Raw genomic sequence first — 72089 nt, forward strand, 5'->3', positions numbered from 1 at the left:
GTTCCGCATACAATTACATAACCAATTAACCAAGCATATCGACATCAAGAACTAAGTAACTAAACGTGTAAATCACTAACCGAAACCACGAGTGATCGAGCAAAGGGGAGTCGGGCTTCGAAGGAGAGAGGATAGCCGTCAGGTTTAAAGCAAACGAGAGAGAGGAGATGTGATTAGGGTTTGCCACTTATCGATCTCGTGCACGAAGTTAACACAAATTCTTTTTATTCAATCATTACTGGGCCAGAAGCCCACTTCTGTTTTCGTTGGCCCCTTGCTAGACGAAAACACATGAGGTGTTTTCGTGGGTGGGGTGTTTTCGTGAGGGGGGGGGGTTTCGAGTGGGAGTTTTGTTTGGCAAAAGTTACACATTCACTCCAGATTACACTCAAACATATACTAATACACGGAACACATATCAACATAAGTCCATTTTGTTTTATATTGAATATACCAAACATGTTATCAACATACACACTTATAAGGCACACCATACATATATAATATAACAAGCGCAATACGATTTAACAATTTACGAACGTGTACAGTTGTGAAACAAACAAGTAGTGTTAACAAACAGCTTAAACAATTAGCGCGCAATTAATGCGAAGATGGAAATCTTGGGAACTCGAGTTGTCACACTTGAGTTTCATTTGGTCTTCTCGTTCCCAGGTACATTCCAGGCCACGACGTGAATTCCAACGAACTCGGACGAGAGGTATTCTAGTACGCTTGAGAATCTTAACATCTCGACCAGTAATCTCTACTGGTTCCATGACGAATCGCAATTGGTCGTCGACAGTGAGCTCCTTTAAGGGAACCTTGAGGGTCTCATCTAACAGACACTTTTTTAGATTCGACACGTGGAAAACATTGTGAACTCCGCTGAGTTCTGCCGGTATATTTAGCTTGTAGGCCACCTTGCCAATTTTCTCAATGATTTCGAACGGTCCGACATAGCGCGGGTTGAGTTTGCCTCGTTTGCCAAAACGAACTACACCTTTCCAAGGTGAGACTTTAAGTAGCACTCGATCCCCAACCTGGAACTCGAGTGGCTTTCTTCACTTATCAGCATAGCTTTTCTGACGGTCACGAGCTACCGCCATTCGTTGTCGTATCTGAGCAATTCTCTCGGTTGTATCTACTACAAGTTCTGGGCCAGTGATTTGACTGTCACCAACTTCTACCCAACAGAGAGGTGATTGGCACTTCCGTCCATACAATGCCTCGAACGGAGCGGCCTGGATACTGGTGTGGTAACTGTTGTTATACGAAAATTCCACTAACGGGAGGTGTTTTTCCCAGCCATTACCAAAATCGATTACACATGCCCTAAGCATGTCTTCAAGGGTTTGGATGGTGCGTTCAGATTGCCCATCCGTTTGTGGATGATATGCTGTTGGATCGTCGTGTGACCCTAACGAGTCAATCCGATGAGTTCAGCATCAAAAACAAAGGCGGAGTCAATGTAATTGACGTAAAACAGCTTGTTCCTTTCTAATTATCTTCTTATTGATTGATTCTGAGCTTTTACAGATTCAAATGACACACGGACAGCACCTCGGCTCTCAATCAACTGTTCTAATTCCGTTCCAGATGACACGGAATGATCAGGTATATATAGAGGGTTAATTCCGCTTGAAGCTAACTCAAACGGAATCACTGGTTCATGCGGAATTACTAAATTCCGTGCAGAATTAGTAATTGCGCTTGAAATTGCTAATTCCGTTTGAAATCTCATCTATACCATTTCAAGCGAAATCACCTATATACTTGTTTTCTCGTTTTGCGTGCCTGATCTATCTAATACAATACAAGACTCTATAAAGACGAAGTTAACAGACATCAGTGCATCAACATATGTCGTGCTCATGTCTAATCGAGAACCAAAGGACTTGTGCATAGCTTGCCACAATTCAGATGTAAAATGTGAGTCACGATCAGAAATGATGGAGGTTGGCACTCCGTGCCTTGATACTACTTCCTTTAGGTAGATGTCTGCTAGGGTAGAAAACTTATCCGTTTCCTTGATAGCCAGAAAATGTGCAAACTTGGTCAGTCGATCCACGATCACCCAAATGGTATCATTTCCGCGTTGAGATCTGGGCAGGCCAGTAACGAAATCCATGGAAATTTGCTCTCATTTCCATTTCGGGATCTCTGGCTGTTGAAGTAGGCCTGATGGTTTCTGATATTCAGTCTTGACTCTCGCACAAGTCAAACATTTTCTAACATAGGTTGCTTTGTGGGCTTTCATGCTGGGCCACCAGTATGTAGTCTTGAGATCATGGTACATCTTATCCGAACCAGGATGTACTGAGTAACGAGACTTGTGCGCTTCATCCATCACAAGTTTACGTAAGCCTCCATAAAGTGGAACCCAGATGCGCCCGTTAACATAGTGGGCACCGTCTTACTTTTGTTCTAGCCGTTGCCTTGACCCTCGCAGGGACTCAGCCCTGATGTTTTATGCTTTTAATGCTTCAACCTGAGCATCACGAATTTGAGCGGGAAGGTTAGAGTGTATTAGTGCATGCATCTGTCGACTTCGTCTTATATCGAGTCTTGTACTAGATAGGTACATCAGGGGACGTTGTACAAGAAAATAGGATGTTTAAGTTTGTATTGTATGTGATTTCGCTTGAAGAAGAGATTCCGCTTGAAAGTGTCTTGTGACATTTCAAGCGAAATCAGCTTGTTTCTTATTCCGCTTGAAGTCATTCCTAGCGGAATCAGAACACTATATATAGGGGATTTGTCATTCAAGCGAAATTAGTCGTAACAGTTCTTGAAAATCATACCGAGGTGCTGCTGGTTTGATTCTTGATTGTAATCATTGTTAGATCAATCTACAAGGTGTTTAAAGTGAATTGCAAGCTGTATCTAAGTCTGTTTCTTGTTTTCCGCACCTGAAACAGATCAAAACTCCTCTGAACGACTCGTTCGGGTCTCTACACGATCCTACAAGTGGTATCAGAGCTCAGGAGGAGGAGTTCTGCAGAATTCAGCTGGATTTCATTGTGTTTTCTGACTTCTACACCTTCTTTTACCATTCGAACAAACTTTAACGGTTAAAATCGGCACAAATTTTCACAGATTGTGTAAAAATGTGTATTAACAAAGCCTTGAAGGAATCAGTTTAAAATTCAGCTTAAAAATGGTAAGAATGGAACTTCGAAGTGATTTCGCTTGAACGAGCAAATTGTGTTTCCGCTCGAGTTGACCTATCCCGCTTGAAAATTTCAAGCGAAACCTGTTATTTCGCTTCAAATTTGGTGATTCCGCTCCAAATTTGATGTTCCGCTTGAAAGTTTTTCAAGCGAAATCAGTGATTTCGCTCGAAATTTCTGATTCCACTTCAAAATCTTATTCCGCTTGAACTACTTATCTCGCTTGAAGTTATCTTTTCAGGTTATTTTGCTTGAAAAACAGTTGGGAGATTTCGCTTGAAAAGTGTTGTTCTTGAAATACGTGATACCGAATCATGAGTGAAGAGTTCTACAACGCATTTGCAACATCCCTGACTACTCTGGCTGTCATTGCTCAAAACATGAATTTGGAAAACGAAACGGGAACTACGCAAAAACCCCCGAAGCTAATAAGCATTGAGGAGTATTACGGATGGAAAGATCCGTTCGAGAACTGGGTTCAAGCTAACCATCTAAGATTGTAGAGATATGTTCTACCACGTACTGAATTGCAAACTGAAAAACAAATTTCTGAGTTTAATGACAAAGAACGGGAAATGTACAGAGCTGAAAAAATGATGATCAGTTTACTTCAGCAAGCCATCAAAGAAGACATCTTTGTGTTACTTCAACATGACAAGACCTCAAAATCAATCTGGGATGCTCTTAAAGTCAAGTTTGAGGGTAGTGAGAATATGATTAAAAGCAAAAAGGCATTACTTAAGTAAGAATTTGATCTTTTCACTAGTTTGCCCGGGGAAGATACAAAGAAGCTAATTAAATGATATTGCCATTTAGTGCGATCCATGTCGATGCTGAGCATAACCAAAGATCGTGAAGAATGGGTCGACAAGTTAGCTGATGCTTTACCTCAAAAAGAGTGGGGTACTTACTTGATGATCTTGAAGAACACTGGAGTTTATGATGGGTTGACAATTTCTCGGTTTATCGAGAAGATTGAGAGTCAAGATCTGGAACAACAAAAGATTGCAAGGATGAACAATCCGAGTGGTCAACAAGATGTGAAAATGTACTACAAAGGTAGTGTTCCAGAAGCTGAAAGAAGTCCAAAAATACAAACTGCATTTAGTGCTGGAGACTCTTCTGAAAATGTTGATCAAAATCCTAAAAGCAGCAGTGGATTCTCTTCATATCCAAGTGTTAATCCAAAAGATACATCATCAAGTTTTCACTCTCAAAGCTCAAGAACTGGAAATGGTTGTGTGATACAACGCAACATTGCTTTAGATCTTCCTGATGGTCAAAGTTTCTCTGAAGAAGTTGCGAAAGATCACATGGCATTACTTGGTTCTGTGTTATCCTATGAAGGCTTGGTTATAGGGAGGATCGGGAATCCTATGCTAACAAAGGAGGATTACGATCAGATAGACGTTGAAGAGATGGAACTTATGGACATCAAATGGTGTCTAGCGAGTGTCCTGAAAAGAGCTGAAAAATTCAAGCTGATTACTGGAAGAAATGACTTTCTTGATGCACATGTTTCAACTTTGGGTTTTGATAAATCTAAAGTTACTTGTTTTAAATGCAGGGAGAAAGGTCATTTCAAGAGGGAATGCAAGAATAGAGAAGCGAATGATGCAAAGAATCCGTTCGGAAAAGATGACTACTACCGGAAAGCCATATACCAACAAGTTGGGCAGCAACAACAACAAGAACCACAAGTGGCTCATGGTAGAAAAGTGATTGAGGATTCAAACAGAGCATGTTTGGGGAATCAAGAAAGTTTTAACTGGAATAAATACATTCCATCCGATAGCAAAGCATGCCTAATCAATCAAGATGATGAAAGGCTACCTGAAGGCTTTAGCTGGGATATGTTTGTTGATGAAAAAGGAGAGTTTAAAGCTTTCATTGCTAAGATTGTGAAAGAACCAGACATGTTCACCGAATGGATGAAATCTATTGGAGTTAGTGTGAAGAATGAAGATGAAAAGTCTGTTTCATCTGATGAAAGTTCACAGAGTTCTGATAAAACACCATCTGCTTCTGGTTTTTCGGATGATAGTTCTGACAAATCAGTAGAGTTTGATCAATCACCAACTGATGACAGTAGTGATGATGAGGAAGAAAAACATATTAATATTGCAAAATTTCATCTCTCTCCTGAAAGTTTTCATTTTTATTTTGCAGACCGCTTGGAGAAGCTGAAGGAGAAACGAGCAGCAAAAGAGCAAAAACATATGAAGCCTGAAAATGTTGCTCAAGAAGATGAGATTGTTCAAGTTGAAGAAGTTAAAATTGTTGCTGAGGAGGTTAATGAAGCAGAGAAGGTGACTGAAGCTGAAAAAGTTGTTGAATCTAAAAAGATTATTGAAGTAGAAAAGATTGTGGAAGTTATCAAACCGTGTTCAAAGTGTCTAGAGTCTTGCAAAGAATGTGCAGCTACAGACGAAAAGCTGGCTGAGCTAGAAAAGATGAAGGAACAATTACTGTTCAATCTCAACTATGTGAAGGAATCTTATGATGTTTTGAATAGAACAGTAACCGGTCTTCAAAAGACAAATTCTGAGAGAGAAGACGCTTTGACTATGATGAACGCTACGATGATGACAAAACAAAAGGCAATCAATCATTACATTGAAGAATGTGCAAGATTGAAACAAGAGTTGGAGTTTGAGAAAATTGAGAATGAGAGGATCAGATGTTTATTACAAAGTTATTCTAGTTCTGATTATCTTATTGATCGAATTTATCCGACTGTTGCAGGTTTCGAAGCATTCAAAGACGACAAGCCAAAGAAGAAAGATACTGGTAAGAAACCGACTGTTAGCTATAACAAATGTCCGCCTCCGATCTGGGAAGGTTATTCTCCCAGAAAACCAAATGAGGAGCAAGTTCAAAAAGCAGTGAATATAAAGTTAAAAATCGATACAACTGATGAATTACCAGAAAACATTGACGTCACGTTCACATCGTCTGACACTGATCATGAGTCTGAGTTAATCAAAAAGGTGGTCGATTAGGTGTTGGATACTGATGAGGAGTCTGATTCAAAATCTGAATCTGGAGGGTCAAGTTCGTCAGTCAACAGTTCAAAACCGACGGTTAAAAAGGCTTATAGTAAAGAATTTTTGCTATCAAAATCAAATTTGAATGATGAAGCATTTGAAGTAGCATATACTTTGAATGATTCTGACAAATTATATGCTGACAAAGAGTTTCCAATAAGAAGTGTTCGTTTTGAAATGATTAAAAAGGTTTTCAAAATGACAGAAATTAATATTTCTGAAATAAAATATTTAAATCTTACTGGAAAACCTAAAAAATATACTTCAAGAGCTCAACAGCGATTAAACAAGAAAAAGGGTTACAATTCTGGTTCTGGTTTTCAAAAGAAACCAAACCATAAGGGTAACTACAAAAAGAAAGGATTGGGTTTTGTTCCACCAGAAAACTATAAAAATGACATAATTTCTAAAACGAATACAAAATTTGTTTCAGGTGGAAGTGCAGAAGAAGAACAAAAGAAACCGTTCTGGAGGCAATCAAACCAGGAGTTTCTTGCTGAAATGAAAAGAAAAGGAACTGGAGTTTTTCACAGAAAAGATACTCGAACCTGTTTCAAATGCAATGAAGCTGGTCACATTGCATCAACTTGTTCTCAAATGACAAAACCAAAACAGGGAGTATCGGAAAAACTTAAAGGAAAAGTTGTCGATGATGAACCATCAACTGAAAATTCTAAAACTTTTGAGAATTCGACTTATGAAGTTGGTGAGAGTTCAAAGAAAAAAGTTTTTAAAAAGAAACCCAAAGACAACCAAGTGTGGGTTGCTAAGAAAGTCGGCGATGAACCTGATTCCACAAAATCAGAGGAGCCACAGGTTAAGACAAAAGAAGAAAAATCAGTGTCTTCAGTGGATGATGTTAAAATTCCATCATTGAAGAAAGTTGGTAAGGTTGAAATCTCAGATCAATTTTACTCCAAGGAGAAAGAGTTTGATGTCAAGAAAACGTTCAATGGGAATGTTAAGAAAATTTTTGGGAAAATGGTCGAGGGAAAGGCCAAAGGGGTTAAAGATTTTTACGCTACAAAGAAAGCAACTTATAACCCAACTGAACAAGAGTTGAAAACACCCAAGGTTGGTCAGACTTGGGTGGAAATTCTTTTCCCTTGAAAAATCTGACTTGCTGGAGATCCCAAGTGTGTAATCGTGGATCAGGAATCGGCATCTTTCTTGATGATTATTTGTATGAAAGAGTTTAAAAAAATGTTCAAATTTTACAGGTGATGGACTATGCCGGAGCTTCCAGGTTAGTAAGTGTGAAGCAAGAATCGGCATTTTGATTGGTAAAATGGTTTGTGTAGATGTTTTATTTCTACATGTGGTTAAATGATTTGGATATACTTACAAGTGGTAAGAGGTTGGATCTTACAAGTGATTCGTCAAGGTCATTAGTTTGAACTTGATGTAATCCTCATATATGCGATTAAATGAACAAGATGATGAACTAGTCCCTACAAGTGGTAAAAACAAACTCATTTTCCGGAAAAAAAACATTTGGATTAAAACAAACCTAAGTGTTTTGAAATCTTAATGAGAAAATGGTTTGTTGAAAGGGGGAGTTCTGATTGTTTATGCCTAGTGGATGGCGAATTGAAGCAATTTGAGATCGGTTGTCATTTTATTTGTATAGTTTGTTTTTAACATTAGTTTTTACAAAGTGGGTCAAGAGCTCAGTTTGTTTTTCAAACTTTCTTTAAATGTGTTTGCATTTTAGTGGGAGTAAAAATTTCAGAAAATCCAAAAACATTAGAAAATTTGAAAAAGCCAAAAACATGATAAAATTTGTTGTCAAATAGAGGAAATGATAGTACATCAGTGAACTGTCACAACATGCTAAAGAAATGGAAAGTAAAATGTGATAAACAATCTCACTGCGGATATGTCAGTAGGTTTTTGCACATTTAGTAGATTGTGATGAGATATAAACCTAAAATTCAAACTTGCTTATATCGTGGGGAACAATTTCTTGGATATATGGGTAACCCCCGAAATCTTGTTTGAAAGGTCCCTCTTTTTGAGATACTAGGTCTTTATACTCAGTGATATCTGGGGTATTATTTCGGGACTTCTGCTTAATGGAAATTTTGACCTAGTCCCCGTATAATACTTTCTGCAAATGCTTGAAACATAGCACAACCCTTAGCAAATATGATGAAACAATAAAATTGATAATCATTGCTGTTGAAGAAAAGATCCTCTATAGGGGACACACCAAAAGTCGAACCGTCATCTCTCTGTTGAACGGAAGTTCTGACCTAAGCTCTCACGGTTTCGCATCTAACCCCTTTACAGATATCATATGTGGTATACTTACCTGTAAGACTGAATATTGGGATCTGGATACGGGAGTATATTCAAGTAGTGGGACACGCGAATAAGTTTAAGTTCTTAAGACATTAATATCGTATCTCGAAACAGTTGAACTTTGTCTGAAAATTTAAGTGGACCAATATACTGACAATCTAGGTGAATTGTTTAGAACTGAAAATGAAATGAAGCTTAACGGTGTTGATGATATGTCTCAAAAACTGATATGACCCTCTTACACAAACTCACAAAAATATGGTCTGTAAATATTTCTTTTCTACATTTCTTTAAAATCAAAAATCCAAAAAGATTTTTAGTGTGTTTTAATATAAACTTTTGAAAAATCCAAAAAGATTTTCGACAGGTGTTGGAGAGCTGATTTTCAAAATTCTAAGTGCTAGACATGATGATCATTTTGTGAGGGGGAGTCTGTTCTTAAACAAGTAAATTTTAATCAAATCTACAAGTTGTTCATCAGGATTATAATTGATAAATCTTTCTGGTTGATTTGAGGGAAAGTTTGAGTTAGTGCATATATTTTGATATTAAATTGTCATGAAATTTACTTTGAGGTAGAGTTTGTGCAGATAACCTGAGCAGGACGAGAGCCAGGTTACGATCTTGGAATAGCATCAAAGAGTGTTTGAATATAGAAAAGCCAGGTTGATTGATCCTGAGAAGCTTGTGTTTAAAGAGCCAGGTTCTGATACCTGAAGACTCGGTGAACAAAGGTTGTGTCAGGAAACGATTTTGAACCTGTGAAAGCCAGATTACAATCCTGAAGCTGATGATGCTGATGAACTTAAGGAATGCCAGCACATAGTTAGGGGGAGTCTGTTGATGCATATCGAAAGAGTGAAGCCCAGAGACTGATAAAGACTGAAGTTGCAAAGACTCGACACATAAGACTTGTCAACATCTGAGGGGGAGTTTGTTAGTGCATGCATCGATCTGTTGAGTTCGTCTTGTATCGAGTCTTGTACTAGATAGGTTAGATCAAGGCACGTTGTACGAGAAAATAGGATGTTTAAGTTTGTATTGTATGTGATTTCGCTTGAAGAAGAGATTCCGCTTGAAAGTGTCTTGTGACATTTCAAGCGAAATCAGCTTGTTTCTTATTCCGCTTGAAGTCATTCCAAGCGGAATCAGAACACTATATATAGGGGATTTGTCATTCAAGAGAAATTAGTCGTAACAGTTCTTGAAAATCATACCGAGGTGCTGCCGGTTTGATTCTTGATTGTAATCATTGTTAGATCAATCTACAAGGTGTTTAAAGTGAATTGCAAGCTGTATCTAAGTCTGTTTCTTGTTTTCCACACCTGAAATAGATCAAAACTCCTCTGAACGACTCGTTCGGGTCTCTACACGATCCTACAGAGTGAATGGTAAGCTGTAACGCACGTACACGCTTAGGTATAGTATCCTTTCGACTGAGGGCGTCGGCCACAACATTGGCTTTGCCTGGATGGTACTTGATCGCATATTCGTAATCGTTCAAGAGCTCGACCCATCGGCGTTGCCACATGTTTAACTCCTTTTGGTTGAAGATATGCTCGAGACTCCTGTGATCGATGTAAATGGTGCACTTGGTACCGTACAGGTAATGTCTCCATATCTTAAGTGTGAAAACAACTGCTCCCAATTCCAAGTCATGTGTAGTGTAGTTACTTTCGTGAATTTTAAGTTGGTGCGATGCGTAGGCAATGACCTTGTCGCGTTGCATCAACACGCAACCAAGTCCTTGGATGGAAGCGTCGCAGTAAACCACAAAATCGACTGTGCCTTCAGGCAATGAGAGAATAAGCGCGCTACAAAGTCTATCTTTTAAGTGTTGAAACGCGGATTCTTGTGCATCACCCCAATGATAGGTGACCCCTTTCTGGGTTAGGGAGGTGAGAGGTTGCGCAATCTTTGAGAAATCCTTGATAAACCTTCTGTAGTATCCTGCCAAACCCAAGAATTGGCGGATTTCTGTGGGTGTACGAGGTGCAGGCCAGTTCTTGATCGAGTCAACCTTGGATGGATCAACATGAATCCCATCCTTGTTTACTACATGGCCTAGAAAGTGGACTTCGCGAAGCCAGAAGTCGCATTTCGAAAACTTGGCATACAAGTGCTCTGTTCGAAGAAGTTCCAAAATAAGCCTAAGGTGTTGCTCGTGTTCCTCCTGACTCTTAGAATAGATCAGGATGTCGTCGATGAAAACTATGACAAACTTATCCAGGTAAGGTTTGCACACTCGATTCATGAGATCCATGAAGACTGCAGGTGCATTTGTCAATCCGAAAGGCATAACAAGAAACTCGTAATGCCCATAACGAGTCCTAAATGCTGTCTTAGGGATGTCCTCATCTCGGACTCTCAGCTGATGGTATCCCGATCTCAAATCAATCTTAGAGTAATAACTCGACCCTTGCAACTGGTCGAACAACTCATCAATGCGTGGAAGAGGATAACGATTCTTCACGGTTACCTTGTTGAGTTCGTGGTAGTCAATACACATCCTGAAGGTACCGTCTTTCTTCTTCACGAATAACACTGGAGATCCCCAAGGCAAAGAGCTAGGACGTATGAAACCCTTTTCCAAGAGTTCCTGTAGTTGCGTGGACAGTTCTTCAACTTTTATGGAGCTAGATGATAAGGTGCTCGAGCTATGGGTGCTGCTCTAGGAGCGAGCTCGATTTGAAATTCAACTTGACGATGAGGCGGAAGACCAGGTAATTCCTCAGGAAATACCTCAGGAAAATCATGTACAATAGGTATGTCTTCTATATTCCTTTCTTCCGAGGATGTATCAGAAACGAGGGCTAGAATAGCAGTGGGGCCCTTTCGCAAACACTTCTGGGTCTTAAGGAAATAGATGATGCCCACAACAGCAGCACTCTTGTCGCCACGAATTACGAGGGGTTCTTTAGCAGAACGAGGAATGCGGACAATCTTCTCGTTGCAAAGAATTTCTGCTTGCTGATGAGATAACCAATCTATCCCAATAACAACGTCGAAACTACCTAGTACGATAGGAATAAGATCGATAGAGAAGGTCTGACCAGCTAGGACGAGGTTGCAGCCTATAACTATGTGTGTGGCTTCAAGATTTTTACCATTTGCTAATTCTACCGTGTGTTTGGTGTTCAGAAGTGTTGGAGTGCGCTTAAGCATTTGGCTAACTTTCAAGGACACATAACTAGTATCGGCACCTGAATCAAATAAAACAGTAACAAAGAAGTCGTCTAGAAGAAACTTACCCATCACAACGTTGGGATCGTTCCTTGCATCACCCTGCCCAATCACGAAGGCACGACCTCGGGCGCCATTGCCATTATTGTTACCTCCGTTGTTGCCTCCATTGTTGCCTCCATTGTTGTTCCCCTTTCCTTGGTTGTTGTTCTGATTCAGGTTCAGCTGAGGACAGTTCCTCTTAAAGTGGCCTTCAGCGCCACACTGAAAGCATCCTTTATTGCCCTGTTGTTGCTGCTGCTAGTGGTTCTGTGGAGCTTGTTGTTGTTGTTGTTGGCAATTCTGATTTGCTGGTCGCGTGCTCCTGCAATCCTTTTTCGTCATGACCAAACTTGTTACATCTCTGACAACAACCTTTGTTGCACGGCCCGCTATGGTGCAAATTACATCGATTGCATTTAGGGTGATTTCCCTTGTATCCACCCTGACCTTGATTCCCAGAAGACTGCTGACTGGGGCTCCTGTACTCATCTGTCTTTCGCTGCTGGGACTGAGTCTGAACTGATGTAGAACCCTTGCCCGAATTTCCATCCCACTTTCGCTTGTTATCATTGGGAGCATTAGTAGTAGTAGCGCTAATATGCTTGGGCAGCCTGTTCTGCTCAACTGCCTGATCAGTGAGACGATGAGCCAACCGGATGATTTGCTGAATGGTGCCAAGGTTAGCTGAAGTCACGTGACTCTGAATCTCTGGTACAAGACCCTTGAGGTACAACTCAATACGTTTGATGGGAGGGTCCACCATAATGGGAGACAAGATGGCTAATTCGTTCGATCTCTTTGTGTATGCCTCGATTCAGACCCCGTCATCTTCAAACTGAAAAATTCCACCTCCAGCTTGTGGATGTCGTCACGACTACAGTACTCCTCTTTGATCAATTCCTTGAAGTCATTCCATGGGGTGGCATTAGCAACCGCCAGCCCTAGCAGTTGAACCTGTGCTTTCCACCAGGTTAACGCAACACCTTCAAGTGTTCCAGTAGCAAATTTCACCCTACGATCTTCAGGGCATTCACACATCTCAAAAACAGACTCAAGCTTCTCAAACCAGTGAAGAAGACCTATAGCTCCTTCTGTGCCGCTGAAAGTACTAGGTCGGCAATCCATGAATGTTTTGAAAGTGCACACAGGAGGCTGTGCAGCTTGACCTGTGGCGCGAGAACGAAAAGACTAGATTAAACACAAGAGTTGGTTTGCGAGGGTAGGGTCTAAACGTCCTAGGATAGGTCGAAATAGCAGGTTATACCTCCTGCAGGGACAGCTGCGAGTGCCTCATCAACTCGTTCATTAATCAAAGCCGTCAACTGGGCTTGAGTTAGGTTGATACGTCCTTCGCATCCGTTCATGATCTTCACAACGAAGCAACGTAAGTGAGAAAAGTGTTGCGAAAGTGCGTAAGTGTGGGCCGACAGTAGAGGGTAAGCACACAAGGTTCAATTAGCAACTATCATGTTAATTAATGCACAGTGTGAACTATCAAACCGACAGTATAACATAAATCATACCACCTATTGTGTCGAGTCTTGCACATGGAGCGAAGCGTCGTTGTGGACCGTTGAGCACTGTACAGGTTATAGTCTGGTTTTGTCAAAAAGCTTTTCTCTTTTTAAAACCAAGTTCACTATAACCAATGGCTCTGATACCAATCTGTCACACCCCCAATATCCATCATGCGGAGTATCACCGCTTGGAGGCGTGACATGACCAGGACCGAGCCACCAATCATATAGAACAACGTAATTAAGTAAATAAAACCAACCACAATATAATTGGTGACCTAAAGAAGGTAACCGACTTTAAGTTAACAGCGGAAGCATAAAACGTAAGTCCAAAACATAAGTTCATAGTTCATAAGTTTAAGGACCAAAACATAAGTTCCACGAGTTCATAAAGTCTATTTATTAAGCACGGGACATAATAGTCCATATCCCACAACAACTTCCCTCTCGTGCAAGCTCCATAAGCTTCTAACGACCTGTAAGGCATGTAACAACGAGTCAACAACAAGGTTGGGTGAGTTCACGGTTGGTTGTTTTGTTTTAAGTTGTTTCCGAAAACATGGTTTGTCTTTCGTTGGCTTAATTGCCGTGGGGGTTACCCCATAGTTGAAAGTATGATTAACCAGTTCCTTTTTTATTACCCAAACCATATCCATAATCAGTGGGGGCTTCCCCATGTGAACCACTAGACCATACCATATCGACTACTAACGAAAATAAGTTGTGCCCTACATCAGTGTCTATCATCACTGACAGTTTGCCATAGTCCATTAGTACACGCCCGTCCGACTGGCACGGTGTGAGGTTTGTTAAACCTAATAGCGCTATTAACTAATGACCTGCTCGCCATTGGCCTCGGCGATTAAGTCGATATAAAATGAGGGACTTAATTATAGAGTTTTGTCTAGTAAGTTTTAAGGTTGTTGTCCTACCCAAGGAGGACGAACGTACGTATTCTACCCAAGGAGAATACGCAGGATTAATATTGGCATCCTACCTATGGAGGATGGCTGTACATATCCTACCCAAGGAGGATATGTAGGTTCCGTTTTAATTCTTTAACCCATTCCCAACCACCGGGAATCCCATGCCTTAGAAAGGTGAACTCACCTTGGTTTGCTCGGTTAGCTTAGTTACTCAAATAATCAGGAAATCAAGCACGTCCTAATGAGTTACATATAACAATCAGTTTCTCATGCATAACACGTATCCTACGTACGGTTTATCTACTCATTACTTCTATCACGTACGACACAATTCCAATGTCAAGGTACTTTGTTAAGTTGTATTATTTTACCCTAAAATAATATAACTATCTCACAAAATAAGCAAGTATCCACACAAATGTTCTAATATAAGATATATATTCTAAATATATATTTACCCATTTTTATTTACAAAAACCAACCTCCGACACTTTGTATTTTGTTACCAAAAATTATGGCGAAGTTTATATTCGAAACACAAGTTATAAAATATACTTGTAACGCTTGTTTAGAAATATATTTTCTAACAATTTTTACTTAACAATATTGTTAAAAACAAGCATTAATTTTTTTTTACATCATGAACTAGAAAGTTTATATAACGTTGTAGTAATTTTCCAGTGTTCTTAGTAGATCTTGTTACCCTTTAAAATGTGATTAGTTCTTTAAAAACTTCATTCTTAAAGAATTTAAGTGTTAACAACTTCCGATAATATTTTCTAAAAATATTTCTTTATGAAATTTTCTTGTTACACAAGTGTTTCTACACTTGTTTATCCACCAAAAATGAGATTAACTTAGGTAAGATCCAAGATTTAATAAAACTTATATTTTTAACTTGGTTCTTTTGAAAAACCACTCATGGATCTTTAGATCTACATGATATTCATCCTACCTTGATCTTTATTTTTCAAGAAAACATAGTGTTCTTTCAAGTTCATGACCTTTATGTGGATGACCCATCATCCTACAACAAATCTACTTCCTCATCTTGCTAGATCATGTTTTTAATCATGATCTAGCAAGACCATATGATGATCAACATCAAACACATGAGTAAACAATAATCAACAAGCATCACAATATATGAACATCATGATTTCTTATGGTTTTAAGCTTATGTTAAGGTTTCAAGTTCATGGTTCTTGGTGTTCTTCAAGTTTAACATTATGAATCATAGGATGTAAAATGAATGGATTTAAGAGACTTACCACTAGCTCAAAGCTAGGGGAGTTCAAGTGAAGAAATGTGGTGGATAAAAGAAGATAAGAGAGGTCCTTCCACTTCCGAAAGCACCGAGCTTCGTTGTATGCACTTTAACACCTATGTATGCCCTTAGATTGGTTGAAGATGATCAAGTGATGATGGTGGTGTGTGGTGTGGTGGTCGGCCGAGACCAAAGAGGGAGATGGAGAGATTTCTTAAGTGTGTTATGTGTTAAAGATAAGAATGATGATGATCTTATGGTTTTATAGAAAATCCTCCAACATGTTATTGTCCATTAGACCTAATGTGCCCTTAGTACAATGCAAAACCAATAAACAAATGAAGAAAATCAAAGTGGGGATCCCATTTCTAGAATCGGTTTTGGGGGGGGGGGGTTGGTTTAGTTGGGTGGTGATGGATGGTTAGGGAAATTAGTTAGATTCCAAGTGTTTAGTTAGTGATTTATGTGTGTTAAGTAATATATAGTGTGTTAGGGTGTTCGGGTGTTCGGGGACCATAGCTAGCTTAGTAAAATAAAAACAATGCCTCTAGCATTATTTTGGTGTTCCGGGTAATGTCCGGTTGTTCGGTTTGATACTGTTTCGTTAAAGTGCTAAGTTATGTCGTAAAGTGTCTTATATATATCTTTTTGTAACACTTTTAATTCCCAACACTTAGGGAAGCATACAGGACTATTTAGTAACTTTTTCTGCACAAGACTGGTATCTTAACAAGCACATGTAAGTATGACACATTAATCAGAAGGCAGTTAAGTAGTTCAACACAGTCATCAAGCACTTTAATTATCATTAATCAATCGTACGGATACATGTAATTTGGAGGGTTGTCACATTCTCCCCCTGTTAAGAGAATTTCGTCCGGAAATTTAGCACGTGGTTACTGAGGAAGCTAGTTGAGTTGCGTTGGTTTCCTGGTTTTCCTGGGGTGTCACAACTTTTCGCAGCAAAGGAGGTACGTCAAGGTTGCAACAGTAATTTTTCAAATCAAGCAAAGGGATGATGAAGGCCTTAGGGATTTCATTAAAAGGTACAAGAAAGAAGGGTTAAAATATGTATAAGCTGACGAAAAGATGAGGGTTGCAGGCTTTATGAATGCAATCACCTCCAAGTAGCTCACCAGAGACTTTAACATGTGCCTACCCAAGACCCTTGAAGAAGCCCTTGAAAGGGCTGAAGCCCACATTCGAGGGGAGGAAGCCATTAATATCAAGGAACAAAGAAAAAGGGGTCCAAGCTGGAGGAGTAACAGCCCCAATAGAAAAAGAAGAAACTATGGTTCTTAGGATAAACGTTCTAGAAACTCAGATCCTCGAAGGTCTGAAGGCAGGAACCCTTCAAGCAAGGAAAAGACTGTGAACTTCACAGCTTCCGGCCACCCCGACACTTGCCCAAAAGCAAACGGAACGAAAACTTTGTGAATTTCATGAGGAAAAAGGCCATCACACCAACGACTGTTTTCAGCTCAAGAATAGAATTGATGAAGTTGTTAAGTCTAGAGAAATTGCCCACTTGGTCAAAGGGATAAGATATAAAATGGCCGATAGAGAAGGTAAAGAGGTGAACATGGTAAACCTTGATGGAGAAACTTCACACAAACGGCAACACTTGGAGGCTTGGGAGCCTCAATGTGTATGTTTCCCATCACCAGAAAGGGGCCTTCTATCGAACCCTTTGGTGGAAGAAGCCACTGTGGGATCCATCAAAACAAGCAAAGCTTACATTGATTCAGGGGTAGAAACTGAGATAATGTTCGAGAAGTGTTTCAACCGTCTCAACAACGATGAACGTTCAAGGCTTCAACCAACCGAGTCCTCTATTAAAGGTATTGCTGACATCCCCATCAATCCTTTGGGCCAACTAACACTTGATGTTTGCTTCAGAGAAGGAAAATGGAAAGGACCAAACCACTCACCTTTGTGGTGATTAACATACCTTCCAACTATGATGTTATCGTAGGAAGGTCGGGGTAGAGTGAGTTTGGTTTGGCTGTATCAGTTGGTCAAGGTATACTCAAGTTCCCAACTGAAAGAGGAATTGCAACCCTTCAAATTACCCAGGAAGCCTTCCTGGTTGAAGGGGAGAGCTCAACAAAAAACGAAGAGGAAGAACAAGGTTGGATCATTAACCCTAAGTATCCCCAACAAAGGATAAGGGTAAATACCAACCTCACCGAAGACACTCTCTCGTATCTCAAGAAGCTGCTGATACACAATATGGACATCTTTGCATGGTGTCCCGAAGATAAGAGAATGTCCACAAAAACAATACAATTCAGAAGCGTCAGCTAAAAGTAACTCGTGTGTAATCAAAGAAGAAAGTAACCTAGAAAAGTCGTTCTACATATATAACACTACACTTCATTTGAAGGTCATTACTATGTTAATATTTATAATTTTATGAGTCCTATATAACACTTTACTTTTTACTATTGTCAAGGCCACCAGTTGTGGGGCTCTGCCACGTGCCACCTCAGCATGGGTAGGGCACGTTACACGAGCGTGAGGGCGGGCCACGGCTCGGATCTTTTAGTGATTAGCTATGAGGGCTTGAAGTTATGGTATGAAAGTCTGGATCGTAAATGTTTGTTGATTGCATATACTGTTAGTTATAAACAAGTCTTTTCCCTTCTGTGATAAACCCAGTCAACCTTTTAACCTCTCTTCTACGGTCTGCCTAGATTGGGTTACTTGACAAAAAATCATTAATATGTATAAACTGATTGGTTTTAGTTTTCACTAAGGGCATAATGTAACCTATCGAATCCTCATCACAGTAAAGCACACTTCGCCCACCACAACGAGGCGGGATACATTCTAGTTTACATCATATAATAACATTTTCCTAAATGATGGTTAAGTTAATATTTTTTTGATAATCTATACATATAACAAAAGAAACCAATTGATGGACACGTGTCGATACGAGAGACATATACTTTTTAGTTTTCCCGTCATATAACTATGTTTATTTTTATCTTAAAAATTACAAGTTTTAAAATAATTTATCAATTTATCCCATATCTTAAGTCGATGTTTATCTATAACTATATCTATATATTTATATTTATCTTCTAATATAATCTTTATACTTATCTTTATTTTATTATTTTGTGAGTAAATTGCACAAAACGTCCTTTATGTTTCCTCAAACTTACATGTTCCAGCCTTAATGTTTAAAACTTGCTAAAAACATCCTTTAAGTTTATTTTTGTTGCTGGTTTAATCCTTTATGACTTACCAAGTTAATTATCTCAGTTTATATCCCTCACATGCCTAACATGTGGGGGTCCCACTATCGTTTGATAACCGACATCAACTGATTCGCAAAATGGAACGAAGATGTAGTGCAAACGCAAAACTGCCTGAAACCCAAGCAAAATTGCCTCTGTTTTCAACGAAGATGTAGTCTAAACTCAACTGGATCTCTTAAATTTATGGGGTCATTCACATGGAGCAAGCCCCTTTTCATTCCGAGCTATCAACATCCACTCGGAGGAGAGATCCAGCCCGCGTTTCGTTGACTAAATGCCAAACAAGCTATATTTGCAGGTTGATAGCCTCACGTAAGTTATGTATGTGAACTCAAATTGAAAAATGCATATCATTTTCTGTAATTGAGATTACATGTATTAAATAGGGAACAATAAAAACTAATATTTAGGTACAAAGAAAAAATAAGTGGATTTAATGGACTGAATGTATATTTGGGTGCAAAATTTGTGTTTCTTTGAATTGTGACTAGATTCATTTTATACTTAAAAGTCTCTAATGGCGGTGGCTGAGGGCCTGAGGCTTTTTATTTTTTATTTTTTACACTTAATAATAATAACTATTTAATATTTTATTGATCAAGCCACATGTAACACACATATTTTTAACCTGTTAATAAATTAAAAAACAACAAAGTAAAATGTTATAATTTTTGTAATACACAAGTTTGTAACCTAATAATAGAAAAAAAAACAAAGTAAAATGTTCTAACATGTAAATCGTATATCGATTTTTTAAGCGAGTGAGGGGAACCGGTGTGAAACCTACAGGTTTAGTTGTTTTATTATTATTATTATTATTATTATTATTATTATTATTATTATTATTATTATTATTATTATTATTATTATTATTCTTATTATTATTTTTATATTGTTTTAATCGTTATTTTTATAATAAGGTAATACATACGTAAATCATGAGTTATGTAAACACAAAATCAAGTACGCGAAATCTGATCCATTGATATCAAGACTAGTAGGGAACCCGCGCGTTGCAGCGGAGTCGACACAGGGTAGGAACATAACTCACACCTTGAAACGATATAAAAGTGGTATATAAGTTGTGCGTGTATATATAAGCACCCGCGCTTTGTGTCGGGGTAAGTTTTTAACGGTCACACAGGACAACTAAATGATAACATGTTGCGTTTTATATACACTTTGGTATTTAGAGGGGTCTTTAGTTTATATTACGCTACAAGTAAACTACCACCAAATCCGTACACTATGATAACTATGAAAACAATACTACGTTAAAAGAAGAGACCACAAGATCCGTACAATACAGAAACAAATAAAATAATGACGCTAAAAATAAGAGATCACTATATTTATGAGATAGCTCTATTAGTTCCTTTGAACAATTACGATGGCTTAAATTTCAACAATGGTTTGGATTTAAATCAAGCATATGATTTCATTTCAATAATATATAAATAAAAACTCAATTTCCTATAATAGAAAACAAATTTATTTAATGATTTCTGATGACGGGGGTAGCCCAAGACTAAATAAAATGATTTAGACACATGAACGCTTAAAAGGTTAAATGGTTAAAACGTTCAAATCTCGCGAACTCAAGTGAGCAGCAAAAAGGACGTGAACAGTAAAACATCACTTCACTGATTGCTTGCTCAGCCTCTCACAGCTGTAAAAGAAGACATGTGCACAGAGTGTAGTCTTTTACCCGCAGGTCCAAACGCTTCAACCCCTAAAAGGGTAAGTCCCTCACTGCAAGCTTGTTTCACTAGTCAAAGGTTTCTCCTTTGAGAAACCTCTTTCCTTATAAAAAGCAGGCCATGGCAAACATGCCAGCCACTCCAGAATCAGCAGAAATCTATCTTAACTCTCTGATTCTCCTTCTCCCTCTCGAGAACAAGCTTCATGCTTGCTTCTTTTCTTCTTATCCCATGAGAACTAGCTTTATGCTTCTCTTCTTCACACTAAATAACTCATCTTCTCCAACAATTACGTTCTAGGCTGGTTTCATATCAGTCTAGAATTCAAGGAGAACAACAATAACACTAGTGAACCTTTCTCCACGTCTTGCAAACGTGGGGGGACCCCACGACCTGCGTTAGGCTAACTGAAACCCTGAACCCTTTTACCCGGAGATATCGCTACATGTGACACTCTAGGTTTTTCCGAACGAACACCTTGTAATATTTTTGTGTATATATATGTTATTAAATGAAAACGTGATCTTTTTGCATGATATGTGTTGTGTATGTATTATATATATAAGTATACGCGTATAAACTAGTGAGTCGAGACCATGACTCGCAACCACTCGGTTGCGAGTGGGCCACTCGGTCTCGAGTGGGCCTCTTGGGCCGTAACCGGTTTGGGCCGAAACCCCCCCCCCCCTTAGCCAACTTGACACTTGGTATATAATCCCAACCTTCTCCTCACTTCCCTCATTTGTTACACAAACATATCCACACATACACTTCTATTCTCTCTCAACTAGAAAACCCCAAACAACATTCCATTCTCCTCCAACTTTCGGTTCAAGCTCAAGAATCTCGGACAAGAAACTCGGTCAAGATCATCACTCGGACACTCCATCTTCTCGGTTCCTTTCCTTTGTTTCGGCTCCTTCTTCTTCTTCACAACCGGTTAGTGTTAATTATTATTATATGCATAGGATTTATGTTGTGTTGAATGAACTAAGAAATGCTTGGTTAGTAGTATTATGCATGATTCTTAGGTTGATTTGTAAAGTTTGAAAATATGTGATAACATGTTTAAAATGGCTAGAAAATGGTAGTTTAAGAGTGTTCATGGCCAACCAATCTATGCTTCATTGTTTCTTGCAATATGAGGTTGTTAAACACAAGATTTCGGCTACAAAGTGTATGTTTTACTTGTTCTTGCATAATAATCTTGTTAGAAATATGTGATTTTCGGTCCAAATGTATGATTATGTTAAGGTGAAAACCCTAGAAAACTATGAACTTGTGATGAACTTGTTGAATGTGGTTTGAAGATTTCAAAAAGGCAATGTTTGATCCAATTTTTACTAATAGACTGATTAGGAAAAGTTGTTAGTTGAACCTTATTGGCTATTACTCGATTTGGGCCTGATTACATTGTACTAATGGGACTGATGTATCTGAATCATCACGTGAACATGAAAGGGACAGCATTACGACTCGCAACCGCACCGTTGCGACTCGCAACCATGGCATGACAACTCGAGACCACACGGTTGCGACTCGCAACCATAGCATGACAACTCGAAACCGCGACGGTTGCGACTCGAGACTACGACGGTTGCGACTCGCAACCACAGCGTGACAAGCCGAGACCTCCTGGTTACGACTCGAGATCACCTGGTTGCGACTGGGCTGTCCATTTTGGTTATTGGGCCGATATGTGTAATATGGGCTACCCGTTAACTGGATTATGTGTTGCTGTTTGACTGTGTAAATGTTAAGGCCGGCCCAATAACCCACTGTTTGATTTCATGCATGCAACGTGTTAGTTATGTGTAGATTTTACGTGATTGCTTGTACACCAAACCTGACCTATACCGGTAACCATGTTAGGACGTGGTGACCAACGTGTTTGACAAGTAACCTAATCTGCCGAGCAACCCAAGGTGAGTTCACACACTAAAAGCATGCGTCCCGCGGAGGGATACGAACAAACTACCAACTTTGGGAAAAATACTTTTGACCCATTACTCCGGGGGAAAACAGAATGGGTAACTACTATCTCCAGGGGAGATACGTTTGGACATTATTTATAAATCACAACTAGCCATACTAAACGAAACTCTATCACTCTAAGTCCCTGCTTAAAATACCGATTAATCGCCGGGGGCGAACGGGTTATTAGTTGATAGCGCTATTAGGTTTGACAACCTCACACCGTGACCGGGGGAGATCGGGCGTGAACTAGTAGACCTTGCAACTTGGTCAATGACGATAGACATTGACTCGGGGCACGATAATATTTCCGTCAACAGTTTCGGTATCTACAGTTTAGTGAGCTTACAGATGGGGTAGCTCCCCACAACGTCATTATAAATGCTTTATCTAAACAACTTAAGTTTTGGTAAACTAAAACTGGACAACTAGTGAACTCACTCAGCATCATTGTTGACCCCTTACTGCATGCTTTGCAGGTAACCCGTGACTGAGGAGCTGCTGCTTGGGAATGTGTAGTGTTCGTCAGAACCCGTGTGTTGGGTTTATTTACTTTGAACTAAGAACTATCTTTAAAACTACTTTGGTTTATGCTTCCGCTGTTTTACTAATTATCGAACTTAAACTATGGTTTTGCTAATCACTTTGGATAGTAAGTATTTCTACTATTAATCGATGTTCGGTATAATTGGTGGCTGGATCCTGGTCAGTCACGCCTCCAAGCGGTGGTGTTCCGCATGTGGGTTTTTGGGGGTGTGACAGATTGGTATCAGAGCCATTGGTTATAGTGAACTTGGTTTTAAAAAGGGGAAAATCTTTTTGGGAAAAACCAGACTATAACCTGTGACCCGCGACGACACTACACTCCAAGTGCAAGGCTCGACACATTTGACCTCATAGCTCGGACTAGTGTTTACTTGTTTGCTTGCCTTATGTTTCCTATCTTGCTATACGTACCAGTGTGCCTAAACCAGATAGATACACCTCTCTCTTCTATCTCATTCTCGCTAACATTACAACATCACACTCATACTGTGTTTTCTGGTTATGAAGACAATGAGTGGACGTGGAAGAGGAAACATCAACATGACTCAGGCTCAATTCACTAACCTGCTTAACACGGTGGCTGCAGCTTTCGCAGCTCACCCTGGAGGTAAACTCGATATCCTAGGATGTTTAGATCCTACCGCCACATCGCCTTTTATCCCTAAATCTGTACGCTTCGCTTCTCACGAACAGGTCAGCATGCACCTGCGCAACCACCCGTGTGTACTTTCAAAACCTTCATGGATTGCAAGCCTCTCCCTTTCAACGGCACTGAGGGTGCCATAGGTCTTCTGCATTGGATTGAGAAAGTTGAAGCTGTCTTTGCTGTCTGTGAGTGTCCCCCTGCGAATTGGGTGAAATTTGTTACTGCTACGCTTGAAGGAAACGCGCTTTCCTGGTGGAAGGCGCAAATTCAGATGTTTGGATTAGAAACTGCTAATGCTACTGCGTGGGAGGATTTCAAGGACATGATTAAGGAGGAGTACTGTCACCGGGATGACATCCACAAACTTGAGAACGAGTACTATGCGCTTAAGATGGTTGGGTCAGAAATTGAAACCTACACCAAGCTGTCCAATGACTATGCTGCTCTTTGCCCAAACATGTCTCGACCTATGTATCGAAGAATCGAGTTGTACGTCAAGGGTTTGGCTCCAGAAATTCGAAGCCATGTAACCTCAGCCAACCTCACTGCCATTCAGCCTATCGTTCGACTTGCTCACAAACTCACTGATCAGGCCGTAGAGGAGGGCAGGTTGCCCAAAAGGATCAGTGCTACTGTCGGAACTTCTAGTGACAACAAGCGTAAGTGGGAAGGAAATCAAAGCAAGGATGCTAACCCCACTCAGGCCCCAGCCCAGCAAAGGAAAACTGAAAACAACAAGGGCACTCAACAACAGGGTGGCTATCGCGGTAACCACCCCAAGTGCAACAAGTGCAATCGACATCACAGTGGGCCTTGTGGGAAAAGTCAGTGTCAGCGATGTAACAAGATGGGGCACGAGGCCAAGGACTGTAGGAGTCCACGTCCCGTGGGGCAGAACCAGCAGCAACAACATCACGGGAATGCCAAGGGTTGTTTCCAGTGTGGAGCTGAGGGGCACTTTAAGAAGAATTGTCCTGAACTGAACCAAAACCGCAACAACAATCAGGGAGCTGGAAACAACGATCAGAACAACAATGCTGGGAATGGTGCTAGAGGAAGGGCTTTTGTGATTGGAGCTGGAGAAGCAAGGAATGACCCCAATGTCGTGGCGGGTAAGTTCCTACTCGATGATCGTTATGTTTCTGTATTATTTGATTCTGGAGCCGATGCTAGTTATGTGTCCCTACGTATTAGTAAGAAGCTTAAGCGTCCGCTTTCGTTACTAAGTTCTCATCACATCGTCGAGTTAGCTAATGGTAGAAACATCGAGGCCTCACATGTCATCAAGGGCTGCAAACTAGAATTGTCTGGTCAGACATTTAGTATCGATCTTTTCCCTGTTACACTTGGAAGCTTCGACGTCGTCATAGGTATGGATTGGTTATCCAAGCATCGCGCTGAGATCCTCTGTCAAGAGAAAGCAGTTCGTATTCCCCGCCGTTCTGGCAAACCCCTCATTGTACAAGGTGGCAAAGGCGGAGAAATCTCCGGCGTTATCTCATTCTTGAAGGCCCAGAAGTGTTTACGAAAAGGGCACACCGCTATCTTAGCACTTGTCACCAACACGCAGGAAAAGGAAAAGAGGATTGAAGATTTTCTGGTAGTGCGTGACTACCCCGAGGTATTTCCTGAGGAACTACCTGGACTCCCTCCCCACCGTCAGGTCGAATTCCAAATCGAGCTAGCTCCCGGAGCAGCGCCTATAGCTCGTGCGCCTTATCGACTAGCCCCCGCAGAATTGAAGGAACTCTCTACTCAACTACAGGAACTATTGGATAAAGGGTTTATCCGCCCTAGTTCATCACCCTGGGGAGCACCGGTACTCTTTGTTAAAAAGAAGGATGGCACGTTCCGAATGTGCATTGACTATCGTGAGCTGAACAAGGTTACCATCAAGAATCGTTACCCTCTCCCGCGAATCGACGACCTATTCGATCAGTTGCAAGGATCGAGCTACTATTCTAAGATTGACCTGCGATCAGGCTATCATCAGCTAAGGGTCCGTAATGAGGACATCTCCAAAACTGCATTCAGAACTCGTTATGGTCATTATGAATTCCTCGTTATGCCCTTTGGAATGACCAACGCGCCCGCGGTATTCATGGATCTTATGAACCGAGTGTGCAAACCTTACCTCGACAAATTCGTGATTGTGTTTATAGACGACATCTTGATCTACTCGAAAAGTCAAGAAGAGCATGAACAGCACCTACGCCTTATCCTCGAACTCCTTCGCAATGAGCAACTGTATGCCAAGTTCCCGAAATGCGACTTCTGGCTTCGAGAAGTCCATTTCCTTGGGCATGTGGTTAACAAGGATGGAATCCACGTCGACCCTGCAAAGATCGACTCTATAAAGAATTGGCCTACCCCTAAGACTCCGACCGAAGTCCGCCAATTCTTGGGACTAGCAGGGTACTATCGAAGATTTATCATGGGATTCTCAAAGATCGCTCAGCCTCTCACGGCTCTTACTCAGAAGGGTATGGTTTATAAGTGGGGTGAAGCTCAGGAAACCGCATTTCAGAAACTAAAGGATAACCTCTGTAGTGCTCCTATTCTCTCGTTACCTGAAGGAACGGACGACTTTGTGGTTTACTGTGATGCGTCCATCCATGGGCTCGGTTGCGTGTTAATGCAACGCGACAAAGTTATTGCTTACGCCTCTCGACAACTTAAGACTCACGAAAGGAACTATACTACGCATGACTTGGAACTAGGAGCAGTGATCTTTGCGCTTAAGATATGGAGACATTACCTGTACGGTACCAAGTGCACCATTTACACCGATCACAGGAGTCTCGAGCATATCTTCAAGCAAAAGGAATTAAACATGCGACAACGTCGATGGGTCGAACTCTTGAATGATTATGAATGCGCCATCAAGTACCATCCGGGCAAGGCCAATGTCGTGGCAGACGCCCTCAGCCGAAAAGACACTACGCCCAAGCGCGTGCGAGCGTTACAACTTACTATCCAGTCTAATCTCCCTACCCAGATTCGAAATGCTCAGATTGAAGCTCTGAAACCGGAGAACATCAGGGCTGAGTCCCTGCGAGGATCGAGACAACGATTAGAGCAAAAAGAAGACGGCGCCTACTATGTGGCAGGGCGCATTTGGGTCCCACTCTACGGAGATCTACGAGAACTAGTGATGGACGAAGCCCATAAGTCCCGTTATTCAGTACATCCTGGTTCAGATAAGATGTACCACGACTTAAGGACCACGTACTGGTGGCCTGGCATGAAAGCCCACATAGCCGCTTACGTTGGCAAAAGTTTGACCTGCGCAAGAGTCAAGACTGAGTATCAGAAACCAGCAGGCCTACTCCAGCAACCCGAAATCCCGAAATGGAAATGGGAGCAAATTTCCATGGATTTTGTTACGGGGCTACCTAGATCCCAACGTGGGAATGACACTATTTGGGTGATAGTAGATCGATTGACTAAGTCTGCACACTTTCTGGCCATTAAGGAAACAGACAAGTTTTCTACCTTGGCAGAAATCTATTTAAAGGAAGTAGTCTCCAGGCACGGGGTGCCAACTTCTATTATTTCCGACCGAGACGCTCGTTTTACTTCCGAGTTGTGGCAAGCTATGCACAAATCCTTTGGCTCACGTTTGGACATGAGCACCGCTTACCACCCACAGACGGATGGGCAGTCTGAGCGCACCATCCAAACCCTGTAAGACATGCTTAGAGCATGTGTGATCGATTTTGGCAAGAACTGGGAGAAGCATCTACCGCTGGTGGAATTCTCCTACAATAACAGCTACCACACTAGCATTCAGGCGGCACCTTTTGAGGCATTGTACGGTCGTAAATGTCGATCACCTCTCTGCTGGGCGGAAGTCGGTGATAGTCAACTCACAGGCCCAGAACTAGTGGTAGATACAACGGAAAAGATTACCCAGATCAGACAACGCATGGCGGCAGCTCGTGACCGTCAGAAAAGCTACGCGGATAAGCGTAGGAAACCACTAGAATTCCAGGTCGGGGACCGGGTTCTACTTAAAGTCTCACCCTGGAAGGGTGTGGTTCGTTTCGGTAAACGAGGCAAGCTGAATCCGCGATATGTTGGACCATTCGAAATTACCGAGAAAATCGGTAAGGTTGCTTATAGATTGAACCTGCCTGCAGAGCTGAGTGCAGTGCACACTGTTTTTCACGTGTCTAATCTGAAAAAGTGTCTGTCAGATGAAACACTCATAATTCCTTTCAAGGAACTCACTATTGATGAACAGCTACACTTTACTGAGGAACCGATTGAGATCACGGATCGAGAGATCAAAACCCTCAAACGTAGCCAGATACCTCTTGTGCAAGTTCGTTGGAACTCACGACGTGGCCCAGAGTTTACCTGGGAGCGGGAAGATCAGATGAAGTCCAAGTATCCCCAGTTGTTCCCTAATGAAACCCCCAGCACTGATGCTACAACCGAATTTCGGGACGAAATTCCAAACTAACGGGGGGATGATGTGACACCCCGTTAAAACACGCTAGCTTGGCAGTGGCTGCTTTAACTTTCGGGACGAAAGTTCTTAAAACTTGGGGATAATGTGACACTCTAGGTTTTTCCGAACGAACACCTTGTAATATTTTTGTGTATATATATGTTATTAAATGAAAACGTGATCTTTTTGCATGATATGTGTTGTGTATGTATTATATATATAAGTATACGCGTATAAACTAGTGAGTCGAGACCATGACTCGCAACCACTCGGTTGCGAGTGGGCCACTCGGTCTCGAGTGGGCCTCTTGGGCCGTAACCGGTTTGGGCCGAAACCCCCCCCCCCTTAGCCAACTTGACACTTGGTATATAATCCCAACCTTCTCCTCACTTCCCTCATTTGTTACACAAACATATCCACACATACACTTCTATTCTCTCTCAACTAGAAAACCCCAAACAACATTCCATTCTCCTCCAACTTTCGGTTCAAGCTCAAGAATCTCGGACAAGAAACTCGGTCAAGATCATCACTCGGACACTCCATCTTCTCGGTTCCTTTCCTTTGTTTCGGCTCCTTCTTCTTCTTCACAACCGGTTAGTGTTAATTATTATTATATGCATAGGATTTATGTTGTGTTGAATGAACTAAGAAATGCTTGGTTAGTAGTATTATGCATGATTCTTAGGTTGATTTGTAAAGTTTGAAAATATGTGATAACATGTTTAAAATGGCTAGAAAATGGTAGTTTAAGAGTGTTCATGGCCAACCAATCTATGCTTCATTGTTTCTTGCAATATGAGGTTGTTAAACACAAGATTTTGGCTACAAAGTGTATGTTTTACTTGTTCTTGCATAATAATCTTGTTAGAAATATGTGATTTTCGGTCCAAATGTATGATTATGTTAAGGTGAAAACCCTAGAAAACTATGAACTTGTGATGAACTTGTTGAATGTGGTTTGAAGATTTCAAAAAGGCAATGTTTGATCCAATTTTTACTAATAGACTGATTAGGAAAAGTTGTTAGTTGAACCTTATTGGCTATTACTCGATTTGGGCCTGATTACATTGTACTAATGGGACTGATGTATCTGAATCATCACGTGAACATGAAAGGGACAGCATTACGACTCGCAACCGCACCGTTGCGACTCGCAACCATGGCATGACAACTCGAGACCACACGGTTGCGACTCGCAACCATAGCATGACAACTCGAAACCGCGACGGTTGCGACTCGAGACTACGACGGTTGCGACTCGCAACCACAGCGTGACAAGCCGAGACCTCCTGGTTACGACTCGAGATCACCTGGTTGCGACTGGGCTGTCCATTTTGGTTATTGGGCCGATATGTGTAATATGGGCTACCCGTTAACTGGATTATGTGTTGCTGTTTGACTGTGTAAATGTTAAGGCCGGCCCAATAACCCACTGTTTGATTTCATGCATGCAACGTGTTAGTTATGTGTAGATTTTACGTGATTGCTTGTACACCAAACCTGACCTATACCGGTAACCATGTTAGGACGTGGTGACCAACGTGTTTGACAAGTAACCTAATCTGCCGAGCAACCCAAGGTGAGTTCACACACTAAAAGCATGCGTCCCGCGGAGGGATACGAACAAACTACCAACTTTGGGAAAAATACTTTTGACCCATTACTCCGGGGGAAAACAGAATGGGTAACTACTATCTCCAGGGGAGATACGTTTGGACATTATTTATAAATCACAACTAGCCATACTAAACGAAACTCTATCACTCTAAGTCCCTGCTTAAAATACCGATTAATCGCCGGGGGCGAACGGGTTATTAGTTGATAGCGCTATTAGGTTTGACAACCTCACACCGTGACCGGGGGAGATCGGGCGTGAACTAGTAGACCTTGCAACTTGGTCAATGACGATAGACATTGACTCGGGGCACGATAATATTTCCGTCAACAGTTTCGGTATCTACAGTTTAGTGAGCTTACAGATGGGGTAGCTCCCCACAACGTCATTATAAATGCTTTATCTAAACAACTTAAGTTTTGGTAAACTAAAACTGGACAACTAGTGAACTCACTCAGCATCATTGTTGACCCCTTACTGCATGCTTTGCAGGTAACCCGTGACTGAGGAGCTGCTGCTTGGGAATGTGTAGTGTTCGTCAGAACCCGTGTGTTGGGTTTATTTACTTTGAACTAAGAACTATCTTTAAAACTACTTTGGTTTATGCTTCCGCTGTTTTACTAATTATCGAACTTAAACTATGGTTTTGCTAATCACTTTGGATAGTAAGTATTTCTACTATTAATCGATGTTCGGTATAATTGGTGGCTGGATCCTGGTCAGTCACGCCTCCAAGCGGTGGTGTTCCGCATGTGGGTTTTTGGGGGTGTGACAGATTGGTATCAGAGCCATTGGTTATAGTGAACTTGGTTTTAAAAAGGGGAAAATCTTTTTGGGAAAAACCAGACTATAACCTGTGACCCGCGACGACACTACACTCCAAGTGCAAGGCTCGACACATTTGACCTCATAGCTCGGACTAGTGTTTACTTGTTTGCTTGCCTTATGTTTCCTATCTTGCTATACGTACCAGTGTGCCTAAACCAGATAGATACACCTCTCTCTTCTATCTCATTCTCGCTAACATTACAACATCACACTCATACTGTGTTTTCTGGTTATGAAGACAATGAGTGGACGTGGAAGAGGAAACATCAACATGACTCAGGCTCAATTCACTAACCTGCTTAACACGGTGGCTGCAGCTTTCGCAGCTCACCCTGGAGGTAAACTCGATATCCTAGGATGTTTAGATCCTACCGCCACATCGCCTTTTATCCCTAAATCTGTACGCTTCGCTTCTCACGAACAGGTCAGCATGCACCTGCGCAACCACCCATGTGTACTTTCAAAACCTTCATGGATTGCAAGCCTCTCCCTTTCAACGGCACTGAGGGTGCCATAGGTCTTCTGCATTGGATTGAGAAAGTTGAAGCTGTCTTTGCTGTCTGTGAGTGTCCCCCTGCGAATTGGGTGAAATTTGCTACTGCTACGCTTGAAGGAAACGCGCTTTCCTGGTGGAAGGCGCAAATTCAGATGTTTGGATTAGAAACTGCTAATGCTACTGCGTGGGAGGATTTCAAGGACATGATTAAGGAGGAGTACTGTCACCGGGATGACATCCACAAACTTGAGAACGAGTACTATGCGCTTAAGATGGTTGGGTCAGAAATTGAAACCTACACCAAGCTGTCCAATGACTATGCTGCTCTTTGCCCAAACATGTCTCGACCTATGTATCGAAGAATCGAGTTGTACGTCAAGGGTTTGGCTCCAGAAATTCGAAGCCATGTAACCTCAGCCAACCTCACTGCCATTCAGCCTATCGTTCGACTTGCTCACAAACTCACTGATCAGGCCGTAGAGGAGGGCAGGTTGCCCAAAAGGATCAGTGCTACTGTCGGAACTTCTAGTGACAACAAGCGTAAGTGGGAAGGAAATCAAAGCAAGGATGCTAACCCCACTCAGGCCCCAGCCCAGCAAAGGAAAACTGAAAACAACAAGGGCACTCAACAACAGGGTGGCTATCGCGGTAACCACCCCAAGTGCAACAAGTGCAATCGACATCACAGTGGGCCTTGTGGGAAAAGTCAGTGTCAGCGATGTAACAAGATGGGGCACGAGGCCAAGGACTGTAGGAGTCCACGTCCCGTGGGGCAGAACCAGCAGCAACAACATCACGGGAATGCCAAGGGTTGTTTCCAGTGTGGAGCTGAGGGGCACTTTAAGAAGAATTGTCCTGAACTGAACCAAAACCGCAACAACAATCAGGGAGCTGGAAACAACGATCAGAACAACAATGCTGGGAATGGTGCTAGAGGAAGGGCTTTTGTGATTGGAGCTGGAGAAGCAAGGAATGACCCCAATGTCGTGGCGGGTAAGTTCCTACTCGATGATCGTTATGTTTCTGTATTATTTGATTCTGGAGCCGATGCTAGTTATGTGTCCCTACGTATTAGTAAGAAGCTTAAGCGTCCGCTTTCGTTACTAAGTTCTCATCACATCGTCGAGTTAGCTAATGGTAGAAACATCGAGGCCTCACATGTCATCAAGGGCTGCAAACTAGAATTGTCTGGTCAGACATTTAGTATCGATCTTTTCCCTGTTACACTTGGAAGCTTCGACGTCGTCATAGGTATGGATTGGTTATCCAAACATCGCGCTGAGATCCTCTGTCAAGAGAAAGCAGTTCGTATTCCCCGCCGTTCTGGCAAACCCCTCATTGTACAAGGTGGCAAAGGCGAAGAAATCTCCGGCGTTATCTCATTCTTGAAGGCCCAGAAGTGTTTACGAAAAGGGCACACCGCTATCTTAGCACTTGTCACCAACACGCAGGAAAAGGAAAAGAGGATTGAAGATTTTCCGGTAGTGCGTGACTACCCCGAGGTATTTCCTGAGGAACTACCTGGACTCCCTCCCCACCGTCAGGTCGAATTCCAAATCGAGCTAGCTCCCGGAGCAGCGCCTATAGCTCGTGCGCCTTATTGACTAGCCCCCGCAGAATTGAAGGAACTCTCTACTCAACTACAGGAACTATTGGATAAAGGGTTTATCCGCCCTAGTTCATCACCCTGGGGAGCACCGGTACTCTTTGTTAAAAAGAAGGATGGCACGTTCCGAATGTGCATTGACTATCGTGAGCTGAACAAGGTTACCATCAAGAATCGTTACCCTCTCCCGCGAATCGACGACCTATTCGATCAGTTGCAAGGATCGAGCTACTATTCTAAATTATGAGGGGTCTGAACCCTCATTATCACATGGCCCTCCATCTCTTCCTTTTAGCAGCTCACGTTCAGCCACATCTTACCTTGAAGCTGGTCCTAGTGTGACAGACCAACCACTCAAGCCCTTTAGCTTTTGGGGAGGCCAAGTCCAACCGCTTTTCCCTTATTTACCTCCCAACCCGTTACAACCGGTGCACCTATGGGGCATAAAACCACTCTTGGTCAATTATGGCAGTCACCAGCTTCAAGTGTTCCCCCTCCCATTGCTACTTCGTGAAAACAAGCCATGGCCACCCTGCCTTTGGCTCGAGGTGCGGTCATGAGCACATCCATGGGAATGACTTATACAGTAAGCCTTTAAGGCTTTAACCTTATGACACAGATAATGGCATCTTTTATTAGTACCATCAGAAAGCCTTTAAGGATTTAACCTTATGCCCTAGCTGATGACACAAACAATGGCACAATTTCCTTTGCAGCACGTGAAAGCTAGATGATGACACAGAAAGCCTTCAAGGCTTTAGCTTTAACTTCATCAACCAAGTGCCAACCACTCACCAGGGTACCTCAAACGGTAACCCAGCTTCAAGGGTAGTAGAAGACCTCTCAAAACCCTACAAGCTCAACAAACTTGTCTTGCTTCTCCCAACAAATCGTTAATTACGAGTTTCAAACCCAGATAAAGATGCCATCACGGTACTAAAGACTACCTCCAAATCTTCGCCGGGACTGCAAGAATTGAAAAACGACCCGACTCCAAATGTTGTCTCATGTTCATGCAAACCCTTGAAGGGTCTTCACGCATATGGTTCAATGACCTTCCTGGACGAAGCGTTCAGACCTTTGACAATCTTATCAAAAGTTCCCTATAACAACAAAGGCATGTCAATGACGCCACGGTAATCTTCCAGACCAAACAACGTGATGGTGAAAGTCTCAGAGACTTCATCGAAAGTTACAAGAAGGAAAGTTTAACTTACGTCGATGAAAAGATTAGGGTTGCAGGGTTCATGAATGCTATAAATTCCAAATATCTCGCAAGAGACTTCAATAAATGCCTGCCCAAAACCCTTGAAGAAACACTCGAAAGAGCTGAAGCCCACATTCGAGGAGAATAAGCTGTAGACGTCAAAGAAAAAAAAAGAGAGAACTCTTAACTGATATGGCTCTTGTGACAAACGGTTCAAAGGTTCGAATTCCAGAAGGTCTGAAGGCCGGAACCCTCCAAGCCGAGAAAAAACCATAAACTTTGCAGCCTTAACCAAGACTCTGCAAGAGATCTTGGAAACCGAAGAGGTAAAACACAGCTTCCACCCTCCTCAACCTTTGCCAAAAAACAAAAGATCGGAAAAATCAAGCCAATATGGTGAGTTTCACGAATAGAAAGGTCACCATACCAATGATTTCTTCCAACCCAAAAAGAGGATCGAAGAAGCCGTCAAGTCCGAACTGGCTCACTTGGTTTAAGGGGTCAAGGACAAGATGGTTAAAAATAATAATAATAATAAAAAATAAAAAATAAAAAATAATAGTGAACATGGTCGACCATGAAAACAAAGCTTCCCACAAACGCCATCATTTCAAGGCATGGGAACATCAACATAAGGAGAGTTGCTTTCAAACCCTCTGGTGATGGAATCCAACATAGGAACCATCAAGGCACAAAAGGCTTACATTGACACCGGTGCAACCACCAAAATCATGTTTGAGAAATGCTTTAACCCTCTCAGCAACGATGAACGTTCAAAGCTTCAACAGTCTGAATCCTCCATCGAAGGTATCGCAGACATACCTATCAAGCCTTTAGGCCAAATAACCCATAATGTTTGTTCAGCGAGAAACCAAAGGGACGAACCGAACAACTCACTTTTGCGGTGATCAATATCCCTTCCAACTATGATATCATCATAGGAAGGCCAGGGCAAAGTGTGTTCGGAATGGCAGTTTCAGTTGGTCAAGGTACTGTGAAGTTTCCCACTGAAAAAGGGATAGAAACCCTTCAACCTACCTAAGAAGCTTTTGTGGTTGAAGGGGAAAGCTCAAGAAAGGACGAAGATAATGAACAAGGGTTGGACATAAACCCAAAATATCCTCAACAGGGGCTAAGGGTAAACACTAACCTTTCCAATGAAACCCTCTCATACCTTGAAAAGCTGCTCTTTCACTATGTATTCGCTTGATGCCCCGAAGATATGACCGACATCCCTCATAGCATTGTTAAAACATGAGTTATGGATCCCATCTGATAATAAGCCCATTATACAAAAAATGAAAAGCTTGTTCTAGCCGGAATCCTTCGAGAGGTCGAGTATCAATCATGGGTGGCCAATCCCGTAATGGTTCGAAAACCTGACAAGTCTTGGAGAATGTATATCGATTTTAAAGACTTGAACAAAGCATGCCCAAAGGATTGCTACTCGCTGCCTGAGATAGACCTCAAGGGTAACTCGCTCACAGGCTTCCCATTCAAGTGTTTTCTTGACGCGTAAAAGGGTTACCATCAGATCCTAATAATAAAAAAAAGATGAAGAAAAATCCACATTTCACACTGATAAAGGTATATCTTGCTATCAAAAAATGCCTTTTGATTTAAGAAATGCAGGTGCCACTTATCAACGTCTGGTCAACAAAGCGTTTGCCATAAAAATCGGTAAGAACATTAAAGCTTATGTTGAAGATTTGGTGATCAAGAGCAAAACGAAATACCAAATGCTCGATGACATACAAGAAACTTTCCAAAACCGGAGAAAGATCAACATAAAACTTAATCTAGTCAAGTGCTCATCTCTAGGGCACATCATGGGGAAACAAAGCATAAAAGCCAACCCTCAACTGATGTGCTAACAAGAAAGACTTTCAATGGAAAGATTACAGCTTTGAAGCGTTTTAGCTCAAAAGGAAGCCTTCAACCAAATGAAGCAACACTTGGCTTCACTCCCATCCATTTTGGCTACGGAAACAAGAGGAACAACCTCTATCTACCTTTCGATTGCTGAAAAGACTATAAGTACAGCTCTGATAATTGAAAGAAACAAAGTTCAGATACCCGTTTACTTTTTCAAAACTTCAAAATTAGCAGAAATCAAATATCCTTCTTCGGAAAAACTTGCTCTAGACCTAGTCCAAACGACTAGAAGGCTTCGAAGGTACTTCCAGTCATACCCGATACAAGTGGTCACTAACTAACCCATTAAGAATGTGCTTGAAAAACAATAAAATTCCGGACGATTAGCCAAATGGGTTGTGAAAACTAGGGGAACACAAAATCACCTATGTCCCAGCTGACTTCATCATAGAAGTCCCTAAAGAAGTCACAACGGAAGTCAATACAGCCTCCACTAAACCCTCCGACCCTCATTCCTGGAAGCTCTTTACCGACGAAGCTTCCAGCATTGAAGGGTCAGGAGCAGGGCTAGTTTTAATTGATCCTAACGAATTGGAATTCACGTATGCCCTTCGTCTTGAATTTCAGAATACAAACAACGAAGCTGAGTATGAAGCATTGATTGTTGGGCTCAAGCTTGCAAAAATATGGGTGTCAAAAGGCTTCAAGTCTTCCCAGGCTCGTTGCTTGTTTCAAACCAAATAAGTGACAACTACATAGCCAAAGAAATGGGGGTTCAAAAGCTTCAAGTCCTTAAAGACTCTCTCAAGCTAAGACAATAACAGCTACATAGCAAAAGAACCCAACATGAATAAGTACTGAGAGAAATCAATGAACGCATTTCAAACATGTGCCATCAAATAAATTCCAAGATCTCAAAACAAGAGAGTTGATGCACTAAGCAAGCTTGCATCTCTTACGTTTACCCACCTCACCAAGAAGGTACTAGTTGGGGTATTAAAAACCTCATCCATCCAAACACTTGAGGTTCAAGATGTGATCACTAAAACAGGGCCAAATTGGATGACTCCTATTGAAAGGTTCCTCAAAATGGTGAATTACCTAATGACCACACTGAGGCTAAAAGGGTTCGTATCAAGTCCAGGCAATATGTGTTACAAGGAGATATCCTTTACAAAAAAAGGATACCTTGCACCACTACTTCGATGCGTTGGCCCAAAACAAAGCCAATATCTGATCAAAGAGGTTCACGAAGGGATATGTGGAGCTCATTGTTGCCCAAAATCGGTAGTGTCAAAGTTGATGAACCTCGAACACTTTTGGCCTTCCATGCATCGAGATACCTTCGAACAACTGCAAAAATGTGAAGCTTGTCAGTTACATGCTTCGGTACCCAAAAGCTACAAACATGACCCCGTTCCCACCTCCTCGACTTGGCCATTTCTTAAGCGGAGAATGGACATTGTTGGACCATTCCCACCAGCCAAAGGAAGAGTCAAGTTCTTATTGGTAGCCGTGGGCTACTTCACCAAGTGGCCAAAAATAAAACTGTTAGGAAAAATCTCAGGGAAACAGGTCATTGATTTTGTTTACGAAAACATAATCTGTCGTTTTGGGCTCCCAGGGACACTAGTCACGGATAACGGGAAATAATTTGCCGAGAAACCTTATAGCTCCTGGTGCAAGGAGTTCAGAATAACTCAAGTATTCAGCTCGGTAGCTTACCCACAATCCAATGGCCAGGTTGATAGGACAAACCACAACATTGTTGAAGGGATTAAATCTCGACTAGGAAGATACGACAACAACTGGCTCGAATAGCTTCCCAATGTGCTATTGGAAATTCAAACAACCGAGAAAACGAGCCACAAGAAAATACCGTACAGCCTAGTATTTGGATCAGAGGTTGTAATCCTAGCTAAAATCGGAGCAACAACACAAAGAACAATTAACATCGACCTCAAGCCAAATAAGAAAGAGACGATGTTGAATTTGGAACTCCTTGAAGAGGCTCGTGATCAAGCAGCCATACAAAAAGCAAGGTACAAGTAAAACATGGATTTGTATTACAATACACGGGTGAAGCATGAACGCTTCAAGCTTGAGGACCTTGTGCTTCGAAATAATGAGGCCTGCAAGAAAGAAAGCCAAGGAAAGCTTGGCCCTAAGTAGGAAGGGCCATACACTATCCTTAAAGCCTACAAAGGGGGATCATACAAGCTGGCAGGCCCGCAAGGCAAAAAGCTTCCCCGCCAATGGGATGGCGAAAACCTTAAAATGTTCCATGTTTAACCAAAACGTGTTACAAATAGTTCCAAAAAGTTGTTCTATTCCCCTAGTAATCAAAGTACTTTGAAATGAATAAACAATGAATTTGTCTTTCTATCCTATAATCAGGTTGAGAGCCTAGCAAGAAACTCCATGGCAAGGGCCATGTAAGGGGATGAGCTCCCAGGCCACATCGCTCAATAGGTTCAAGGGTTGAATGGACCTATATAAGGGGTGAGTTCCTAAATCAATACAACTCCATGAGACTCATAGAAATCTTAAAAAACATGTCTCATAGACGGGTTTGAACAGCCCACACCAAATGTTCCTTTTGTCCTAACATTGGCTTACGAACCAAAAAGACTCTAAGTGAATGTCATACATAGGATAGAGGTTGTATCTTCTTGTTAAAAATATCCTAAGGCTAAGTGACTGCAGCAATGAACCCTTTAAGGTATAAATAACATAAGATGCACCACCCAAAACAAAGACAATATACAAAACAAATGAAAACACAAGGGAGTAAATAGAACAACACAATAAACATAGCAAGATAAGTTAAAGATAGCAAGGGCCATACTGGCCATCAAACATAAAACATGGTCCACAAGCCTTCCAGGCTTTAACCACCAAAAGACCTAAACGGTTCCCTTAAAACAAAAAAGATGTTTAAGCAAACAACCCTTAACATTGTTCGACATGCTAAGAAAGCTACGAATTAAGGTTTCTTCTTCATTTGGCAGCATCAGAGATGATAGACTTTGCTGCATCATCCTTATGCGAAAGCCCATCATCTTGGGTGTTTTTAGCCTTCCTTTTTTTCCTCCCTACGACACCCGCTGTCTCGGAGGCCTCAAGGCTTGAACCCTTTGAGCCCTCACCACCTTCAGAAAATGTTTCCTCGCTATCTCCAGAGCAAGGACGTTTCTTCGAGAGGGACTTCAACACTTCGTTACAAACAGCCTCATTAAGGCCCTGGGGTTTTAGCTCCAGCAAAACAGGAAAAGGTTTATCAAAACAATTGGAGACTTCACTCACATAAGGGTAAATCATATGCTCAATCTTAAAAATTGTTCCCTTGAAGACTTTAAAGGCTTTCGGTTGAAAAAGAGAAGACTTTTCCGAAGGCTCCCCTGGTTCACAAAGCTTTGTAACCAGCAAACAAACCTTGGTGTCTCCCATGAGCAAAAAGCTCGGTGTACACATCACCCAAGACTCTGTTTAACTCCGACGAATGGAGAAGATAGGTAACCACTTGCTGAAATCCATGCTTAATGAGCCATTTATTATCACTAGTTGCCTGGGCAAGTGAAGCCTTTAACCCTTCTTTCTCCTCCAAGGAGGCTTCATTTGAACCTACAAGGCAAGCCTTAAAGACCCTGACTTAAACCTTGTCAGCCTCCAAGCATTTTTCCAACTCAACCATATCAGTCTTGTGCGGGAAGAAAACTCCTCAAATCTTTAAACAGCAATGCTTTCTCCTTCTCATTGTAGCCCTCAGTTTCTGTCAAAGCAAACATTGAAGCTTTCATCTCATCCCACTTCTTCGAAAAGACTTCATATTCTTGCATCCTTTTGCGAAATCGGGATACACCCTCTCGAAGCAAGGCAACAAGGTTGCAAGCACCCATCATCATTTTCGAAATCATTAGTTCATCGTCCATAAACGAGCAAGAATCTCGAACAGTAGGAGGAGAAAAATGGGTAAGAACATCCACACAAACGGATGAAGACTTAAAGTTGTCACCAACTGTGACCCTCCAATCCAACACATAAACCTCTTCTAGATTAACATTGGTGGAACCTTCACCACCCTTCCCGAAACCCTTCAAGCTCACAACCTTCTTACCCGCCGATTTACTCCCCTTATCCATCACCAAGGACAAATCCTCGTCTTTTTCCTAAACCCCAACGTCCAAATGTTTGAAGCCTCTATGACATCACTCAGTTGCACTGGCTCAGAGGCCGATGGATGGTCAGCTACCTTTGACATATATCGGGTTAAACAACGAATAGAAGCTTTGGAAGCACGGAACCTAGTAAAGCCTTTGACATTTGGAACGTTCACATAACCTGAACCCTCGAACCTGTGTTCAGCACCTCTGGCAACAACATCTTCGTTGGGGGTAGTCTCAGCATCCCCAAACACAACATTAGATGTACCATCACTCCTGATAAAGCAAAACATCATACCCTGATCATCCCTCATGAGTACAGGGTCACGATCTGGCTTGGCCCACAAGGTGCTCACACCCATCAACACTAAAAGGTGTTCAGGAAAGGGATGAAGCCTCGAAGGACATTTCCTAAGGCCTTTTAACAACTAAATATCTAGTTCAGACTCAAATGGATCAAGCTTGTTTAACACTGCATCAGGGTGCCTCCAAACAAGCTTGAAAGGAACAATGGACTCAGAAATCCAGAAAAATCGGTCCTTCCAAGAACCAAAGGTAGTAACCATAGACGAAATTAAACACACATCAACCTGGGATGTTTCAAAGGTAAAACAATCGCCGTTCTTGGCTAACTGGAAGAAACGGCGGAACAACAACAACGATGGGTCATACCCTATCGCTGGACACAAAACATCAAAGTGTAAAACCCTAGCAAGACCTTAAGGGTGTAACCGACCAAACGACACACGATAATACTCTAAAACATTCAGAACAAAGACCGAAAATGGATGACGCAAGTTGGAAAACTTAGCAATAAAGAGCAATTGAACCAACGGGACACTAATCGATCGATCTGCCAAAACCCAGAGCCATCGGATTAAACTTTAGGTCAATCCCCCATTATTTACAAAAAGCCTCAACTTCCTCTTGAGTGAGACAAGTTGAAGCCTTTAAGCCTTCAAGCCTTAAAACCTTGAAGCCTATCACATCTACTATCATTCCGAAATTCAAATCTCAAAACTCAAACGCCTTAAAGCCTTGAAGCCTTTAAGCAATAAAAAATAATGTGTAAAAGTCAGAAGCATTTGAGCTTACATCCCAAACACCTCTGACTTGGGGGGCTGATGACGGGGGTAGCCCAAGACTAAATAAAATGATTTAGACACATGAACGCTTAAAAGGTTAAATGGTTAAAAGGTTCAAATCTCGCGAACTCAGGTGAGCAGCAAAAAGGACGTAAACAGTAAAACATCACTTCACTGATTGCTTGCTCAGCCTCTCACAGCTGTAAAAGAAGACATGTGCACAGAGTGTAGTCTTTTACCCGCAGGTCCAAACGCTTCAACCCCCTAAAAGGATAAGTCCCTCACTGCAAGCTTGTTTCACTAGTCAAAGGTTTCTCCTTTGACAAACCTCTTTCCTTATAAAAAAACAGGCCATGGCAAACATGCCAGCCACTCCAGAATCAGCAGAAAACTATCTTAACTCTCTGATTCTCCTTCTCCCTCTCGAGAACAAGCTTCATGCTTGCTTCTCTTCTTCTTCTCCCATGAGAACAAGCTTTATGCTTCTCTTCTTCACACTAAATAACTCATCTTCTCCAACGATTACGTTCTGGGCTGGTTTCATATCAGTCTAGAATTCAAGGAGAACAACAATAACACTAGTGAACCTCTCTCCACGTCTTGCAAACGTGGGGGGACCTCACGACCTGCGTTAGGCTAACTGAAACCCTGAACCCTTTTACCCGGAGATATCGCTACAGGCCTTGGTCTTGTATTTGTTGCATCAACAATTTCCTTCATCACAATAACCTATGAACCATGAATCAGTTTATTCATAGATACTAAAGCTACTTTAAAAGATTTACTTTATATGTATTCGACAGTGATTTGTTCACAAAAGGATCGTTACATGGCCTTTACCATAATAATACCTCACCTTTGCATTGAGTTATATTAGTTTACAAAGGCATTGAGTTATATTAGTTTAACCAACCCGACCTGACCCGAAACCTGTGACATCCCTCACCAAACCAGGTATCCGTACAAATTAATTAATATTAATTAATGCTTAATTATTGTGCTTGATTACAATTACGAACAAACTGCTTTCTGTTTTCTGATACATACATATTCATGCATCATACTGTGTTTCTGTCACTCCATTTTTTACACACAAAACTATAGTGACAAACTTGATGCACAAAAGCACAGTTAGCACAGAGAGCGGATAACCCAGTAAACATGCTGACATTGCCAACACTAGACAGACACTGTCTCTGAGGCCAGTATGAGCCGGGAATAGATTACTACACTAGTAGGGAGTGTTGGGAGATGAGAATTATAAAACTGCGTCACTAGGTGATAGTTATAGTGACCGGATGTGCCTAAAACATGCCTTAATTACAAAATTCTGCACTTCATACAAAAATTCAGCATTTAGCATAACTAGTAAAGTGCAGAAACTGGGTAAAATAATACTAGACACTTTCCAAAGTGTCGGGAATTTATTGTATCACTAAAAACACTATAAAAGACACTTTAAGGCTTTGCTTGACACTTTAACGGATCAATATCCAACCGAACAACCGGACTTTACCCGGAACATAAAAATATTACCAAAGACATAGTTTATACTTTTCTGAGCTAGTTAGGGTCCCCGAACACCCTAACACCTTATATATTAATAAACACATCAAGTATCCTAACTAAACCCATTTGTTTCCAACTAAACACTAACTATCACATTACAAACCAACCCTTACCCCCCCCCCCTCCCCTTTCATGGGACGGTCACCATATGGTGACCCACACTTCTCCTTATTTGATTATTTTAATCATTTGTGTTAGATATTTAGTGGACACATTACATGAAGGATAAAAACTAGAACTTGGTTTATAAAAATGCACCTAAGACATTCATTCTCTTTCATCTAAGCACCAACAACAAACAACTTCTCCTCCTCCTTTGCTTGTGATCGGCTGAACACCATCACCACTACACACCCACCATTCAAATATTGTCTAGTCATTTTACATACATACAAGTGTGCAAGGGATCATACAAGAAGGCTCGGTGCACTCGGAAACTCAAGAACCTCTCTAGATTTCTTTTATCCACCTTGTTTACGTGTTGTTTCTTCCCTAGCCTTGAGCTAGTAGTAAGTGCTTCTAAACATCCTATTGATCTTGTTTAAAGTGGTTAATAACTGATTTAACGGTTAAAACTCAAGAACACATAAGATCATAACTTAAAGTCTTGAAAGTAAGATGAATATGTTGGATAAAGAGTAACTAGTGGTGTAAATCATGAAAATCTTGGTTAGTTGTGACTATTTTATGTTGTTTGCTGCTAGTAGTGGGATGGATCATCATCTAACCATACTAGATCATGTTCAAAAACACGAACTAGTAGTATGTTAGTGTAAAAGTTGTAAAAGATGATGAACTCTTCCACTTATGAAACATGAACTTGTGTAAATATAATTTTCCTTGTAAAATAAGGTTCTAAACTAGTAGATCTAAAGATCTACAAGTGGTTTTTCGGGAAAACCAAGTAAAAGATGCAAGTCTTGTTAAAAACCCGGATCTTACATAAACTAAAAGCATTTTAGTGAATAAACAAGTGTGTAAACACTTGTGTAACAAGAAGTTTTAACAAAGAAACATTATTGAAAATCTTGACAAGAAGTTGTTAAACTTCAAGTTCTTTAAAAACAATGTTTTTAAGAAACTAAACATGTTTTTAAAGATAACGAAACCTACTAAATATGTTAGAAAGTTACTACATATTTTTACACAACATTCAAGTTCATGAGCTTGCCATTTAGACTTATTTTGACAAGTTTGATGTCTAATATTGTATATTGATGATTGGTGAATTGTTTGATTGAATTTTGAAAAGAAAATGATACGCTAGTAAGCGTGGCCACCTCCAGTTAAAGAGGAAACTCTGGCGAAATTTTTCCAAGAATATAACACTTAGAAATATTTTTGTGACAAGTGGTTATAAATATATTTTTAACTTATTTTTCCAAATAAACTTCGCCATGATTTTTATTACAAAAGAACCAAGTGTCGGAGGTGGATTTTCGTAAATAAAACTTGTTAAATATATATTTAGAATATATATTTCATAGTAAAACGCTTGTGTGATTATATGATTATTTTGTGAACTAGATAAATTACCCTAAAAATTATATAACTTGAATACACTGAGAAGTTACGAGTCCAAAATAATGCCAACGCCCTCACAGATAAATATTTAAGTTACACCGGTATTGTTGTTACTACGCGAACTTTAAAATGTAACTTATGTATTTTCGGAAAATACTCTTAAATGTGTATTTTGATAAAAGTATTATTTTGGAAATTGTATGGAATAAAATATAATATTTTTGGGAAAAATATGTATATTTTGGTGACAGAGTATTTTTAGACAAGTGATTTAAAATATATTTTTCAAGTGAGACTTAAAAATATATTTTCGGAATTATAAAACACACATGTATTAAAACCCCCATCCTTGGGAAGGAATATATTTACTAAATAATTAAGAAGTGTAAATACGAAGTAGTTGTCTAACTATTTCCCAAAAACATTAAACCTTAAGCCAAGGCACGGCCGTTCGTCTAATAGAAGTTAGTACGTGTAGGTCGTCACGCAGCAGGTTGATTTTGGGACGGACTATTTCGAGACGCACTTCTGTGACTTCATGTCCCCCTTTTCTCTTAACTGTTTTCAGTTTTTATACTTCGGGGTGGAATACATGTTACAGTAAATTTCGGATACTTTTATACATGGTATGGTTAGCTTAAGGAGGGTTACTACTTAGATCATGTGAGTGGGTAGGCGGAAACTAGAGGCCATTAATCCTCATACTAGGACCGAGGGTCAGTAGCGGTAGATCTATCTGGGTGTAGTGAGCCCAACTCCAGGCCCACTGTACGGACCTTGGGGTGACTTTGAGCCCGACGCAAAAATCTGCTAGGTTTGAGTCTTCCTACAGCACTTCACACATATCGTTGGCCTTGCAAACCAATGGTGATCTCATTTTTCCTTATTTGCTACATACCAGGGATTTTCATATATACAAACATATTACAAAGGTTTTTACATACTCACTTACACATGTACTCGCTCAACTTTTGTTGATTTTTCAACTTACATGTATTTCAGTGAATTAGGGATCTGGCGAGGTATGCTATGTCTTCATGCTGCGTAGGAGAAGTGATGTCATCCAAGTTTAGGGGTTGTGACTTTCGCCTGGACGAGTCACAAGTCTTAAACTATGTTATTTCATGTTATGTAGTTGTGTCTTATGAACAAGATTTTATTTTGTTATGTTGTAATTTCGTTGCATGTGTCGACGTTTGAAAACAATGTTGTCGTATTTTACTTTTAAAACTTGAATCAATGGATGATCATCACGGTTTTACTTTCAAATAGCTTTGTTGTGATTAAGCTATGGTATTAAGAAGTCACACCAAATAACCCACGCTTCCGCAAAGCCAGGGTGTGACAAAACCCGTTCTAACCCGGACCCGTTTCAACCCGAACCCGTTCTGACCCGAACCTGTTTCGACCTGAACCAAAACAACCCTTTTTTGTAATTGACCCGTTTTGACCCATGCCCCGACCCGACCGAACCGACCCGTTTGCCAGGTCTAATTATCAAATGTAAAATGTTAACTACCCAATTTGTCTAAACCGCCTAAATTGCATTTTATTTTAATCCAGCTAACTCCTTAGTCCTTTGGTAATAAAATGTTAACTATCAAGCTTAAAAGTTATTACTAAAACAAATGTTATATTCTCGCTTCACTTTAACAGTTTTGAGAGATGGCTTATAGAGTAAATTGAATCCCAACAAATCACAAAGCTATTCTCCTACTCTTTGCATCATCAGGTAGGGATGACGCTGATTCATAAATAAAAACCTTCTTTCAGAAAGGTGAAATTATACCTAACACATTAAAAAAAAAGTGTGAGAGCTTTATATAACATAAACGACATCTAAACTTGAGCGCTTTTAACAATTCAGATGAGCAATTGAACTGTAATCAGCAACATTAAACTATTACAGTAAGTCAATAACAACTAAAATCTAACATTATAACAACGATATTTTAACAGCCATAACCTATCAGTTCTGTATATGCAAATCAATATGTACTGAAATACAAAATTCGGTACCTTTCAAATTGTAATACTGATTTTCAATATCGACACCTTGCTCATCCGGTTCCTACTCGGAGTACTCAAAACTATAATCATCCAGATTTGCGTATAAATAAGAACATGTAAAGGCATTGGATCAACAATGAAGAGACTGAAATTGAAAGGCGTAAGTAAGAGTATGGAAAGGTTAACTGACTGGAATTGAACGCATGCTAGTACAGATAGTTCGATTAACTGACTGGAATTGAAATGCGTAAGTAAGAGATTGTGAAGGTTAACCTTACCTGAACCCATGGTTACTTGACGATGAGTCGAAGATGGTGAAATACAGGAGCGATGAGTGATTTCCCGCAGGCACGACCCCATGCCTCTCTATATAAAAAGTGTCACCGGAACCTAAAACCAGCGACCTTCTCGCGCCTAATCAAACCACCACCGTCAAAGTCCCTTCCTTGCCTGTTCTGGTTTCCCCTATTCTTTTCCTGGCGAATAAGACTATGCTTGTTAAAGTTGTTTCATCTAGCTCATCCTGCACATAGAACTATGACTTCTCTTGTTAGCTAGGAAGAACTATTTTAAAATCATACGCCAGCTATAACAGCATATTTACGCAAAAATATCATATTGACGATTTTCAAACACAAAATCCAGTCACTTAACACCAGATGAAACAACTTTAACAAGCATATAATGACTTCTTTTCGGTCACAAAAGATCACCTATGTAGTTTATTCTTTTTCTCAAAAACTATATATAATCCCGAATAACCTAAATTAAAGTTAAACGATGATATCAATGATGAAGACAGTAATAACAACAATAATAAAAAATAATCTATATCAAATAAAACTATAATAATATAGTGATTTTGTTTAAACTCGACTTCCAACCAGACCAGGATTGTATTTTCATTTACTTGTAGTATGTACGTACCCTGTCAGTAGGCATATAGTTTCAATCTAGACTCCTGTGTTGCTGTAAGCATATAACATTTTAAACAAAGTTACAATGATAATACAATGAAGAACATTTCCAGCAAAATGTAAGATAATTGTGCAGCAAAAGTCCAACGGATGCAATCAACATGACATGACTGAAAAGTCCAATCGTATAATCAAAGCATCTTAATATACCAGGATGATTGTACATTCAGTAAGCATACACATACCAACTATCAATGTCTTGTGAATCTAAAGTCAAATTCAATTCGAAAAAAATATAACTGAAATCAAGAGCACAAACAACACTTACCTAATTTCGTGTGAACTTACCTGGAGGCATCTTCCATCTAAATCGCATACTCCAAACCCTAATTATCATCAAACAGAGTAGATGTTCAATCCAGGTTGCTTGCGAGCAGAATAGAAGATCACCAAAACCCAAAATTACAAAAGTGAATTGTTGTCGTTAGAAGCGAGTTATGTAAACACAAAATCAAGTACGCGAAATCTGATCCATTAATATCAAGATATCGAAATGGTTATTCGTAATTTAAAAGGTAGCTTGAAATCAATAAATCATAATAGATATTCATAATTTAAAAGGTAGCTTGAAAATGGTGCACCAAATTCCAAGAAAACAAATCGTTGTGCTAAGATGTCATACTACATAGTAGGTGTTATAAACCAGATTTTAAAATAATTTAGTATGATGGAAGGAGAAGGAGACGAAGGGTTTCCATGGTCAGAAGTTCAATATAAGAAAAATTGGAGAAACCGCCCGGATGGTGTTGAAATGACATTCTTGGTGCTGAATCCTCCTAATGGCGTATCTAAATCGTTGCTATAGAGCCTTTCAACCTCATGGATTCATAACAGATGCTTACGTTGCTCGTAAGAGGGATGCAAGAGGAAGCTTCTTTAGCTTTGTAAGGTATGTGGTGGTTGAATAGCTAGATGAGGTTTTCAAGACTACGAATACTGTCAAAATATATGAAGCTAAACTCACTGTTACATTGGCAAAGTATGATAGGAATCACAAGAAATTCATCTACACTAGTGAACTGCGGGGTGAGTTGGAGGCCTAAGGAATTTGATCAGAAGCAAAACTCAAATCCTATGATGAATAAGCAATCACATGAAGCCGATTCGTCTAATACGGCATTCGGTCAGGGTGATGTTCTGTTCTCAGATTTATTCTGGAATAAGGGCGAGAATAGTCGTCAAGGATCGAAATCTTTCAACATAGATGGCTCGGGATCTCTGTATGCTCTGCATTGTATTGGAAGGTCGATCCTTGGAACTACGAAGGATATTCGATCCCTTAACAGTGTCCGACAAGTGCTAGAGGCTGGTGGATTGAAACACTTCAGGCTATCCTACGTTGGAGGGTTGAGTGTTCTAATCACGCTCAACAATAGGGAAGCGGCATCTCAAACCATGGATTCTTTAACAATCGTTCTCTCGGGAGTTTTTTCAAAGTTCTTCATCTGGAATGGAGAAATGCTGCCACTAGAACGGATCGTTAATATATGCATCTCCGGTGTCCCATTCATTCTCAGGGATAACTCTTTGTTCGAACGTATCGGAGCTGCATTCAGACAGGTGGGAAAACCGGCTGAGTTTTCTTGGCAGTCACATGATAATGCAAATTGCGTTGTTACAATTTCTTAGTCCACATGGTCTCGAATAGAGGAGGCAGTAGTTTTAAATTGGAAAAATCAAAAAATTGTAGCTTAGGTGTCGGAAATTCCAAGGTGTTGGTCGCCGGATTTCGACCAAGTTGGTTCAGTGGAGGCTTCTCGGTGGGAGTCAAATCAACATAAGGAAATTATGTGTAACACCTCGGAAATTTACGTCCAATAATGCATTGACACGTGGCATAGGCTTTGGATATGTGAAAACATACTTTAGAGGGACTAAAGTTGACAAACAGTGAAACTATGGAATATAAGGGTCCAAAGTGTCAACAATGGATAAATAGGCTCTACAATAACCCTACATGGTGATTATAACCCTAAACGGATAAATCATGGATCATACAAAGCGGAAAATGTAAGAAAGTGAGGAATTACAAACTACAGGGGCCAAACGTGTCAACATGTTGAATTTATACCTCTGAGTGATCTTTTGGCAAACCCGAAGCTTTGTAATGATAAAATATACTCACTAGAATATGTGGTAAAAATTTCATGAAGTTTCGTTATCGTATGAGAAAGTTATGATCAAAACCGTACACGAAGGGTTAAATGCGTCAACGTTAAATTTCGTGACTTTTTGGGTGAGCGCAAAGTTAACCGAGGACTTTACCATGTTTGTAAATGTCCCAAGGTCCATAAAAATCAAGTTTGAGGGTCTAATGAGCATGATTGATAGCCAAAACCTCGTAACAAAGGACCAAGGACCAAAACTTCAACATTAAAAGAGATTTGAGGATCAGATGGGGCTAGGTGTCACACCTAGGGCCCTAGGCGTGACACGAGGCCTGCCCAGCGACAGAAATCGGGTTATTGCAGTTAAGGGCCTGATTCCGAGTTGTAACCAGCTGTTACCCACTCTAAAGCCTCACCAATCAACTTACATGCATTTAGGGGCACTTGTGACCTTCTTACAACACCTCTAGACTTCTGTGGCATCCTTTAATGGGATCAATTCTGCATATAAGGCACATGAAGTAGTAAACCAAGAACACTTGCATTCTCAAAAATTCACAAGATCAATTCTGGAGCTCTCTGGACATCAACAAGGGTTCATAAGGCTTCCTTCTTGTCATTAGGACTCTGGTAAGTGTTCATACCCTTCTCTAATTCGTTCTAGCTTAGTTTATTTACCGAAAGTCAATCCGTCGTAAATTTAGTTTGACTTTACGATTAAACGAAAATGGCTCAGTCATTTCTCGAATTGAAAGTACCTACAAGTTGGTATTTATGTAGGTAACAAACCCTCAAAAGGGTATTTTTCAGATTCTCACTCTAAGCATGATGATTGTCGAGTCAAAGCTTTTCTTAAAAAGTCAACAGAATGTGTTTTTGCAAAATCTAGCATAAATAGTAATGTAGGTCACATGCAACCTGTTTTATCATCAAAATAACTTTATAATTAATGTAAGAACATGTTTCATCATGATCAACTCGACAATTTTCAGTTAAACCCGGATCGGAACCGAAAGTCTCATAAAATGACTTTTTCTTTGACTCTCGATTAGGATCTGTGCATGCATGTTTGAGATCTGCCTTAGAGCTTAATTTGGACCATTTTTATATATGTACAACTCTCTGAGATTTTACAAACTTGGTTCAACACTTATCCGATTCATATGCATGTTACCGGTTTATGCTTAAATATGACTATTTTGCCCTTTTTGCTATAAAACGCGATTTTTGAAAAAGTGAAAGAGTAGAAACGTTTGTTACTGATTTATAAGCTTGCACTTAAAATTTGATATCAGTTTGAGGTCTAGATTAAGAGTTATGCTCAATATCGTAATTTGAAAGCTTTATGTTAAGTAAACGGCGTAATTAGCGTATAGCCTATTTAAACCCATTTTTTGATATAACACTTTTTACCCACTGATGTAATATAATATTTTAGGATTTTTGATGATTTTTATTTAATTTTTGGCTGAGCATAACATAGGTCTCTAAGTTTAATTCGGTTAATACCGAATTTACCCTTTTAAGCCATAAAATGAGTTTTATAAATCTTTTTGACCCCAAACCTTTTTCCACTGATTTCATTTGTTAAATAAATTATTTTGAGCATTCTGGAAATATAAAAATATCAGCTTTCTTTTGAAAATCCGGAAACGGCTCTAAATCGCCTATTTAAGCGTTTTTAACGCCTAGCATGCACTATAACCATATTAAACATATAAGATTGATACCTACTGATATTCTTAGTATATTTTTATAAAATAACAGTAAGCACAAGTTTTTGAACTCAGGTTTCCAGTTTTGACCTTTTGAGCCCTTGTGAAATTACCAAAATACCCCTAAGGGGCATAGTTTGGTTTTAAATGATAAGTTTCACATACGGGTCATAACCTACTGTTATAACATGATTAATTAAGTATATTTACTGTATAAATCAGACCTGTAACTCAGATTTATAAATAAACTCTTTTATAATCTTTAAAATGACCAAAATACCCCTATGGGGCTTATTTTGGGATTTAAAATCATTTGGGGCATAATGGAAGGAATCTTACTGATATCACAACATGTTTATGGCATATTAACTTAGGAAACTTGTATATGACTCTTATGGTTACTCGTTACGCACTTTATGCGTTCGGATCGATGTAGGTAACTAGTTTACCCATTATAGCCGAAACGGGTCAAACCATATCATTTCGGTCTCAAAATCCGAAATGTGATTAAGTTACCCATATCAAACAAGTATGCAAGCTTGTTGGGTCAAAAACCACATTCTAAAACGGTCTTCGCCTTATCGTGCGTTTAAACCGTAATCTTCATTTAAGAACTAACCGGTCTAGGCTTAGGCCAAATTAAAGACCCGTTAGAAATCTAATAGGTTATTAAAAACCTTCGTTCCAGATTTAGGAGCCTAGTAAAAGCTATCTGTACTTGCTTGGTGGTATACGGCTGGGATTAAATTTATATTTAGCTCAGGTAAATACTTTTAACTTATTTTCCCTATACGGGCTTGGGGTACGGTATATAATATACCGCTTGGTCCGACATTGAATTCTTAATCCAATAGAGGTTAATTTATTGATATGCCTTGTTTTGAATGTGTTTTATTGCTTAAAGCCTTTGGGGGGTTAATGACCATGTCCCGGATATCCATGGCATCATCTTACGAGATGGCCACGACCTGAGCATGGGGTGTAGGCGTACACCCGTCAGTGTATAACTCTATATTGTGGTGTGTCTATTAATCTTTAACCCGGTCTACGGATCGGGCTACTGAACGCATAAGTAACATGTAAATCCCTTACAAGATTATATTGCATAATTATCCCAAGTTATAAAAAGGTTTTGTGCCACGTGCATTCAAATCAATTTTTAATCCTTTTCAAAATGAGTCAGTTAAATTGTATTTACCAGTGTAAACTGACGTATTTTCCAAAAGGTTAAGTGCAGGTACTACGCGTAATAGGCTGGCTGTCTTCTAGAGCGTCCACAATAAGTCTCGCAAGCTTGGATGACAATAAATCTGTTGAACAATATCTTATTTTATTTTGATCCGCCTGTGGATCCGTTTCAACTATTAGTGATATTTAATATTACACTCTATTAAAGTTGAAATGAATCTATCTTTGCTTCCGCTGTGCATTTATATATTGTGTTGTTTGTCTATGATGATGCCAACTACGTCATTATACTCCCCACCGGGCCCACCGGTGACACGTGGAAATTAGGGGTGTGACAGGTTGGTATCAGAGCCAACATTGAGTGAATTAAACACTAGCTTTTTGTGTTTAATCTCAATGACACGATAGCACATTCCTTGACCTTCCGAGTCTAGACTTAACATAGGAATACTCTCGACTCTATTCTGAGGATTGTTACTTTCAATTATATATATTTTAACATGTCGCCAAGCAAGGAGCTGTAGTGAAATTTCTCCCCATTTGAAGCCTAGGAAAGGCCGAGCTTCGTATTGCGACTAGGATTAATGTACAACCGAGAAGAAGGCATTCAGAAATAAAATAAAGAAGAAACTCATTTTGCTGAAGTTCGTTTCCTTAGTAAGTCCTTGTAAGGACATTATTATCTTTCAGTCTCTTTGAGGGCAACATCATTTCTTTTAAGTCCCTTTTTGGGCAATTCAGTATTTTCAGAATCATTGGAATGCTTTATCAAAATTTCATTTATTTAATATATATGAATATAATATATGAAATAAATTAAATAACATTCCTTTTGCAAGATCTACCATTATAATAAAATGGCAAAATCTAAAAGGACAAGACCTAGCCTCGTGTCATATTAAGACCCGGCCAAGATGGCAGTTCCTCAATTTAGATTCAGATCCTTATTAACATTTCAATTTAAAATTTGTTCTGCGTTAATTATAAACTAAGAATCTTAAGAGTGAAACCTAGCCTTCGGGTCAACTATAAGACCGGGCCAAGATGGTAAGACCTGTTTAAAAGATTCTTATCCCTGTTAACATCTGAAAACATGTTAACACTCCTGGCAGACATGATCCATTAAAATCACACACGTCACTTTTATATAAAAGGATCTTTCTGAAGATTCCTAACCCAGTCTTATGATCTCTGAATCATGGGTTTAGGTCATCAATTAAGATGATCATATTTTTACCATACGTGGTAATATAGTGCCTACGAGCCCTGCTTATTTCCATATGAGCCAAAAGACAGTGGTAGCGATGACTCCCTGTCAGAGAAAGGTAATGAACTAGGTTCAAACCTTCATGTTTTGATTCTCTGAAATCATAACTTATAAATTAAATTGTCCATGTGACTAGGCCTTTTGTGCCACAAATAAAATTGTTATTGTTTTATAATTAGGATAAATTATTATAGAAATCTTAAATATGATTGATAAATTAACCAAATATGGTCTCTGCTTACCATGATTAATGAATCTCCCTAAGGGGCAATCCCGTAATAAACATCCCTTATAAGGGAAGTGCCTACGGGCTATAGTTAATGTCCTATAAGACTAAAGGCAATGATAGCCTACAGCTCCCTGTCAGGAAAAGGTAATGAACTTTGATTCAAACCTTAATGCCACGATTCTCTGAAATCATGGCTTAAAAATCTAACTTGTCTACGCGACTAGGCCATTTGTGCTATTATTAACTTATAAATTAGGGTTTATGACAAAAATCCTGAATAAAATAAATATCCTTCCTTCCCTGTCAGTATGCATTTTAAAAAGAATCTTAAAGGTGAGACCTAGCCTACGTGGCCAAGATGGTGAAATCTACTCAAGGGATTCAGATCCTTGTTAACACCTAAGAACGTGTTAGCACTCTTGACAAATGTGATTCGAAAAATCACAACAGTCATCCTTATATTGGATTCTTCCAATTCTCTTGTCTAGCCTAGCAATTAGGAATCATGGCTTATGTCATCCTATAAGATGATCATATTATAAACATCCGTTAGTGATGAAATGCCTACGGGCTAAACTTGTTGTCCAATAAGACAACACGACGGTTGTGGTCTACGACTCCCTGTCTAAAAATATTGGACTAGGTCCAAACATAATAGTCTATAAGATCAATGCAATCATGACTAATATCATCTAATATGATGATCATGCTATTTAACATCCCTAGTGATGAAAAGCCTATGGGCTATATTTTGTTCTATTTGAGATAGGACAAAGCTAGTGGTGGTCTTTATGATCCCCTGTTCAAAGTGGTGGGTTATACCCAACCCAAACAGTCTATATGATCAGTGCGATCATGACTAATATCATCTGATACGATGATCATATTATTTTATAGGATATTTGAAGTACAGTCTTGGGCCTTCCTATCTTCATAAGGAGATTTCAAGAAGTACCTTCCGACTCAATGGTTATGATTATATGCATCTTGACGGTGATTTAGATAACAAAACTAGAGTAATACAATAAACACATGGTGGATACGCTGCTGGTACTTCCTATATATAAGTGTGTTTATTGTACTACCCTTCGTGGTGTTATCCTGAATTACCGATAAGATCTATATCACCCACGGGTTATATATTATATTGGCCATTAGAGACATTGTCAGATATGACCATTGTGGTACATCGTCGAAGGTGACGGGCAATGCCCAAGCCTTAAAGTCTATGAGATCGATAAGATCATGACTGATATACTCAATGATGATAATTATATATATACGTATATGTATATATGTAAACATCCATTAATGATGTCCTAGGATTTGCCTATGTGCCAAAATAAATCGCCTTTCAAGACGATGACAATGGTAGCCTATGACTCCCTGTCCAATGGTGAAGAACTAGATTCGAATCTTAAAACCCCTAATCTAATAAGATTGCGGATTATAAATTAATGTCCTCTATGACAGGCATTTGTTGCCATATCTTATAACGTCCTATGCAACAAGGCCTTCGTGCCATATGATTATTTATGTCCTTCCTGACAGACTAATGTTTCATATTTTAGAAAGTCATTATGGCAAGCCTTCGAGCTATCTAAAATCATCTATATGCCAAAGACAGCTGGGACATTTTGATCCCCTGTTAAAAGGGTAACGGACTCGGTCAAAACCCTAAAGGCCATTAATGATCCTTTTGTGTCTTAGGCTGAATATGATTGATGTACAATCAAATAACACTCCTTAGGAATGTTTATATGGTTTAATAATACCATGGTTAATGTAAGATAAGTCATCAGAACGATGACTAGCTGTTGAAATGCACACAATAAATTGTTACATTTGGTATTTAATACCAAAAGATTCGAGTATGGAAAACTCATATAAGACAAACAACAGCCGCAATGCTAGAGATGCGACAAATTTTAACGGTGCATCAAGAGTGAACCTCAATGTTAAAGGAGTTAATCTCCAAAACCAAAGTTAACGCAGTTGTTAGAAAGGTTATGAGAAAACACATGAAATGATTCAAGAAGCCAAATGTTGTTTACTCTAAAACACATATCGCTACTCAAAATAAGAGTTTTATTCATACTCCATATGCGAAGAATGACCCAAATAAAATCATATGTGGCAAGGAGCCCATTCTTTTTAGGATGTACTTAAAAAGTACTTCGTCTCTTGGAAGTCAAGAGACTTCAATAGTTAAAAAGGGGCCATTGATTGCAAGGAATTGTTGAAAGAAGTAGAAACCATTATGGAAAGCACGCGGTAAGGTGTGCGTCACAATCATTCGGTGGTAATACCCTTGATTTGTGAGGACACTAATGGAGTCCCCTTATACAGTATGGGATGGTCCAAATCTTAAGGACCTTATTAGAAAAACCTGGTATCCGCTTTGTGAAGTGGAAAAGATGGAATAAGAATTTTTCCGACCCCCATAAGAGCTATAAACTATCGGCAATAGGTTGCAAACATTGATTCATTGGTTGAAATAGTGCTCTTATTCGGTTAACCTAGAATTTAAGCATAATGCACTATATATATATTATGATTTAGCATCAGCAATAAGAGGGCACATTAAGGTTTCAAAGCCTGCTTACTATGAATCCATTATGGATCCACCTCAGCTACTCACGTTTTATAGATTAAGGAATAACCAGTCAAGGTCGAAACTGCCCTACAAATTGTCAAAGATCTTATAGCTAAGTTTAAAAGGATTAAGAATGGAGGCGTTTAACCTTCCTGATGAATAATTAGAGGCAATTCACATTAATAATGACGCCAGATAAACCCTTATTGTGATTCTTTTGGTTAAGGGTTACGTTTGGATTCAGGTACTGCTAAGTCTCTCATAAGATTTTAAGCTTAGCAAACTTTTAGAAATTTTACCGTAAGAACCCCAGATATTAAGTGTAAGGTAAAACTTACAGGAGAAATTATAAGAACCATTTCTTCTGTTCCTGTTAGAAATCTCCAATTATGGAATTCTAGAAGTATCCTCTCTCTAGAAGAAGTGCGTCAGCATATATAGTTGATATCTCCTTGAACTCTATCGATTGCAAAAACCAGACGGTATGATAAAAGCGCCATATGAGGATTGATGTATCTTAATATGTTCCATAGATTGCTTCCATGCCTGATCAGTATGGAGGTTTAATGCATGGGACCACAAAGATATTCCGATGGTCATATGGTACTAAAGTCAACTAATGGTATTCAAGGAAGATATCCAGAATGGAATTGCCAAAGTAAATGTTCCCGATTAAGGAATTCATGGACTTGTGACATAAATGTGTCACTTATCTGACACAGAATATGACAGATGAACTGGAGCTGATAAGATGTACCAGGATCTAAGGGCAAACTACTGGTGGATTGGTTTGAAAAAGTCTGTAGCAGAGCATGTAGCTAAATGTTTGACTTGTGCGCAAGTCAAAGCTGAGCATCAGAAACCATCAGGTTTGTTACAACAACCTGAAATCCCTACATGGAAGTGGGAGATGGTGACAATGGATTTCATCACCAAGTTACCAAAGACAAAAAAAAGGAAATGATACTATATGGGTCATAGTAGATAGACTGACGAAGTCAGCTTATTTTCTACCCATCAAGGAGACTTATAGCTCCGATATGTTAGCTCAATTATACGTTGATAAGATTGTAGCGCTGCATGGTATACCTGTACCTATTATCTCTGATAGAGATTGATGTGTGTAAAATGCAACATATAAATCACATCAATTAAGGCATAAAACTAACCCTTTTTAAGTACTAATGTTGGAAAAAGAGTGTTTTTGTCTTTCTTTTGTATTTTCAGGATGAAATGAGCTCAAAATCACAAAAGAAGCAAAAAGGCAACTAATTCTAGCATAAATACAAGAAAAGGAATAAAAGTAGACTGCCCGGACCCTCAACGGCACCCCCCAAGGCAAAGAAGAGAAAACAGAAGACTGAACACGCCCCGTGTCCAGCGAACACGGGGCCGTGTCCAAGAAGCAGCAGAAAAGACAAACTAGTAGAAGCTTCCATTGCCCACCACGGGGCCGTGTCCAGCGGGCACGAGGGCGTGGTAAAAGTACAGCAGGCGCATTAATTGTAATTGCGAATTACAATTAATGAAGAGAGAGAGTGTCAGACGGGCACGGGGGCGTGTCCAGCGGACACGGGGCCGTGCCCAGCCTTCTGTTCAGCCTATAAATAGGGGTGCTTGGTTTCATTCCATCTCATCCCTTGTCACACCACCTCTCTCACACTTCATCCACCACCCACCACCACCATATCACCATCATCCACCACCATCATCCATTGTCCATCATAGAGTGTGTGAGTCGTCTCGGGATCCAAGATTGATCGTAAGAGTTCTTGACAATCAAGGCCATGTTTGCCTAAGTCTCTTACATCACTTGGTGAAGACAAGTGTTTAGTATAATACTTTTTATTTTTAATCTTTTGCACTTTTTATTTGGTTTTGTATTAATGACTTTAATAACTAGTTACTTATGTTGAAGGTGATCTTTCCTTATCGTTTGTCCGTGGTGTCTTGGCGTTATTTTACTGTCTATATAAAATAAAAGATTTTCACCATTCATATCTCCACGGTCTATATGGAGGTATGTTGGCTACCTGGTCGGGGGTTAAGGGAACGGTTTGGTAAGGGTCTTGCCCTTGTTCAGCGTTTAGAGGTCCTGCTTGGGACCTGGGTCAAATTTAGTAGGATCTCCTTCAATGCCCATAGGTATTGGATGGCGGGGATCCAAACTCTTTGACCCCCTCATAAGTTAACTACTATTAATACTATAACCCGGCTATTTAGGACTGTATCCCTGCTGACTCAGACTACTTAGCCGAGGGTAACGTCACCGCCGAAAGCGGGGCCTACCACAATTTGCGTTAATAACTTAATTCATTATCTTTCAATAATCCGACCCTTTAGGATTGTATCCTTGCTGACTCAAACTACTGGGTTGAGGGTAACGTCGCCTTCAAAAGAGGGGCCTACTACAATAACTAAGATAATCTCTTAAACAAGTGCAAAAGTGCGAAAATAATCAAAGGTTATACTAACACACGTGTCGGATCCAAGTGATTCATCTTGTCTATCTGTTTTTATTTTATTTTTCAGCATTTAGTTAGTTTTTATTAGTTTAAAACATTTTTCTCACTTTTTGATTTGATTAGACGTTGAGCATAAACCGGTATTAAAAGCTCTTTTGTCCTTGGACGACCTCGGTATCTTACCAACACTATACTACGTCCACGATGGGTGCACTTGCCCATATGTGTGTTTAGTGTTAGTAAATATCGTGTTTTATAAATTTAAAACTTGGCTAAAAAGTGTAAAAAGGGGCTTAAATATTCATCTAAATTATAACACACTTCACGCACATCAAGTTTTTGGCGCCGTTGCCGGGGACACAAGGATTTTAAGAAAGTTAGGAATCAACGGCCTAATCATATTTTTATTTTTTTCTTTAATTTTTAGGATTTTTCGTAGATTTTCAGCTTCTGCAGAGCTCACCACGGGGCCGTGCCTGCTGAACACGCCCCCGTGCTCAATCATTGGAACTGGCAATCCTGTTTTAAGTCAGACAGTAAGCTGAACACGGGGCCGTGTCCACTCAACACGCCCCCGTGCCCAAGATTCTCTTACTGAAAACAGAACCGTTAGATCCCGGCGGTTGGTAATTTCTGACACAAACATGAGTGATAGTGATTCTTTTTACTTTCGGCACTCTTATGGCATGTGGTGTTGATTATGTGGAGGCGAACATGAGGAATTAAAATGTTATTTTCTCAATTATAGGCCCCACTATATAGACCCACCGATTCCTTGTAACCTTAAGAGGGGCGAAAGTAAAAATAAGCACTATCTCTCCCTCGAATGCGCCCAGCCAGATATTCTAGGAGAAATGCTCCTTGACGAGTTATTTCAACTAGAAGAGCTAATTCTCAATTGGTCAAAAGAACTTAGGAAGGATTTTATAGATCCATCCCAAGATGATGACCATGAGGAAATGTTGGAACCGCATTCCGACAACCTCGTTGCTCCCGAAAATACCTTCATACCTAGAAAAGACTTGGACGATAGTCGTCCCTGTGTTGATTGTGCCGTGAAGGACTCCCCATCGACTTCGTTCGATGCATACATAGACCTGAGCGATTCGGCATACACCTTCTTTAACGAGAGCCCGGAAAAGGGTTGGACTTGTCCACCTAGAATGAAAATAGGAATTACCTTCACCGATAACCTCTTGCGTTCTCGCCTTAGTATAGGACAATTAAGGTATCTTAGGCACTTTGGGGTTGTTCCAACAAATCAAGAACCACCCGATATAAATAAACTCCTTAGTAGCGACAAACTTCATAAAACAGCTTCCCGACACGGGGCCGTGCCCGGTCAACACGCCCCGGTGTCCACCAAAAGATTCCCTTCTGATCAGAACGTCAGAATACGGACAAACTGTGTCAGAATTTCATCTGCACATGGGGCCGTGTCCAGCGAACACGGGGCCGTGTCCAGAAGGCTGTCGTTTTCTATAAATGCAGCCAAAAATCTTGCACATTTGGACCAACTTGGGACAGAGATTTGAAGGAATCTTCTCTCAAACAATCCTAGGTAAGTCTAAAAGAAGGTTCCAACAACCCATCTTGTCCTTTCCTCTTCTAGACATTTCCTTCTTTTCATCTTTCTTCAAGAACTACCATGAAAAGTTTGAATTCTTCAACCTTTGTGGTAGGAAACAATGAGTTTTGATCATGGAATCTTGGTGAAAACATGTTGTGTAACATTGTTTAAAGTTATTTATGACCAAAAAGTCTACATAAATTCAGAAAATAACTTAAAAACCCAAGATTCCTTGCTTCGAAATTCTGCAGAAAGATGAACACGGGGCCGTGCTCAATAAGCACGGGGCCGTGTCCACAAACCGTTTCGTCATATAAACTACTTTTGGTCTATTTTTCGTAGAATGGCGAGTGAAAACAGCGAAACATCCTCCGTTCATTCCTCAAACAGCCGAAGGGGAAGAAGGCCCTCCGTTGAAGCTACACTTGTGCACTATGTGATAGCATTGAGGGAAGCTCTCGACGAAATGACGTCAGTAGAGGAGGTCCTAATTGACCGTATTAACGATCTTACGATGGGACTTGAAAGTAGCTTCCAAGAAATTAACCTTTTGCACCAAAGGTTAAACATTTTGGTAGCACCTCCTATGGAACCAGTCCTTCCACAACAAGACTGGAACTTGGCACTCGGGGTTAACAACCCTACCGGGTGGGAAGACTTTTCCGCAGAACCTCCCATGGAACAGCCACAATAAATTCCAGCGGAAGTCGAAACTCCTCAAACTAATGCAAATGAGCCCTCTTTTCTCCTTCCAAGGGAGGTAGAGGAGTGGCTAGCCGACATATGAGGAGGACCACACCCGGAAGAAGGAGTTCTAAAAAGCCTTATCTAACTAAGATTAGTAGCTTCTTGGAAATTTTGCTAAATTAGAATAAAACATAGGGCTAGAACTCCATGGTTCAATATTTATGTACTTTCATCTCTAAACTTTATGTAATGTCTCTCTATGTTTGCAATGATATGATGGTTTTTAAGATTGATGGTTGTTTTGCGAATAAAACACACTCATGGTGGTAATGGATGGAAAGGGGAACGAGAAAAATGGACCCATGCACAAAGAACAGAGCAACCCGACACAAATCTCCATCACAGTAGGCTCAACACGGGCCGTGCCCAACCAACACGACCCCGTGCTGAGCCACCTGCAGAAAAACACCCAGTTCAGGTAACTGGACACGGGCCGTGTTCAGCGGACACGCCCCCGTGTCCAGGCTTCTGTTTTAATTCTTTAATTTTTGTCACTGGCACCTGACCACGGGGCCGTGCCCGGTCACCACGGGGCCGTGTCCAGGATGCCAGTAACATAAATCTTTGCTTTTTAACCTACTTTTACACATTCTAATCAACCAAAAACCTTATTTTTGGACACATTGAGGACAATGTGTAATTTAAGTGTGGGGGGGATGCTAAAACCTTGAATTTTGCAAATCCTAAATACAAGCCTTACACAAAACTCTATTGGAACCGCTAAACACCCCAAATTTTTTCAAAAACTTTTTCATTTTTTTTTTATCATTTACTTGTCTTAGTTTAAGTTGGGAATAACAAGTTCTAAAAAAAAGGTTATATTTTTACAAATTTACAACCGATAGCGTCGTGATAACAAAGAACCAACATAAGAAAATTACGAAACGGCATAACAAGTCTAGTTAAAAATTCGATTATATATACTTGATCACATTAAAAACCCATTCCCACAAAAGTGAGTTTTGAGCCTTTATTGAGCACAAAAATATACATATTTAGACTAAATGCTCATTTTTCGTTTCTTGTGTGAATAGCCGCTTGGTTCTTACAACTCTAGAACTTGCCACGACGATACATTCCCGGTCCTTACCAACTTAAACCCAAGTAAGTAAGTGATGGAGGCATTAGGACTAACCATATTTTTCTTTCTAAACCATTATTTTTCATTTTTTTTTACCACCTACCCAAAATCCCCCTAGATAGCCCCTTTGAGCCTAAACCTTTCATTTCATTACCCCAAAACTCTTTTTACCCACCAAAAAACCCTTTTTATTTTTCACCCTTTATTTTAGTAACAAGCTCGGTTTTTCGTAAATTCGCCTTTTTATGTGATGAAAAAAAAAAACAAAACAATGATGAAGTCAAAAACAAACATAAGCTATATAAAAGCTTGTTTGGAGAAATACTTCAAAATAAAAAGTCACTAAAAACAAGGTATGTCACGGAAACCGACGCTTTTTACGATTTTCGCCCTTTTTTCTAACTAACCCAACCGACCACCTTTAACCCAAGCCTAACCCTTCACCCCAAAAGTCCTCTTGATATTTACATAGGTAAAAAGTTAAAAAGGAGGAGGATTGATTGCTTGGCAAGCCTATGGAAGGCGTAAGTTCCATGCCGCTCACGAGTGATTCACTAAAAAAATCCACACCTTCGGCCGAGTGTTGAGTGATCCCCCGCGAGGTATGTGAACTTGTATATAAATGGAATTTTAATAAGGCATGCTATGCCCGAATAAGTAATTTATCTTATGAAACGTTCAAAATAAATCATAACGAATACGATTGTAAATAAATAAAAATAAAACTTACAAGGACCTTGGATTCCCGACACTCTAGGACAAGCTAAAAACTTTCTCTTCTACCTATTCCATTTGGGAGTGTAAGCCACATTTAAAGAGTTTTGCTTGAGGACAAGCAAAAGTTCAAGTGTGGGGGTATTTGATGTGTGTAAAATGCAACATATAAATCACATCAATTAAGGCATAAAACTAACCCTTTTTAAGTACTAATGTTGGAAAAAGAGTGTTTTTGTCTTTCTTTTGTATTTTCAGGATGAAATGAGCTCAAAATCACAAAAGAAGCAAAAAGGCAACTAATTCTAGCATAAATACAAGAAAAGGAATAAAAGTAGACTGCCCGGACCCTCAACGGCACCCCCAAGGCAAAGAAGAGAAAACAGAAGACTGAACACGCCCCGTGTCCAGCGAACACGGGGCCGTGTCCAAGAAGCAGCAGAAAAGACAAACTAGTAGAAGCTTCCATTGCCCACCACGGGGCCGTGTCCAGCGGGCACGGGGGCGTGGTGAAAGTACAGCAGGCGCATTAATTGTAATTGCGAATTACAATTAATGAAGAGAGAGAGTGTCAGACGGGCACGGGGGCGTGTCCAGCGGACACGGGGCCGTGCCCAGCCTTCTGTTCAGCCTATAAATAGGGGTGCTTGGTTTCATTCCATCTCATCCCTTGGCACACCACCTCTCTCATACTTCATCCACCACCCACCACCACCATATCACCATCATCCACCACCATCATCCATTGTCCATCATAGAGTGTGTGAGTCGTCTCGGGATCCAAGATTGATCGTAAGAGTTCTTGACAATCAAGGCCATGTTTGCCTAAGTCTCTTACATCACTTGGTGAAGACAAGTGTTTAGTATAATACTTTTTATTTTTAATCTTTTGCACTTTTTTATTTGGTTTTGTATTAATGACTTTAATAACTAGTTACTTATGTTGAAGGTGATCTTTCCTTATCGTTTGTCCGTGGTGTCTTGGCGTTATTTTACTGTCTATATAAAATAAAAGATTTTCACCATTCATATCTCCACGGTCTATATGGAGGTATGTTGGCTACCTGGTCGGGGGTTAAGGGAACGGTTTGGTAAGGGTCTTGCCCTTGTTCAGCGTTTAGAGGTCCTGCTTGGGACCTGGGTCAAATTTAGTAGGATCTCCTTCAATGCCCATAGGTATTGGATGGCGGGGATCCAAACTCTTTGACCCCCTCATAAGTTAACTACTATTAATACTATAACCCGGCTATTTAGGACTGTATCACTGCTGACTCAGACTACTTAGCCGAGGGTAACGTCACCGCCGAAAGCGGGGCCTACCACAATTTGCGTTAATAACTTAATTCATTATCTTTCAATAATCCGACCCTTTAGGATTGTATCCTTGCTGACTCAAACTACTGGGTTGAGGGTAACGTCGCCTTCAAAAGAGGGGCCTACTACAATAACTAAGATAATCTCTTAAGCAAGTGCAAAAGTGCGAAAATAATCAAAGGTTATACTAACACACGTGTCGGATCCAAGTGATTCATCTTGTCTATCTGTTTTTATTTTATTTTATTTTTCAGCATTTAGTTAGTTTTTATTAGTTTAAAACATTTTTCTCACTTTTTGATTTGATTAGACGTTGAGGATAAACCGGTATTAAAAGCTCTTGTGTCCTTGGACGACCTCGGTATCTTACCAACACTATACTACGTCCACGATGGGTGCACTTGCCCATATGTGTGTTTAATGTTAGTAAATATCGTGTTTTATAAATTTAAAACTTGGCTAAAAAGGGGCTTAAATATTCATCTAAATTATAACACACTTCACGCACATCAAGATACTAGATATACGTCACATTTTTGGAAGAGTTTCCAACAATCTTTAGGCACTCGTTTGAATTTTAGTACGGCTTACCATCCACAGACTGATGGTTAGAGTGAGCGTACTATTCAAACTTTGGAAGACATGCTACGTGCATGTGCGATCGATTTGGGTGGTAGTTGGGATAAGAACCTACCACTAATTGAATTCTCCTACAACAATAGGTACCACACCAGCATAAAAGTTGCGCCTTTTGAGGCCTTATACGGTAGAAAGTGTAGATCGCCTATTTGTTGGGCGGAAGTTGGAGATGTTCAACTATCAGGACCAGAAATTGTTTTTGAGACGACGGACAAGATTGTCCAGATTCGCGATCGGTTGAAAGCTGCCAGGGATAGGCAGAAAAGTTATGCGGATCCACAGCGCAAAGATTTTCACTTCGAAGTAGGTGATAAAGTGTTGCTTAAAGTATCGCCCTGGAAGGGGGTGATGCGATTTGGTAAGAAAGGCAAGCTAAGCCCGAGATATAGAGGACCTTTCGAGATTATCGAACGTGTCGGGTCAGTTGCTTATAAGTTAAACTTGCCTGAAGAACTTAGCGCAATTCATAATGTGTTCCACATCTGTAATCTGAAGAAGTGTTTCGCTGACGAATCACTGGTCATACCGCATACAGATATACACATAGATGAAAGCTTGAAGTTTGTGGAAAAACCATTGTCGAGTTTGAGGATCGACAGGTGAAGAAGCTTCGAAGGAAGCATGTACCTATAGTTAAGGTCAAGTGGGATGCCCGTAGAGGTCCCGAATTCACATGGGAAGTAGAATCCACGATGAAAGAAAAATACCCTCATTTGTTCCAATAAATCTCGAGGTCGAGATTTCTTTTAAGGGGGTGAGGATGTAACACCTCGGAAATATACGTCCAATAATGCATTGACACGTGGCATAGGCTTTGGATATGTGAAAACATACTTTAGAGGGACTAAAGTTGACAAACAGTGAAACTATGGAATATAAGAGTCCAAAGTGTCAACAATGGATAAATAGGCTCTACAATGACCCTACATGTTAATAATAACCCTAAACGGATAAATCATGGATCATACAAAGCGGAAAATGTAAGAAAGTGAGGAATTACAAACTACAGGGGCCAAACGTGTCAACATGTTGAATTTATACCACTGAGTGATCTTTTGGCAAACCCGAAGCTTTGTAATGATAAAATATACTCACTAGAATATGTGGTAAAAATTTCATGAAGTTTCGTTATCGTATGAGAAAGTTATGATCAAAACCGTACACGAAGGGTTAAATGCGTCAACGTTAAATTTCGTGACTTTTTGGGTGAGTGCAAAGTTAACCGAGGACTTTACCATGTTTGTAAATGTCCCAAGGTCCATAAAAATCAAGTTTGAGGGTCTAATGAGCATGATTGATAGCCAAAACCTCGTAACAAAGGACCAAGGACCAAAACTTCAACATTAAAAGAGATTTGAGGATCAGATGGGGCTAGGTGTCACACCTAGGGCCCTAGGCGTGACGCGAGGCCTGCCCAGCGACAGAAATCGGGTTATTGCAGTTAAGGGCCTGATTCCGAGTTGTAACCAGCTGTTACCCACTCTAAAGCCTCACCAATCAACTTACATGCATTTAGGGGCACTTGTGACCTTCTTACAACACCTCTAGACTTCTGTGGCATCCTTTAATGGGATCAATTCTGCATATAAGGCACATGAAGTAGTAAACCAAGAACACTTGCATTCTCAAAAATTCACAAGATCAATTCTGGAGCTCTCTGGACATCAACAAGGGTTCATAAGGCTTCCTTCTTGTCATTAGGACTCTGGTAAGTGTTCATACCCTTCTCTAATTCGTTCTAGCTTAGTTTATTTACCGAAAGTCAATCCGTCGTAAATTTAGTTTGACTTTACGATTAAACGAAAATGGCTCAGTCATTTCTCGAATTGAAAGTACCTACAAGTTGGTATTTATGTAGGTAACAAACCCTCAAAAGGGTATTTTCAGATTCTCACTCTAAGCATGATGATTGTCGAGTCAAAGCTTTTCTTAAAAAGTCAACAGAATGTGTTTTTGCAAAATCTAGCATAAATAGCAATGTAGGTCACATGCAACCTGTTTGATCATCAAAATAACTTTATAATTAATGTAAGAACATGTTTCATCATGATCAACTCGACAATTTTCAGTTAAACCCGGATCGGAACCGAAAGTCTCATAAAATGACTTTTTCTTTGACTCTCGATTAGGATCCGTGCATGCATGTTTGAGATCTGCCTTAGAGCTTAATTTGGACCATTTTTATATATGTACAACTCTCTGAGATTTTACAAACTTGGTTCAACACTTATCCGATTCATATGCATGTTACCGGTTTATGCTTAAATATGACTATTTTGCCCTTTTTGCTATAAAACGCGATTTTTGAAAAAGTGAAAGAGTAGAAACGTTTGTTACTGATTTATAAGCTTGCACTTAAAATTTGATATCAGTTTGAGGTCTAGATTAAGAGTTATGCTCAATATCGTAATTTGAAAGCTTTATGTTAAGTAAACGGCGTAATTAGCGTATAGCCTATTTAAACCCACTTTTTGATATAAAACTTTTTACCCACTGATGTAATATAATATTTTAGGATTTTTGATGATTTTTATTTAATTTTTGGCTGAGCATAACATAGGTCTCTAAGTTTAATTCGGTTAATACCGAATTTACCCTTTTAAGCCATAAAATGAGTTTTATAAATCTTTTTGACCCCAAACCTTTTTCCACTGATTTCATTTGTTAAATAAATTATTTTGAGCATTCTGGAAATATAAAAATATCAGCTTTCTTTTGAAAATCCGGAAACGGCTCTAAATCGCCTATTTAAGCGTTTTTAACGCCTAGCATGCACTATAACCATATTAAACATATAAGATTGATACCTACTGATATTCTTAGTATATTTTTATAAAATAACAGTAAGCACAAGTTTTTGAACTCAGGTTTCCAGTTTTGACCTTTTGAGCCCTTGTGAAATTACCAAAATACCCCTAAGGGGCATAGTTTGGTTTTAAATGATAAGTTTCACATACGGGTCATAACCTACTGTTATAACATGATTAATTAAGTATATTTACTGTATAAATCAGACCTGTAACTCAGATTTATAAATAAACTCTTTTATAATCTTTAAAATGACCAAAATACCCCTATGGGGCTTATTTTGGGATTTAAAATCATTTGGGGCATAATGGAAGGAATCTTACTGATATCACAACATGTTTATGGCATATTAACTTAGGAAACTTGTATATGACTCTTATGGTTACTCGTTACGCACTTTATGCGTTCGGATCGATGTAGGTAACTAGTTTACCCATTATAGCCGAAACGGGTCAAACCATATCATTTCGGTCTCAAAATCCGGAATGTGATTAAGTTACCCATATCAAACAAGTATGCAAGCTTGTTGGGTCAAAAACCACATTCTAAAACGGTCTTCGCCTTATCGTGCGTTTAAACCGTAATCTTCATTTAAGAACTAACCGGTCTAGGCTTAGGCCAAATTAAAGACCCGTTAGAAATCTAATAGGTTATTAAAAACCTTCGTTCCAGATTTAGGAGCCCAGTAAAAGCTATCTGTACTTGCTTGGTGGTATACGGCTGGGATTAAATTTATATTTAGCTCAGGTAAATACTTTTAACTTATTTTCCCTATACGGGCTTGGGGTACGGTATATAATATACCGCTTGGTCCGGCATTGAATTCTTAATCCAATAGAGGTTAATTTATTGATATGCCTTGTTTTGAATGTGTTTTATTACTTAAAGCCTTTGGGGGGTTAATGACCATGTCCCGGATATCCATGGCATCATCTTACGAGATGGCCACGACCTGAGCACGGGGTGTAGGCGTACACCCGTCAGTGTATAACTCTATATTGTGGTGTGTCTATTAATCTTTAAACCGGTCTACGGATCGGGCTACTGAACGCATAAGTAACATGTAAATCCCTTACAAGATTATATTGCATAATTATCCCAAGTTATAAAAAGGTTTTGTGCCACGTGCATTCAAATCAATTTTTAATCCTTTTCAAAATGAGTCAGTTAAATTGTATTTACCAGTGTAAACTGACGTATTTTCCAAAAGGTTAAGTGCAGGTACTACGCGTAATAGGCTGGCTGTCTTCTAGAGCGTCCACAATAAGTCTCGCAAGCTTGGATGACAATAAATCTGTTGAACAATATCTTATTTTATTTTGATCCGCCTGTGGATCCGTTTCAACTATTAGTGATATTTAATATTACACTCTATTAAAGTTGAAATGAATCTATCTTTGCTTCCGCTGTGCATTTATATATTGTGTTGTTTGTCTATGATGATGCCAACTACGTCACTATACTCCCCACCGGGCCCACCGGTGACACGTGGAAATTAGGGGTGTGACATTATGGTGGATGGTGAAGAAGAGGAAGGCGAATTCCGGCCACCGTAGGTCGGGGAAGACAATCAAATTTCACCAGAAGCTGAGGAGACTCCAGCTAACGAAGAGAAGTCGTTGGTTCAGCAGAGGGAAGGCATGCACGATGTGCATGGGGTAGTGGAAACGTTGGAACAAATCCCAAACATTAATGATACTAGAGTGGGTCCCAATGTTGAGGCTGGCAATATTCACTTGGGGACATATGATTCGTTGCACACGATGGGTGGGGATGCAAATAATGATGTGGAGGGACCCAATTTGCCAAACTCTACTAGAGTCATTAACAGTGGTGGCCCACTTCTTGGTAAAAGGCCCAGAGAGCTTAGAAGCCCACGTTCTATGGGTTATATTCAAGGTCCAATAGCTAGGGCCTGTTTGAAATCTAATCCTACACAAAAGCATAACCTGGACCTTAATACCCCATATGACAGTGCGAACAGTAGTGATTCCTAATTCTCTGAGAATGACGCTGATGTAAGGACTCCAGCCCCTCAAGTGTCGACAACCGCTAATACTGCTTCTTCGGTTGTCCTCGGAAATCCAGATGCTTCGATGAATTCAGAAGGGGTTGGAGTTTTCGGACAGATCCCGAAGTGGTTGCGACAGTTGAGGTGGGGTCTCTTATGGGTATGAAGTTACAAGATTTTGTGGATGATGTTCGGGTTATTATCGATGGTGAAGGTGCTCAAACAGTTCCCCAATGAATTTTCTCTCTATAAGCTTACGGGGTCCGGGATGTCTGGAAAGAGGATTAGGTTTGTGGTTTGAAATCGAACTATGGGGTCCATTTTATTTCGCTTCGGGAAACTAAGGTGAACGCTGACTCTTCTTTCGTTCTAACAATTTTTGGGGTCGATTGCCTTTTAAGGCTGACATTGTTGGTGCGATTGGTAGATCATGGGTGTCTGGCTTGTCTTTGGAATCCTACTATCTTTAGGGTCAGGGGGGTTATCGAAGATAGATATTTTCTTGTTGTTTCTGGAGATCTGATTCCGACAGGTCAAAGGCTTAATCTGGTAAATGTATACGTCCCTAACGATATGCCTCTTAGGCGTGCTCTCTGGGGGAGACTGATTGGGTTTAAAATCTTTCACAAGATTGTTAATGCCAACACTAGTAGTGGGAGAGTTGAATGGTAATTGGGTTACTAGTCTGATGGAAATTAAGGAGGGTTTCTTCGAGTTCTTTTCACAACAATTTTTAGAGCCTTTGCAGTCAAGACCATCTATTATTTGCCCCAATCTGGCTTCTTTATCGGAAGGGGAAGTTAGTTCCTTGTCATCGTCTTTCTCTCTTATATAGATAAAAAATGCTATATGGGAGTGTGATGGTGATAGAGCGCCCGACCTTGACGGTTTCAATTTCACTTTCCTTAAAAGATGTTGGGAGGGGTTGCAAGGGGATTTCCTTAGGCTTTTGGCTGACTTCTATGTTAATGCTTCGCTTAATCGATCTTGTGCTTCATCTTTTATTGCCCTGATCCCTAAAGTAAAAGACCCGATTCAGCCATCCGAATTTAGACTTATTAGCCTCATTGGGTGTGTTAATAAGGTTACATCTAAGGTCCTTGTTTATAGATTGAAAGGGTTTATTAACAAGCTAATTTCGGTGGAACAAATGGGTTTTTTAGGAGGTAGTACCATAATGGACGGGCCTCTCATGCTCAATGAGATTCATGGGTGGCTAAAAAGGAGTAAAAGACAAGGTATGTTTTCAAGGTTGATTTTCATAAAGCATATGATTTATTAAATTAGAATTTTCTTGATTCGATTATGGGACAAATGGGCTTTTCGGATCTTTGGAGGAACTGGGTTATGGCCATTGTTTGCTCCGCGAGGGCTTCGGTCCTCGTTAATGGGTCTCCTACCAGAGAGTTAGTTCTGATGCCAACGTGGTCTTCGCCAAGGCGATCCTCTTTTGCCTTTCTTGTTCGTTATTACCATGAAAGCTTTGTCGGGAGTTATGAAACGAGCTTGCGAAGTAGGCTTGTATATGGGTATTAAATATGGGGTCGAGGGTCCGGAAATATCCAACATGTTATATGCGGATGACATGGTTTTCTTAAGTGATTGGTCTCGGCTTAGCGCTAAGAATCTTTGAAGAGTTCTTAGAGGTTTCTTCTTAGTTTCTGGACTTAAAGTTAATCTTACAAAGGGTGGCTTATTGGTATTGGAGTGCATAGCTCGGAAATCAATTCTATGGCTAGCGTTTTTCGATGTAAAATTAGGAACTCCTCTTCGAACATTTGGGACTTTGGGTTGGTGCTAATATGAATATTGTAAAAAAATGGAAACATATATTGGATCTTTTTTGAGATAGGTTGTCTATTTGGAAAGCTAGACATTATTCTTATGGTGGACGGGTAACTTTATTGAAGTCGGTACTCAACTCTCTTCCAACTTATTATTTTTCTTTGTTCAAGGCCCTTTGTCAAGTTATCAAAGCCTTGGATAAGTTGAGGAGGGATTTCTTTTGGGGTGGAACGGAGGATAATTCTAAGAGGTGTTGGATCGCTTGGGACAAGGTCATTGCTCCGCTTGAATATGGGGTGTTGGGTTTCGGCTCACTTAAAGATGCCAACCTTAGTATGCTTGCTAAGTAGTGGGGCGGTTTAAGGTGGATCTGGATAGTCTTTGGAGGAAGGTGATTTGGTCGATACATCACAATTTTAGATCATGGCAAGCTATTCCAGCCAAGGTTTCCATTGCTGGCCCTTGGAAGCAAATTTACGGTATTTTGTACGATTTTGATAAAGTAGGGTAGACTTAACTCTCGCTATCAAAGGGATAGTAGGTAGGGGCTCGGGTGTTTCTTTTTGGTTGGATGTTTGGGTTGGGTCACAACCTTTAGCTAAGCTTTTTCCTGCGTTATTTGCTCTTGAGAATCATAAAATCTGCTCGGTTTCAGAAAGATGGTCTTCGGGGTTAAACGGGACGAGTTGGGTTTGGAACTGGAAACGACCGTTAATATCCGAGATGGAATTTTCGCAGCTATTCAGCTTAATTGTTTTGCTATCTTCGGAGGGCCCGAGTCACCTCTCGGATAACAAGGATAAGTGGGTTTGGACTCTTGATGAGCTGGGCGATTTTTTGGTTAAAT

The sequence above is a fragment of the Helianthus annuus genome, chromosome 14 (assembly GCF_002127325.2).
Source record: "Helianthus annuus cultivar XRQ/B chromosome 14, HanXRQr2.0-SUNRISE, whole genome shotgun sequence".
NCBI lineage: Eukaryota > Viridiplantae > Streptophyta > Magnoliopsida > Asterales > Asteraceae > Helianthus > Helianthus annuus.